Raw genomic sequence first — 72089 nt, 5'->3', positions numbered from 1 at the left:
CGGGGTAGTCAGACGAAGCCAGGATCAGGAACCAACGGGGTAGTCAGACGAAGCCAGGATCAGGAACCAACGGGGTAGTCAGACGAGGCCAGGATCAGGAACCAGAAGCAGCAGCAGTCTTAGAAGCATGTGAACACAGGAGGACCAAGCAAGGAACTGAAGCCACAGACCTCCTATATATATGAGCTAGGCATCCAGCTCCTCCCAGTGGGAAGGAGAAGCCGCAGGGTGGGAGGCTACAAGAAACCCAGAAACCAAGATGGCCGCCAGCACATGTCAAACGAAGGACAGAAGGTAAGACCATGACAGTACCTCCCCCTCAAGGGCCCCTCCTCCGCGGAGTAAGGAACGGTTTCTGAGGGAAGCGTGCGTGGAAGGCTCGGAGCAAAGCAGGAGCATGGACATCTGCGGAGGGAACCCAGGAACGCTCCTCTGGACCATAACCACGCCAATGGACCAAAAACTGCAACCGACCGCGGACCAGGCGTGAGTCCAGGATATTGCTCACCTCATATTCCTCACGATTGCCCACTTGGACCGGACGGGGCCGAGGAACCGAGGAAGTGAAACGATTACACACCAACGGCTTCAACAGGGAGACATGAAACACGTTGGAGATCCGCATGCCAGGAGGAAGTGCAAGGGCATAGGCTACCGGGTTTACCCTGCGAAGCACTCGGAAGGGACCAACAAAGCGAGGCGCCAGCTTGGGAGTGGGCACTCGAAGGTTGAGGTTGCGGGTGGACAACCATACACGGTCTCCGACCTGGTAGGAAGGAGCGGGCGCTCGTCTGCGATCAGCCTGGAGTCTCTGGCGCTGTGCAGAGACCTCAAGGGACCTCTGGATCTGTACCCAAGAAGCACGTAGGACGGAAAGGTGATCCTCCACAGCCGGAGTATCCTGGGGAGAGAATACCTCCGGTAACACGGCAGGTTGGAACCCATAATTGGCCATGAAGGGAGACGTCCCAGAGGAAGAGTTCACCGCCGTGTTCCTGGCAAACTCAGCCCAAGGCAGGAGGTCAACCCAATTGTCTTGGTGATCGGAGACATAGCAACGAAGGAATTGCTCCAAGGCCTGATTAGATCGTTCTGCAGCCCCATTGGACTGAGGGTGGTAGGCCGAGGAGAAAGAGAGATGAATCCCCAACTGGGAGCAAAAGGCGCGCCAGAACCTGGACACAAACTGACTCCCCCGATCCGACACAATCTCCTTGGGCAAACCGTGCAACCGGAAGACCTCCCTGGCGAAAATCGTGGCCAACTCTTATTCAGAGGGTAACTTCTTGAGAGGAACACAGTGGCACATTTTGGAAAACCGGTCTACAATCATGAGAATGACCGTATGGCCTCGGGATGCAGGGAGGTCCACAATGAAATATATCCCCAGGTGTGACCATGGGCGCTCCCCGGTGGCTATGGGTTGCAAAAGGCCCAACGGAAGGTGCCGAGGGGACTTACTCTGGGCACAAACGGAGCATGCCGCTACATATGCGGCGATGTCGGAACATAGAGAAGGCCACCAGAACAGACGTGAAACAGCCCAGGACAGCTGGTTCTTTCCAGGATGCCCCGCGGCCTTGGAGTTATGGTAGGTTCGCAACAACCGAGTGCGCAACTCCTCAGGCACAAAACACCTGCCGTTGGGTCTCCCAGAGGGAGCACCAGATTGAGCCGCCAAAATCTGCTCACCCAGGGGAGAGGTCAGGCTGGTGCGAATGGCGGCCAGGATCTGATTCGGAGGTATGACCGAAGTCGGAATCGACTCCTCCCCGGACAGCTCGGAGTACTGCCGTGATAGGGCATCCGCTCTGATGTTCTTGGAACCGGGTAGGTAGGAGACCACGTAATTAAAACGTGACAAGAACAGAGCCCATCTGGCCTGACGTGGTGTCAATCTCTTGGCCTCAGAAAGGTAGGTCAGATTCTTGTGGTCCGTCAGGATGAGAACCGGAACCACCGAGCCCTCGAGCAAGTGCCTCCATTCTTTAAGGGCCTGCACGATGGCCAATAACTCCCTGTCACCAATCTGATAGTTGCACTCCGCGGAAGACAGTTTCCGGGAGTAAAACCCACAGGGAAGCAGAGGACCCTCCGGTGTTCTACGCTGAGACAGAAGGGCGCCTACTCCCGTCTCAGACGCGTCCACCTCGAGGACAAAGGGCAACCCAGGGTTGGGATGCGACAGAATCGGAGCCGACACAAAGGCGGACTTTAGAGCCTCAAAAGCTCGGATGGCCTCGAGCGGCCAGACCTGGAAATTACTGCCCTTCCTGGTCAGATCCGTGAGAGGCTTGGCTAGCATGGAAAAGTCCCTGATGAACTTCCGATAATAATTGGCGAAGCCCAAAAAGCGCTGCAGGGCACGGAGACCACTGGGCTGGGGCCACTGTAAGACAGCCGAAACCTTCTCAGGATCCATGGAGAACCCCTCAGCGGAAATGATGTAACCTAAGAAGGTTACCTGGGATCGGTGAAATTCGCATTTCTCAAGCTTACCGAACAGCCTGTTCTCTCGTAACCGTTGCAACACTCGTCTGACATCCATAATGTGGGCCTCCATGGATTCAGAATATACCAAGATGTCATCCAAATAGACCACCACACACTGCTGCAACAGGTCACGGAAAACATTGTTGATGAATTCCTGGAAGACTGCGGGCGCATTGCACAACCCAAAGGGCATAACCAAGGATTCATAATGACCGGTCCTGGTGTTAAACGCGGTCTTCCACTCATCGCCCGCCTTGATCCTTACCAGGTTATATGCCGCCCTCAGGTCGAGTTTGGTAAAGACCGTGGCCCCTTTGAGGCAATCGAACAGCTCGGAAATCAAGGGTATCGGGTAAGCGTTCTTGATCGTGATGCGATTGAGACCCCTGTAATCGATGCAAGGCCTCAACTCACCGCCCTTCTTTTTCACAAAGAAAAATCCAGCCCCTGCCGGGGACGAGGATTTGCGAATGTGTCCGCGTGAAAGCGCCTCCCTCACGTACTCCTCCATGGCCTCATTCTCCGCTACCGACAGTGGATAGACTTTGCCACGAGGAGGAACGGCACCAGATTGTAACTCTATGGCACAATCGTATGGGCAGTGCGGAGGTAGGGCAACCGCGCGCACCTTATCGAATACATCCCGGTACTCTTCGTATTCAGGAGGCAACAGAGAGTCCGAGGAAGTACACAGCAACTTGACAGGCCCATGGATGCAACTAACCCCACACTGCGGTGACCACGAGAGGATCTCGACCGATCTCCAATCGAAAGTCGGATTATGCTTCTGGAGCCAGGGGTACCCCAAGACCACCGAGTAGTGTGGAGACGAAATAATCTGGAGACAGACCGACTCTCTGTGAACGGCACCAATGGCTATCCCCACTGGAAGGGTCTCATGAGTCACGTGTGGCGGCAGAAGGGGTCTGCCGTCTATCGCCTCAAGAGCCAGTGGGGAACCTCGAGGCTGCAGAGGAATGGAATTGGCGGCAACGAACACTCTATCAATGAACAAACCACCAGCACCAGAGTCCACCAACGCCTGGGTCGTCACCGAGCCCCCGACCCAGGAGAGGACAACCGTGATCAGTGGTTTGTCAACACGGGAAACCGGGGACGAGGAGACTCCACCCAAGATCTGCCCCCGACAGGACCTCAGGTGCGAGCGTTCTCCCGGACGGTTCGGACATGCCAACCGAAAATGCCCACCGAGACTACAGTACATGCATCGGCCCTCGCGTCTCCGGAGTGCCCTCTCCCCCTCGGACAGGCGAGCAAACCCCCGCTGCATGGGTTCACCCCCAGACAAGTCATCCCCAGGAGGCGTGGGAGGAGAGGGAGGCACAGGTGGGACAGCAAACGTAGGCGCCAATCTGTTAGGAGACCTCCGCAGGCTCTCCTTAAAGGAAGGTCTCTCCCTGAGTCTGGTGTCAATCAAAATCAGGAAAGAAATAAGAGACTCGAGCTCCACTGGTAGGTCCTTAGCTGCAACCTCATCCTTCAAGGCATCCGAGAGACCATGAGAGAAAGCAGCGACCAGAGCCTCATTATTCTAGCCCACCTCTGCTGCCAGGGTACGAAACTCAATGGTGTATTCAGCTACGTATCGTGAACCCTGTCTGATGGACATAAGGAGCTTCGCAGCAGAGGCAGCACGAGCCGGCACATCGAATACCTTCCGAAGAGAAGCAACAAAACCGGAAAACTCGGCAACCACCGGATTGTTGTTCTCCCATAAAGGGCTGGCCCAGGCCAAGGCCTTGTCCGAGAGCAGCGAGATCAAGAAGCCCACCTTTGATCTCTCAGTAGGAAAGGCATGTGGCAGCAACTCGAAATAAATGCCCACCTGGTTAAGGAAACCTCGGCACTGAGTTGGCTCTCCCCCAAAGCGCTGTGGAAGGGGGGCAGAACCGGTCATACCCCGAGACACCGCAGGCGCAGCAACAGGTGTCGGGGTAGACTCTGGCGCAACAACCGGGGCGGCAGTAGGAGCGGGCCCAGGAGCGACAACCGACCCATCGGCAACGGAAGCGAAATGAGCCGTGCGTTCAAGCAGGGTTTGCAATGCCACAGCGAACCGACCCAACAGGTGATCCTGCTGATCAAGTCTGGCAACCAGCGTAGGTAGCGAGGATGGCCCTGTACCGTCAGAATTCATGGCTTGGTCCTAATGTCATGGAACCATGAACCAGACGTACAACAGAGATGAGTGGAAATAAGAAGGCTTTATTGGAAATCAAGCCGTGGCAAAAGTCCAAACGGATGGCTAAACCGAAGCAGGGTCTTGCGTAGACAGAGTTCAGGAACCAGGAGGGTGGTCAGACGAAGCCAGGATCAGGAACCAACTGGGTAGTCAGACGAAGCCAGGATCAGGAACAAACGGGGTAGTCAGACGAGGCCAGGATCAGGAACCAGAAGCAGCAGCAGTCTTAGAAGCATGTGAACACAGGAGGACCAAGCAAGGAACTGAAGCCACAGACCTTCTATATATATGAGCTAGGCATCCAGCTCCTCCCAGTGGGAAGGAGAAGCCGCAGGGTGGGAGGCTACAAGAAACCCAGAAACCAAGATGGCCGCCAGCACATGTCAAACGAAGGTAAGACCATGACAGTATAATAGTAGCTCAGCTTGCTAATGATTTTTACTTGAATCGCACCAGTCAAGGGCAAATAAGGGCAAATAAGGGGGGGAGGGTAAAGGGGTTGGAGGGTGAGGGTGCAGGAGTTAAGGAAATGGGAGTGGTGTGGCCTACACACCCAAGGTTGCAAACCAGATTGTGAGAAAGTGTCTGGTTGAGACCCAGTTGCTTTGTTTTAGGCTCATCGTCTTATATGATTTTTTTATTTATTTATTTATTTAATTTTTTTGGGATATTTCGGGGGGTTGGGGAATAGGAGGGGGGAGGAAGAGGAAGTATACCAAAAGAAGTGCTTCTTTATGAGGGGGTGATGCTACGGATAAAGGGCCGTCTAAAGGCAGCAGGGAGGACATTCCACCCACTGGAAAAGACTATATTAAAGAAAAAACGTTGTGGTGGGTAACCTGGCCGCATCTTTACCCTTCACTTTTCAATGTGATTGGAGAGATGGGTAAAGGAATGGTTGAAGATGAGGGGGAATAAGGAGGGGGAAGGGGGGGGAGGGAGACAATGTCACCATTATTAAAGATTGGGTCATAAATGGGGGAGAAAAGTGCAGTGAATAATCAATAACACGAGACCTTGCTTAGGTCTAAGGCATATCAGGATTTGGACTAAACAAGAACATGCTAAGAACACAGGTGATCGTTATTATAGACGAACTAAGGCCCGGCGGTTCTCGTCAGGGTTTCCCCTGGAGTTGCGGTGTAGGGCAGGAGGGAAACATTACATGACCTGAGTCCCGAACATCGAACATCGGTCGTAACAATAACAGAGCAGTCCTTTGCAGGTAATCCGTAGTGGCCGAACTTCCATGGCTCCCAGACGTGGTTTCAAGGTGGAGGGGATCGGATCTCTGCTGCCGCTCTGTTTCCCCTGGACTTCCCCTTGGACACCTTCTTCCAGGTTTCAATCTGCGTGAGCCGAGGTAGGTCTGCAGGGTAAGCGATTGGCATCCAAGATGGCAACTCCAGCGGGTGGATACCTATGGTTTCCCAGGCTCTCTCTAGGTCGTCTGGGGTATGGATTGCTATGCGCTTTCCGTTCTTAAGGATCGCAATACCGAACGGGTATAGCCAGGCATATTGGATCTTCTGGGCTCTGAGTGCATCTAGTAGGGGCCTCATGATGCGCCATTTCGCTAGGGTGGATGGCGCAATATCTTGATAGAGGGCAATGTCCACTCCGTCGTAAGAAATTTGCAGTTTTTCTCTAGCAGCAGCTAGTATACGTGCGGTGTCTACAAAGGACAGTAGGCCGCAAACGACATCCCGGGGTCTCTCGTTCGGCCTCGGAGCTGGTCTTAAGGACCCTGTGTATCCTTTCAATAATTATTGAGGCAGCCGATTCTTGTCCCAATAGGTCGGCGAAGATCTCCATGGCCACTTTATTCAGCGCTTCAGCGGCCCATGATTCAGGGAGGCCCTTGAGACGTATGTTCCGTCTTCTACTTCTATTTTCTTGATCTTCCAGCATTAGCATTGCCTTGTTCAGTTCAGCAGTATGGAAGTTGAGGTGCTCCTCAACTCCCGTAGCATGCGACACAAGCTCTTGCGTGGCCGTTTCTAGAAGTTCGACCCTGTTTCCCACCTGGGTGATCTCCGATTTTATGTCGGACAGTTCCGACAGTACTGGCTTTATTGCTTTTTCTAATGCTTGCCCCAGTACCTTGGTGAGGAAGGACTTCGAGACAGGTGAGGGGTCTCTGGATTCTGCTGCGGCCTCCTGTGTGCTGTCTGCATCTGAGTCCTCTCCTTCTTCAGCGCTTGCTGCTGTCGCGGCCATCTTAGAGCTCACGCTTGGTGAGAGTAGCGCTTTTTTCTTGAGGAAACGCTGCATTGCTTGCTGGCTTTTTTGTTTTTGGGGTGTCAGGAGTGTCAGAACTCCTATCTCTCCCATATTTGACCATATTGGAGTAGGTCACTGCTGAATAAATGGTTTTAAACGCTTGAGTGTGGAGGAGCCGAGGTCTCACACAGCCATCTGCATTCCCGGCTAGGCTCCGCCCCCCGACAGATCCATCTTTAACACCAATAAAAGTCAATGGAGGACGGATCCGTTTTCTATTGTGTCATAGAAAACAAATGCTTCCCTATTGACTTACATTGTGTGTCAGAACGGATCCGTTGGGCTCAGTTTCATCAGACGGACACCAAAACGCCTCCAAAGCAGCGTTTTGGTGTCCGCCTCCAAAGCAGAATAGAGATGAAAAGGAGGCACTGAGGCAAACTGATGCATTCTGAGCAGATCCTTTTACATTCAGAATGCATTAGTGCCAAACTGATCCGTTTTGGACCGCTTGTGAGAGCCCTGAACGGATCTCACAAGCGGAAAGCCAAAACACCAGTGTGAAAGTAGAGCTACCTGATGGGGGGGGGGGGGGGGTGAGAAAGATGGCTTGTGTGTATCCTGAGACATTGGCTTATGGGAATAGTGGAATTGCAGGTCTCATGGAGTGGCTTGTAACCACTACATCAGTCTTCCTCAAATCCAATCCTCAGGGCCCACCTGCTGGCCATGTTTTCAGGTCCTTGGTATTGAGCAGGTGATATAATTAGTGTCAATGCATCAGGACTTACCACAGGTATTCATTCTGTGGGATATTCTCAAATTATGACCGGTATGTGGGTCCTGAGGACTGGAGTTGAGGAACACTACATGATGCTTTCAATGAGGTAAACATAGTATCATTTGAGAAATACAATATCTCCTTATGTGAAGTGCCTTGAAAATAATAGTATAATTTTTTTAGGACATGATAGTTAAGGTTGGGTGTTAGTCATTTAAAGTGTACTTGTGTTTAAAACAATTAACAATGTGAATATTTAGTGCTAACTTGTTTCAACAGTATTAGCCCATTTTTTCAAAAACCATAGGATCTTAAATATGGCCACTGTACCACTTCTTGTGATGCCACTAGTGATGAACGAAGCGAGCTTAGGATACTTGTTCCGAAGCCGCTTTGGTCAAAACTTCGGAGATTCGTCTCTGTACAGTATTCGAATGTATGGGCTCCGCCAAGTTAGGCCTCATGCACACGACCAGATGTGTTTTGCGGTCTACAAATTGCGGATCCGTTGTTCCGTTTTTTTTTTATCCCGTGTGTCTTCAGTTTTTTTTGCGGACCGCAATAAAAACTGAAGCAGGAAATTGTGTAATTTTACTATCCACACCCAGGATACAGGTATATATGCTGGTCATCTGAGTGTTTGGTGGCCATTTTCTGCAGTGTTTCCAGGGTACAGAGTTTAATTTGATTCCTTGGCTTTGTTGATCTTTGATTCTAGCGTTGTGCGTCTTGGTTTCACCATGGCGGATGTTTCACCATGGAGGATTAGGTCATACTGCACTGGCTTATTTCTCGGCGATGGGGACAGTGGTCCAGTCTTTTGGATGATGAACCGAGTAGAAGGAGAAAATTTTGTGTCCATCCTATTGTTTCCCAACGGTATAGGAAAGGACACTTCCATACCCTCTTCGCCAGCATTCAGAGAGGTTCTTTGCGTTCTGTCGGATGTCAGTGTCTACCTTAAATTGCTTGCTGCCGTCTCTACGTACTGTACTTACCTTCATGGACACCAATATGAGGCGCAGCATTACTCCTGAGGAAAGGCTCATTGTCACGTTGAGGTAATCTATATGTAGTGATTTATTTTTTAACAGTAATGTGTACTGCTTCTCTTGTGAGTAAGGCTACTTTCACACCTGCGTTAGGGGCGGATCCGTCTGGTATCTGAACAGACGGATCCGCACTTATAATGCAACGCTTGTATACGTTCAGAACTGTTTGCATTACCATTAACAAAAAAATTTAATAACATTTTTTGTTCATGATAAACGGATCAGTTTTGACTTGAATTGAAAGTCAATGGGAGGCGGATCTGTTTTCAATTGCACCATATTGTGTCAGTGAAAACGGATCCGTCCCCATTGACTTACATTGTAAGTCAGGACGGATCCGTTTGGCTCTGCATCGTCAGGCGGACATCAAAACGCTGCAAGCTGTGTTTTGGTGTCCGCTTCCAGAGCGGAATGGAGGCTGAACAGAGGCAAACTGATGCATTCTGAACGGATCCTTATCCATTCAGAATGCATTGGGGCTGAACTGATCCGTTTTGGGCCGCTTGTTAGAGTCCTGAAACAGATCTCACAGGCGGACCCGGAAACGGCAGTGTGAAAGTAGCCTAACATGGTTCTTAAACTGGCTGTTCTTAGATATGTGTTAATGTTAGCTCTTGTTACCAGTCTTTGCTCCTTCTTAATTTCTGCCATTGTCTATTTCCTTTATTTCCCAGACAAATAACATGCAAAGATGAACGGTAGTCCTGTATTTATAGCTTTTAAGTTTGGTGTATGCCAACGCCATCATCCTGCTGAGTGGTCACATCATTCTACATTTCCCATACATTCAGCATGTAAATGGCGTCACCACAATAGGCGTAACATAGCTTGTAGGAGTTGGGCCCACACTCCTATTGCTGAAAGTATTTATCGGATGTTAAACCATTTTGTGGATAACATGATAGTCTACAAAATGGACATAGAATGTGTAACATAGGTCTACTTACAACCATTATATGAACCATGATGTGACTAATTTTGCCCAAATTAATGATGTCACCTTTTTGTTTTTGTCTACAGATTCCTTGCAACGGGGAACTCATTTGCATCCCCGCATTTTGAGTTTCTTTTAGGAACCTCAACAATTTCTCGGATTGTGCATCACACTTGCCATGTCATCTGGCAGCAACTCTGAGAGACAGTGATGCCACAGCCCAAGGCGGACGATTGGGTTCGAATCACTGAGGGCTTCAATTTTGCTGTGCAGTTTCCAAACTGCATCGGGGCAATGGATGGCAAGCACATTTGTGTGAAGAAGCCTCCTCACTCAGGGACCCGATTCTTCAATTATAAGCAATACTTTTCGGTAGTGCTCATGGCTGTTGCTTACAGTAATTACCGGTTTATAATGGTTGATATCGGGGCCTATGGAAGCACTGCAGATGCTTGCGTCTTTAGTGCTTCTAGAATGGGTGAGCGGCTTCGTGCCAACCTACTTGCCCTGCCGAGTCCAGAAGACTGGCCGGATATTCTGGTCCCCCGGCTCCATTTGTGATCTTGGCGGATGAAGGGTTTGCATTGACTCAACATGTTATGCGGCCCATCCCAAAGCATGGTTTGGATCTTAGGAGGCGTATTTTCTAATACCGATTGACTCATGCCCGTCGGTATGTTGAGTGCGCATTCGGAATACTCTCTAGCAAGTGGAGGATGTTTTTGTCATCCATACAAATGGATCCGGAGAATGCTACCCTCGTGATTCAAGCTTGTGTTGTTCTACACAACTTCACCAGGATTCACGAGGCTTCCTCTTCTGTTGACCTGGAAGCATTTCCTACATCATCAGTTTTGGGTTTGGATAAGACCCTGCATAGACGACCTGGGACTGCAGGCATTGCAGTTTGGGAACTCTATGCAGACTACTTTTTCAGCCCAGAGGGGTCCTTGCCATGGCAGATGGACGCTGTTCGTGGCAGTGTTTGATTTCTTCTGTTCTCGTCATTTATTATTATTTTTTTTTATAGAATATGGAATTTATGTTGCAGTTGAGTATAGGGACTCGCAAGAGAAGAGGACCCTTTGTAGTGTACGGGAGAGTAATACCCTGTCACTACAGAAGGGTCACTTGGGTATTGTCGTTTCCCCTGTATTTATGGGGAGGTTGGTATGGAAAATATCTTGTTAATGTCATGCTATGTACTTCCTGTTACTGTGAAATGAGCATGTGCAGGCCGGCTAGGGTGTCATTCCAGCTCTGAGTCACTAGAGGGAGCTAGGGAACCCTAGGTTATATAAGGCCCAGTCAGGAAGTAGTAGCAGGAGTCAGACAGTGGGAGCAGAGGTCAGAAATGATCCTGTGTCTGAGTGAAGGCCAGGCTATGGGCCTGTGAGAGCAAAGCAGGCCTGAAGCCTGCCGGCTAGGAGAGGGTAGTAAAGGCCCTGTAACCGGGTTCCGGATCCAAGGAAAAGGTTCCCCTCCTGAGTCATCATCCGTTTAGCTGAGACAGCATAAGCAAGCCACCAGCCAAGACACAGAATACCACAGAGGCCGATCAGATAAAGCAAGAGGTACTCAAGATAACAGAGGAGGTACTAGATAAGGACAGCTTCAAGGGTACGCCAGATAAAGGGCATTAGACCTTGGAGAGAAAGTCACATGTTTCAGGACCAGTCAGGAATAGTGTGCAAGCCGCCTGTACTGCATCTCCTGTAATCAACACTCTGTATAAAACATTGCTAAGACCGGCCATTCTGTAATTCCAAGAACCACCTGTATTCTTATGGAAAACCAACTGTCTTTCACGGAACGGCGCTTCCAACTGCGTCCATGTATTATTATCGCTGATATTCAGTAAAGTTCCAGTTTTTGTTGGCTATCCTATGCTTGCTTCATTCTTCTACAATACCATAAACGGCGTGTCACCGTTTAATTGACACTGGCGTCACGAACTCTTAAATACCTGCCTGTTCCAGTATTTGACCAAAATTGAAGACGACAGTGGATCCCAGGTTAGTGGGTACATCTGCACTACAAAGCCCAGCATACACTACTGACCCCCCTGGGACACTGCATCGCTCTTTTTGGCGTCACGAACAGGATCCGCATACTTCTACAGTGCAGAGAAGTGTGAACTGTGTGCTTTAACTATTCCACCACCATATTGCAAAGACTGTAACCTTTATTCCTAACTTGTGGATTACAATTGTGCCTGGGAGGAATCAGAGACGCTGTACTGTGTTGCGCTACCCCCAGAGAGAAAATCGCATTTGTGGACTGTGTTTTATTGGACTTTTCATCATCCTGCTTGCTGTCAGTGAATTGCGGCATCAGGACACTTAAAATGGCCGCCGACGCCATGAGGCTTTTTACTGCGCCATCAGGATGTGCAGAGGCGCGAATATTTGGCGCTCAAACCTTCCAAGAAGAAGGAGGAGACGATTGCCCTGGAGCGCCACCCACCTTGAGGAGTGACGACGCGGCTGACTACTTTGAAGAGTTACGCCTGGGAGGCGGGCCTCAGATTGAGGTAGACCGGCCCAGTGTGTGGAAGGAGTCAGTGTCGACTCTGCACCCAGTGAGTGAAGAGATGGGGTACGCGGAAGAGCCGGAGTTGGATGCCACGTGCGAGTGGGGCGCCGCTCCTCCGGACTTTCCCGAGTTGGGGCCGTGGGACCCTCTAGCCTGGACGGCCACCCCCTGGGCCCAGGCCATGGACTTGAGTATCGCTCGTCCCCAGTCCCCACCGATCCGTCGCCGGCACGCAGAATGGCCGGCTATCATGGACGAATTGAGAGCCGCGGTGGCTAAAAAGAACACCAGCCGGAAAAAGCGGTTCGAGGAAATGGCCAAGTCCATCCAAGGAGACTCCTTTCCGGGTAAGCCCCAGCTAGAAAGGCGCCGCGGGATCGTGGTGTCCTTTGACAAAGAAAAAGGCTACGGGTTCATCCAGGAGTTGGGAACTGGCCGGGACTTTTATGTGAACCGGCGATCGGTGAAGCGGCACTACCTCCCGGAGCATCTCCATAATTTGACTATGGGAGAGATCGTAGAGTATACCCCTGCCGAAAGTCTACGGGGCCCCTACGCTACCGCAGTCACTCGCCCGAAGGCGCCGGCTGAGACCTGAGACCCTGAGAAAGAGGGGACAGATCCGGGTGAGCCAGAGGGAGTAAAAGTGGAATCGGCCCGAACCACCCACCTGCATAGCCAGTCTTACCTAAGTCCCGATGTCTTCTGGGAGCCCATCGTGCTGCAGGGGCTGGAGGAGCTGATATCCCCCTCCGGATGCGGTGAGGCGAGAGGAGGAGAAAGAGCGGCAGGACAGCTGTCGGCGGGCAGAAGAATGTGCTGAGGCCCGACGTCAAGCAGCAGCTGCCACCGTTACCCCAGAGGCCACTGTCCCTGAACCTCCGGTAGCTCCGACGACCTGCACCAAAGCTGACCTAGAGGCCCTACGCAAGAGGGTGTATTGGGTGGCGGACCTCGGGTACGCAGGAGGCGTGCGGTGGTTCCCGTTTCCTAGGACGGAGGCCGAAATGGAGGCCATGAAGGACAAGCCTCCCCCTCTAAAGATTGTCAGAGGAGATGGTTTCCAGATGTGGCCGGCCTTGCCAGAGCAGTTGTTGCAAGTTCCGTACATCGACTCGTCATCAGAGGAAGAATATGACACTCGCCTGTGAGTACTCCTTTCCTCATGTCCGTCTCCCTAATGGCCGTTTTTGTCCCTCCAGTTGGCAGAGCTGGTCAAGCTCGCTGCCAGTTACACACGGCCGGTGGCATCCTAACTGAATAATGTGCCACTGTATACCACTGCTTCCAGCTGCCCTTGTTATGTTTGGGACATCCGGTTTGCTGCTATTATCCCAGTTGTGCCTTAAAGTTTTTGCACAAAATTTTCCCTTTTTACCCCCATTTCAGGTTGAAAAGACATTTTTATGTCAGCACTATTTTAAAGGGTAAACAGGACTTGCCAGGATAACATGGCCCTGGTATTGTCAGAGTCCTGTATTGTCATTTTATATATGTGCTGCTGACTGTATTTAGTAACCGGTTTTTTATTCACGTCTATGTGCCCAGAGATGGACTTCCTATGTGCAAGCCTCTGAGAGGTTAATTCTATTATAGGACTTATTTATTGTCATGGACTATCCTGGTTCTTTCATCATCCGCTGTGCCAGGTCAGCGCCCCCGTTCCACTCACTATCCTGTGAAGAAGAGAACGACGCCCCTTGTCACCAGACTTCACCTTTGCCAATTGGGTCTGATATGAGTGTAATTGACATATATGTATGTATGCATGTGTCTTTCTCTATTTCAGGTAATGATTCCAGTTGGGCGGGCCCTGATGGAGTACGAGGTCGTACTCAGCTTAAAGCAGCGGGGTATGTAGTGTACGGGAGAGTAATACCCCATCACTACAGAAGGGTCACTTGGGTATTGTCGTTCCCCCTGTATTTATGGGGAGGTTGGTATGGAAAATATCTTGTTAATGTCATGCTATGTACTTCCTGTTACTGTGAAATGAGCATGTGCAGGCCGGCTAGGGTGTCATTCCAGCTCTGAGTCACTAGAGGGAGCTAGGGAACCCTAGGTTATATAAGGCCCAGTCAGGAAGTAGTAGCAGGAGTCAGACAGTGGGAGCAGAGGTCAGAAATGATCCTGTGTCTGAGTGAAGGCCAGGCTATGGGCCTGTGAGAGCAAAGCAGGCCTGAAGCCTGCCGGCTAGGAGAGGGTAGTAAAGGCCCTGTAACCGGGTTCCGGATCCAAGGAAAAGGTTCCCCTCCTGAGTCATCATCCGTTTAGCTGAGACAGCATAAGCAAGCCACCAGCCAAGACACAGAATACCACAGAGGCCGATCAGATAAAGCAAGAGGTACTCAAGATAACAGAGGAGGTACTAGATAAGGACAGCTTCAAGGGTACGCCAGATAAAGGGCATTAGACCTTGGAGAGAAAGTCACATGTTTCAGGACCAGTCAGGAATAGTGTGCAAGCCGCCTGTACTGCATCTCCTGTAATCAACACTCTGTATAAAACATTGCTAAGACCGGCCATTCTGTAATTCCAAGAACCACCTGTATTCTTATGGAAAACCAACTGTCTTTCACGGAACGGCGCTTCCAACTGCGTCCATGTATTATTATCGCTGATATTCAGTAAAGTTCCAGTTTTTGTTGGCTATCCTATGCTTGCTTCATTCTTCTACAATACCATACACGGCGTGTCACCGTTTAATTGACACTGGCGTCACGAACTCTTAAATACCTGCCTGTTCCAGTATTTGACCAAAATTGAAGACGACAGTGGATCCCAGGTTAGTGGGTACATCTGCACTACAAAGCCCAGCATACACTACTGACCCCCCTGGGACACTGCACCTTGACATGGGCTTGCGGGCTGAGGTTTTGGGCCATAAAAATATTGACATTGAATATAAATAATAAAGATACTTTTGAAAGTCGACTGTATTAAAAATCAATAATCTAATTGATCTATGGTCCCAAAAACCTTCTAATACCTCATTTAAATATTGATAATTAAGCAAGTATGTGGATCATTAAAGTGATAGTACTAGGAGTATTGTGTGTGTCTATGTTATTATGTTGAAATGTGTTTACCTGTTTAATGTAATTTGTCTCACGATAAATTACTGAAGACAAGTGATTTTTTTCAATCAAGTATTTACTGAAACCCTTGCCCCCCAAACAAAATACAAAGACAATCCCTGTCTAGACAAAATAAATACAAATAACATTAAATAAATAATAACATTTTCAAAAATTATAAGTCAAAAAGGTCTCTTGTGAAGGATCCTTGCCCATATGAATAACCTGGGCGGACTTGGCCAGGATAAGGCCCATATGATTGACCTGGGTGGACATGGGCAGGATCTGGGGCCCATGTGGTGTATCCTGGGCGAACCTGGCCAGGATGTGGTGCCCATGTACCATAACTGCCCTGATTACTCTGCTGGCCAAGGGGTGGGTTTGGTTCTGGGAACCTGCAGGTTTGTTGACCATGGAAAGGTGGCACTTGTTGTGGCCGTGGAGGATGCGGGTACATGGTGGGCTGCTGATAGGATTGCCTCATTAATTTATGCCGTAGCTCAGTAATGTGTAAGTGTATGTCTCCCTGGTAGTGGGAGGCATACATCTCAATCACAACCACTAATGAGGCGACACACATATTATGCCTCTTCATAGGGACCCGGCGGAATAATGGCCCCAGACCCCTTAAAACACATTCCTCTTGTCCGTCACTCCTCCTCTGGGCAAGGAAATCGATTACTCGGACATCTATCATTTCCCGAGTATCTTGCCCAGAGGAAGACTGACGGACATTCTTCCTTCTTCGCCGGGCCTGAGGCTGGTGTGTTTCTTGTGGGCTCCCTTCAGAAATGGCAGCAGGTTCTCTTAGCTATTGGATTGGCTCCTCAGCCAGTGTTGGTGCAGGAGATGAAGCAGGTGAAAAGACTGCTGGCGCTTCCTCCCCTCCCAAGTCAGAATCCTTGGGGTCATCCAGACTGTCCACAGTCCTGTAAAGATAAATGACATGAAAACATATATTACATTATGGCAAAATTACATTACAAAACACCAAAAGCATTATGGGAAACATAGTGCTGTATGTCTACAATAAGGCGAGCTGAGATAGATCACATAAGTTTAACAAATCTTCAGGTTTTCCATAGACATTTAAGGACACATTACAGAATCCAACCTTTGAAGGACTGTGGCTTTGTTATAGGCCAAAACATATTTCTACACAGCTGGTTGTTTTGAGCTGTCCAGCACCAAAACATTCACACACATTACGGAGCTAATCAAGTGCGGATATTCTGACCTTCTATATCAGCTCTGCTCAACCTGCGGCCCTCCAGCTATTTGCTAAACTCCAACTCCCATCATTCTCAGACAGCCTACATCTATAAGCCTACAGAAGGTCATAGTGAGAGTTGTACTTTTCAAACAGCTGGAGGGCTGCAGGGTAGGCATCCCTGGTCTATATAAACGGAGAAGTAGATTTGCATTGCTTGACATAGTAAGCATATCTACATTTTTGGGGTTTTTGCTCATGCGTGTTATAAAGTGCAATATTGAAAATAGGTCAAAGGTGGTAAACACACAAAAAAACATATATAAAATAGCATGTGTTTACGCCAACTTGGACACACATCAAGCGAATGTCCCCTTCAACTGTCTTAAAAGCCACACCTTTGGAAAATAACTAACAAAAAGAGCCAACACGAGTCTGTGCTAAAAAACCTTTGGGAGTGACAACAATCGGTCACCCTGATTATGAAAAAGCGCCTATAAAAGGGGAGAACTATGCATCTGGTGACTCAAATAAAGCATTTGTAATTGGCCACCGCCATCATATATTGCACACCAAACCCGGAAGAAAGGTCTGCTATATTATGGTACTGGCCAATGACATATACCGTTACAAAGACTATTTTATGTTTCCAAAAAACTTACGGCCTCAAGTCCATGACAGGGTGTAGAAACTGCAACTGGTCAGTGTAGATATAAGGCCTTTGGCCTCTTTCACACGACCATTTTTTTTTCCCGTTTTGCGAGCCGTTTTTTGCGTTCCGTATACGGAACTATTCATTTCAATGGTTCCGCCAAAAAACGGAATGTACTCCGTATGCATTCCGTTTCCGTATTTCCGTTCCGTTAAAAGATAGAACACATACGGAAGTGCATCTGTATGTCTTCCGTATCCGTTCTGTTTTTTGCGGAGCCATCTATTGAAAATTTTATACTCAGCCCAATTTTTTCAATGAAATTACTGTATACTGTATATGCCATACGGAAAAACGGAACAGAAAAAATGGAATGGAAACAATGGATCCGTTTAAAACGGACCGCAAAACACTGAAAAAGCCATGCGGTCGTGTGAAAGAGGCCTTTTACGGAGACCACCAGCCCCACTGCGGCCCTTTTCTGTTAGCTCCCGCCTAAACTGGTCCCGGCAGCTGTTCCAGCGGGTTTTGGTCTTCTTGACTTTGAAAAGAGCAAACATGACATTTCATCAATTAGAACAAAATTCTGTTAAAAAATATTAAAATATGACAACCAAACCCAAAAAATATCAAAACAATGCTAAAAGGTGAGAATGCACATAACATGGTACAGTAGGCCAGGTGTGGGTATCGGCAGTGTTTCAAAACGTACATGAGCATCCAACGAAAACATAATTACACAGCAGACCAATGTCGGACAGCACTTTTTGGTACTCATGTGAAGCAGCGGATCCAAGGTACAATAATTGCATGAAAGAGGAGATTATTTTTTCTAGGCCTTTTACTAATAATACTTTATATGGAAAGGAGACAGATGTTGGAATAACAATTACAATAGGGCCCTATGTAAACAAAACTATAATGTGCTCATGCTGGGCATACATTACTAATATGTGCTGTAGCTAAAGTCAAGACATCCATTAAAACATGGTGGTGTTGGAATAAATTGGAAGGATCAAAATAGGCACAGGCCAGTACATAATTAAACGCTGGCCACAAAAGGGAAATTATAATGACCTGAATATAGCAGTTGTAAAAAAATTAGGGACAACAAAGGGGCAGGACAGAACAACGACATAGCTTGCACTTACCTAAATCATCCCGACCTCTGCTATCTGCTTTTTCCCCTTCCGAAGGCCTCATGCGACGGGCCACATGCTCCCACGATGCATCCTTCCTCACCCGATCGTGGTATATATTGTTGCGGCTGTCCCACAGCTCGGGACGCTCCTGCACCAATGTAATTAACTTGTCCACATTCAAACGTGGCATCTTTGGATGGTTTGCAGAAAGCCAAAAGCACAAGGCAAACTGTGGCAGGTGTTTATCACTGTCCAAAACTCTGTGAGTTTCAACTTCCTGTATTTATTTTATTTTTTTAAGTCAAAGGTCTTGGATCCAGGTTGCTTGGCAACAGATCCGCATAAAATGCAGATGCGGATGACATACGGATGTCTTCCGTTGTGCAGCCTCTGTTTTTAGGGACCCATTGACTTGAATGGGTCCGCAAACCGTTTTTTGTGGACAAGAATAGTACAGGTTATATTTTTTTCGTGGATTACTGAACCGAGCAACAGATGCAGACAGCAGACAGAGGGCTTTCCGCAACTTTTGCGGCCCCACTGAAATGAATGGGTCCGCATCCTATCCGCAAAAAAACGAAACGGACGCGGAAACAAACAACGGTCGTGTGCATGAGGCCTATAAATGAGTTATTACCAAAGTATTGTGATTAAGGCTACTTTAACACTTGCACTTTCCCTTTCTGCTATTGAGATCCATCATAGAATCTCAATAGAGAGGGGAAAACACTTACGTTTTTTCTCATTAATTGTCAATGGGGACAAAACTGAACTTAAGGGAACGGAGTACACCAGAAAGCATTCCGTTCTATTTCATTACGTTCCCATTAAGCAGACAAAAGCGCAACAAGCAGCATTTTTGAGTGCATCCTGGGATGCGGCGCAAGACGGATGTGTCATGACTCACAATGTAAGTCAATGGTGACGGATACGTTTTCTCTGACACAAAAGAAAATGAATCTGTCCCCCATTGACTTACAATGGTTTTAGAGACGGATCCGTCTTGGCTATTTTAGAGATAATACAACAGGATCTGCTCATTATGGAAGCAGATGGTTGTATTATCATGACGGAAGCGTTTTTGGTGATCCATGATGGATCCAGGTAAAGGCAGGTGTGAAAGTAGCCTAACTTTGGTATTCAATTTTTAAAATTCTGAAGTCGGTTTCGGTATCGGCTGATACCTCTGTACCAAGAACTAATTTTAAAACGGTTTTCAAGTTGAAAAATCAATTCCGAAGTTATTCACCAAAGTCTATCTTGATTAATGGTACACACTCAGATTGGGTCGCTGTCACTAGTGGGGTACCACAGGAGTCAGTATTGGATCCGATTCTCTTCAATATATTTATTAATAATCTTGTAGAAGGCTTGGACAGTAAAATATGATTTTTGCAGATGACACTAAACCATGTAAAGTAATTAACACAGAGTAGGACAGTATACTGCTACAGAGGGACCTGGATAGATTGGAGGCTTGGGAAGAGAAATGGCAGATGAGGTTTAACACTGACAAATGTAAGGTTATGCACATGGGAAGGAAAAATGCAAGTCACCCGTACATACTAAATGGTAGAACACTGAGTAACACTGACATGGAAAAGGACTTAGGAATTTTAGTGGACAGCAAACAAGGCAAATAAGATAATGCATTGCATCAAAACGGGCATAGTTGCCGCGATGAGAACATGGTCCTACCACTTTATGTCACGTTCAGGTGTGGGAAGGAAACACAACACCGAACATAGGAGGAAAAGGGGTGAGGGAATATGGCCTGGAAACTAGGGTAAGAAGATGGACACCTCCTAGTAAAACCCTAATCAATGTCCTAACTACCAGTATGAACAGACCCCTAAGGTAGATTAGTTCATACACAGGAATACCTAATGTTCTAACTGACCCTATAAGACCCTAGTACTAATGTCAGGACTGAGACAACCTGTTTGTCCAAAAGGACAAACTAACAGGAGTCTCCCTCAGGCCTTATAATGTTTCAAGAACCCTTTGGACCCAGGATATTCAAATTATATAGTTCAAATAGCCTAGTTTCCTAGACTAATAGACTCCCGTTTCAGGTCAATTTAAAACATAACGTTTATTTTATTTATTAAGAATAATATAAAGCGGGATAACAAAGGCAAACTTTAAAATTCTAGGTGCAGTAGGACTCTTGTGGAAGAGATAAGGGTTACTTCACCCATATATTCTGCCTCCATAGCATGCGTCCATCCACCTTTTTAGTTTCCGTTTAGCGATACACTTTGTTCGCCTAGATGGAACTTATGTTAGGAGATCACCTATTCAGTCGCTTTGAATCATTTGCTTTCCATATATATATATATATATATATATATACAGTGGCGTTACGAGGGGGGTGCGGGCCGCACCGGGTGACACCAGTCTGATGGGGTGTCACCCGCCGGCCGCCGGAGTTCTCCTTGACTAACTAACTTTAGGCAGGGCCGGCGCTTCCATAGAGGCAGGGATGGGGGGGGCTCTCTCCCTCCCCCCTGTGCTGCTGCTGCCGCTGCCTCCGCCAATGAGAAGAGGGGTGGGAGGAGGAGGGGAGGGGCTGTGGCCACTGCGCCACCAATGAAGAAAACTGACCTGTAATACAAATACAGGAGGCGGGTGCCGGAATCAAATAGCCGGCACCCGACCTCTATGACAGGGAGCGGCACCTGAGGGGTTAACTGCCACTGATCGCAGCCCCCTATCATAGAGGTCGGGTGCTGGCTATTTCATTCCGGCACCCGCCTCCTGTATTTGTATTAACATTGAGTGCGCCCCCCCCCCCAGTATAATAAACATTTTGTGCACCCCCCCTCCAGTATAATAAATATTGGTGGCGCAGTGGGAAGTGCCAATGAGGGTTAAAAAAATTAATAAAAAATAAACTCACCTCCTCCAGTTGATCGCGTAGCTGCCGGTCTCCTGTTCTAGCTTCAGGACCTGTGGTGACATCACTGAGCTAATCACATGGTCCATTACCATGGTGATGGATCATAAGATGTACCATGTGATGACCACAGTGATGTCACCACAGGTCCTTTGACAGGTCCTGAAGATAGAACAGGAGACCGCCAGCTGCGCGATCAATTGGAGGAGGTGAGTTAATTTTTATTTATTTTTTTAACCCTCATTGGCACTGCCCACTGCGCCACCAATGTTTATTATACTGGGGGGGCGCCTATGAATGTTTATTATACTGGGGGGGCGCTCTCAATGTATATTATACTGGGGGGGCGCTCTCAATGTATATTATACTGGGGGGGGCGCTCTCAATGTTTGCTATACTGGGGGGGCGCTCTCAATGTTTATTATACTGGGGGGGCGCTCTCAATGTATATTATACTGGGGGGGCGCTCTCAATGTTTATTATACTGGGGGGGGCGCACGCAATGTTTATTATACTGGGGGGGCGCTCTCAATGTATATTATACTGGGGGGGCACTCTCAATGTTTGATATACTGGGGGGGGCGCTCTCAATGTTTATTATACTGGGGGGGCGCTCTCAATGTTTATTATACTGGGGGGGGCGCACTCAATGTTTATTATACTGGGGGGGCGCTCTCAATGTTTATTATACTGGGGGGCGCACTCAATGTTTATTATACTGGGGGGGCGCTCTCAATGTTTATTATACTGGGGGGGGGCGCTCTCAATGTATATTATACTGGGGGGGCGCTCTCAATGTTTGATATACTGGGGGGGCGCTCTCAATGTTTATTATACTGGGGGGCGCAGTCAATGTTTATTATACTGGGGGGGCACTCAATGTTTATTATACTGGGGGGGCGCACTCAATGTTTATTATATTGACCTTCTACTATGCATTCTGTATTCAGAATGCTATTATTTTCCCTTATAACCATGTTATAAGGGAAAATAACACAGTGAATAGACTTTCATCTTAGCAACCATGCATGAAAATCGCACCGCATCCACACTTGCTTGCGGATACAATGCGATTTTCACGCAGCCCCATTAACTTCTATGGGGCCTGAGTTGCATGAAAACGCACAACATAAAGCATGTTGCGATTTTCACGCAGCGCACAAGTGATGCGTGAAAATCACCGCTCATGTGCACAGCCCCATAGAAGTGAATGGGTCCGGATTCAGTGCGGGTGCAATGCGTTCACCTCACGCATTGCACCCGCGCAGAAATCTCACCCATGTGAAAGGGGCCTAAGGGTGAATAGGACAAGGGTTCCAGCCCCTAAGGGGGCTAATAGTAAGTGAAAATAAAACACAAACACTAAGGCTGCTTTCACACTTGCGGTAGTGTGATGCGGCAAGCAGTTCCGTTCTTAGAACTGCCTGCCAGATCCGCCGATCTTGATGTGGCTGAAAGCATTTATGAGATGCATCCGGATCCATCTCACAAATGCATTGCAAGAATGAATCCATGTCTCCGCTTGTCATGCAGACAGACGGATCCATTTTTACCGGCATGCGCAGACCGGAAGGACGGATCCTGCATTCCGGTATTTTGAATGCCGGATCTGGCACTAATACGTTCCTATGGAGAAAAATGCCGGATCCGGCGTTCAGGCATGTCTTCAGTTTTTTTCGCCGGAGATAAAACCATAGCATGCTGCGGTTTTATCTTTTGCCTGATCAGTCAAAAATGACTGAACTGAAGACATCCTGATGCATCCTGGACGGATTACTCCATTCAGAATGCATGGGGATATGACGGATCAGTTCTTTTCCGGTATAGAGCCCCTGTGACGGAACTCTATGCCGAAAAAGAAAAACGCTAGTGTGAAAGTACTCTAAAATATTAAGTTTAAATCCCCCCTTTCCCAATTTTACATATAAAAAATATATACAATAAACATATTACATAGCGCTGCGTCCGAAAAGTCCAAACTATTAAATTATTAAAAAATATCTCCTATGCGGTGAGCATTCGCCATTTTTTTGTCACCTTGTCACCCCCAAAAATAGGATAGGAATGTTCTATTATGGGCCGAACGTTTCATAAAATGCGAAATGCACGTGGCTTTTTTTTTTTTTTTTCTGTACAATACTGATGGCTAGTGGCACATGATAGGAGAGGCCCTATGGCTAGTGGCACATGATAGGGGGGGGGGCCGCCTATGGCTAGTGGCACATGATAGGGGGGCCTTATGGCTACTGGCACATGATAGGGGGGCCCTATAGCTACTGGCACATGATAGAGGGGCCCTATGGCTACTGGCACATGATAGGGGGGGCGCCTATGGCTACTGGCACATGTTGATGGGGGGCTTAGGCTACTGGCACATGATTAAGGGGCATCTATGAGGGCACATTTCACTGGCAAATTATTGGGGGACATCTATGGGGGCACTTCTTACTGGCACATTATTGGTGGCACTATAGGGGCATCTACTGAGGCCACAAAGAACGGTTATTTTATATGGGGGCTCTGTATAGGGGCATTTTATACTGGGACACATTGTGTTGGGTACTATGGGGAAGGGGGGAGAGGACTACTACGGGGCACTGAGAAGGGGTATTTTATGCTTACAAATTATGGGGGACACTGAGGGCATCTACTGGCGCACTATATATCGGGCATTTTATACTGGTACATTATGGGGGCACTAGGGGGGAGAGGAGCACTATGGGGGCATTTACTGGGGTCACTATATAGGGGTATTTTATACTGGCGCATTATGGAGGCACTATGGGGACATTAGCTCAACTGGGGACATTACAGGGGGGTATTTTTTGCACTGACACATTATAAGGAGAATTATTTCTACTGGGGGAAGGCATTATGGTGGGCGTTATTACTCCCCCATGGTATGAGCCCCCTAGTAGCAGCACCAGCCTCTCCCTGCTCTGCTATCCCTCTGCCCCTTCTCCAAATACTTATTATGAAATCTTTCTCTTTAGGATAAAACACATCATCAGCTCCGCCGAGCCCCCGGCCAAGTGTGGAAGTGGCGTCCGAGATCCCCAAGGGCCAAGCCAAGTAATTGTAAGTTTTCATATGAAATATGTTTGTTATACACATATAGCCTACACTGTCAGGTGTCACCCAGGGGGGGTGACACCATTTTCTACCGCACCGGGTGACACCAGCCCTAGCAACGCCACTGTATATATATATGTATATATATATATATATATATATCTTTGGTGCGACTCTCCACCACTTGTTGTCAGGGCACAGATGAGTCTGCAGTTACTCCTCGCCGTGACGCTTGGTCCTATCTGAGCCTAATCAAAAATCTAAGACAAAAGCTCCCCCAACATGTTTCACCACTAAATGTGGCTTCTTCAGGGGAATGGAGCTACTATCAACAAGAATGCTTTTCGACTGAGCTTTTTTAACCTCTGTAGGTGGGTCATTTTGTATTCTGCAGCCAATCGCTGCTAAGCATCTTGATTGACAGTCCAGTGGCCCAATTAAACATCTTCATTGCTATTTGAAAAACTGTCAAGGTAGGGAGGCTCAACACTTGAATGGACGGATAGCGGTGGGTTCACTGCTCATTGGGTCACCCACCCAGTTGGGAGTAAATATTGGATAAGAGAAAATAGCAGGCAACACCACCTTCTGGAAGAATGTGAAACACTCAAATGAAAATTCAACACTTTATTAGTGCAAGATATCACACAATATAAAACCATATCTAAAATCGCTTAGTATATAAATACAATATATGCAAAACAAAGTCCATACAAATAAAGTAAAAAAAAAAAAAAAAAAAAAGTGCATAAACTAAAATGTCACTAAAAAACCAAAGTTGGAGGTATTCAACGGTGGCACTCTCAATTTAGTGCAGACTCTGATATATACAGTTTCCTGAGTTATGTTGCAGTAGTTGTATAGCAATATTCAGCTGTGATAGATAATAGAACATAGAAAAAACAATCCACTTCTCTCATAAGCTGCCCATTAGCGTCTGCATAAATGGCTGCCAAACTGAGTCAAACTGTCTCTATGAGACTCTTACCACTCCGTGATGTTGGCTGCATTGGTATATCAGCAAATTCGCTGGATGTTATACTTGCATGGAGCGGTGAACAGTGTGGTCACCAAGACGCTGGAAGCTAGATGAATGTGGTTTGGAGCACACAACTTCCTTGCTTGAGGGGCGTGTTTCAAGTCAGGTGATCCTGATAAACAGGTCAGGTGGTTAGGTCAGCTGATGTACTCGCCCAATCACATGGTACACAGGTCCTTGTACCATAGTAGGTATTACAAGTGTCCAGGTCCTATGTTGCAATATACTGCCGTAGGTATCTGTATTGACCAATAATTCTTTCTCCACAGAAGTGCTTCTGTACTTTGGGTCCGGACCAGTACTGGATGTGGAGATTGTGTAGTCCGCTAGACGCGTTTCGAGGCTGCCTGTCTCTTCCTCAGTAGCTACCGGACTGCATACCTCCAAACATTTTATATAGTTCATGATTAAAATGATTGATAAAACCTGAGATCTAATTTTGGAATCCACTCCATGTCTTACCTAAATTTTTAATTAGATCTCAGGTTTTATCAATCATTTTAATCATGAACTATATAAAATGTTTGGAGGTATGCAGTCCGGTAGCTACTGAGGAAGAGGCAGGCAGCTTCGAAACGCGTCTAGCGGACTACACAATCTCCACATCCAGTACTGGTCCGGACCCAAAGTACAGAAGCACTTCTGTGGAGAAAGAATTATTGGTCAATACAGATACCTACGGCAGTATATTGCAACATAGGACCTGGACACTTGTAATACCTACTATGGTACAAGGACCTGTATACCATGTGATTGGGCGAGTACATCAACTGACCTAACCACCTGACCTGTTTATCAGAGACATATAGTAAATTAGATAAAGATCCCACATATGAGTTCTATGGATCCCTAACCGATTTATGTAAGAGAGGGAAAGAGAAGGGACTCCTATATGAAAATGAATATAAATACATATTAGACACAGAACAAAGGATCCCTGTTTTTTATTGTTTGCCAAAAGTGCATAAAGACAGTAAAAACCCTCCAGGACGTCCCATAATTTCAGTGATAGGATCTATTACATGCAATTTATCGCATTATATAGATCAGATCCTTCAACCTTTTGTTAAAAAAACTCCCTCTTATGTCAAAAATACAACAGAAATTATTAAAATTGTTGAAACTCTGACTTATGATCCACAATGGTTTTTGGTTACATTGGATGTCAGCTCTCTGTACACTTCCATCAGGCATAAACAAGGCCTGGAAGCAATACAAGCAGTGTTAAGGAGGGAAAGCAAATTAAAAGAAAGCCAAATCAATTTTACAGTAGAGGGGATACAACATATATTATCACATAACTACTTTTGGTATAGTTCCGAATTTTACCTCCAAACCAGGGGTACTGCCATGGGGACCAGGTTCGCCCCCAGTTACGCCAATCTCTTTGTGGCACAATTTGAGCACGGGGTGATTGGTCCGCGGCTGGGGGCCAGCCTGGTCCTCTGGCGGAGATATATCGATGACATTCTCTTCATTTGGAATGGGGGAGAAGATGACCTGAATAAATTTATTATGGAGCTGAATCGGAATGACCAAAATCTAGTCTTTACTGCAAATATTAGTCAAAAACAAGTCGAATTTTTGGACTTATGCATTTCTGTAGAAGGACAAAAATTGGTCTGTAGTACATACTGTAAACCAGTGACACGTAACAGTTACATCTTACATACGAGTTGTCACCTTCCCCGTTGGTTGGCCAATATACCAACAAACCAATTTAGGCGCCTCAAACGGAATTGTACTTTTGAAAAAGACTTTGAAGAAGAGGCGGAACAAATGAGAAAAATTTTGACGTTAAACAGTATCCATCATCCCTTTTGCAAAATTCCTTCAATAAGGTAAAAGCAATGGATAGAACCGCTTTTTTCAAAGGCAAACCTAATATAGAGCAAAAGACAAGTGTAGAAGATGATAAGATAAGACTCATTCTTCCCTTTAACTCCCAATATAAGAAAATTGAGAAAATGATTAAAACACATTGGCACCTTCTACGTGAGGACAAGGTCATTGGACATCTTTTACCAGTTATGCCCGATATTACTTACACAAAAGTTCCCTCTTTGGCACTAAGGATTGCCCCAACCATCAAAAACAGAAACTCCACTAAATTTGATACCATGGCTAAATGGGCAGGCTTACAAGGGTTTTTTCGATGTGGGAGTTGCTCCAATTGTAAAATAACTAAGAACCATAAAAAAACAGAATTAGTGATATCGACAAGTAATAATTATAAATGGACAATCAAAGAATTTTTAACATGTAGTACTACGGACGTCATCTACTTGCTTCAATGCACGTGTGACAAACAATATATAGGGAGAACAAAAAGGACACTAAAAAAGAGAGTTTCGGAACACATTGCCAACATACGCAAGGGATATGAAAAACATACAGTTTCCAGACATTTCAAAACCCACCACAATCAGGATCCTAGCACACTACGATATGTGGCCCTAGAAAGAATACAGCCCAACTGGAGGGGAGGGAACCACATTATGCATATGTCACGTGTAGAATCAAGAAGGATCTTTGAATTTGGCTCTTTAGTTCCGAAAGGTCTGAATGCAGAACTAGAAGTATTTGGTTTTCTATAGGTTGCCTGGGAGCGATGGGACATCAGAGTTTGGCTGTTTTGTCCCAGCACCCTGATCTCCCCTTACTCCCAGGCACCACTATACCTACACTCAACAAGAAGTATGTTCCTTGCTGAATATGTGAACAAATATGCAAAAAAAAATGCGTAAAAAAACATGCGAAAAAACATGCGAAGAAAACATGCGGGGAAAAAAAAATAAAAAAAGCGAAAAACCATATGAATTTTTTTTGAATATCTGCTGCTAAACTATTATGTGAATATTCCCTGTTCAAAAATTATATGAATAACTATATGAAAATATATATATATAATGCAGAGAAAACGTATATGTATTTGGGTTTTCTGTGGTTTTATCATAGATGAGATACACTGATATTTGATTTATCATCGCTATTGAACCCATTATGGGTTTAATCAAGAGACTTGAGAAAGCGCACGGAAAACGCATATATGTATTATAATTTTTCTGTGGTGCGGTTGTGCATATGACGATATTTGACATTTGCCTTTGACCTATAAGTAAGCTTCCATTTTGGAATCCACTCCATGTCTTACCTAAATTTTTAATTAGATCTCAGGTTTTATCAATCATTTTAATCATGAACTATATAAAATGTTTGGAGGTATGCAGTCCGGTAGCTACTGAGGAAGAGGCAGGCAGCCTCGAAACGCGTCTAGCGGACTACACAATCTCCACATCCAGTACTGGTCCGGACCCAAAGTACAGAAGCACTTCTGTGGAGAAAGAATTATTGGTCAATACAGATACCTACGGCAGTATATTGCAACATAGGACCTGGACACTTGTAATACCTACTATGGTACAAGGACCTGTGTACCATGTGATTGGGCGAGTACATCAACTGACCTAACCACCTGACCTGTTTATCAGGATCACCTGACTTGAAACACGCCCCTCAAGCAAGGAAGTTGTGTGCTCCAAACCACATTCATCTAGCGTCCAGCGTCTTGGTGACCACACTGTTCACCGCTCCATGCAAGTATAACATCCAGCGAATTTGCTGATATACCAATGCAGCCAACATCACGGAGTGGTAAGAGTCTCATAGAGACAGTTTGACTCAGTTTGGCAGCCATTTATGCAGACGCTAATGGGCAGCTTATGAGAGAAGTGGATTGTTTTTTCTATGTTCTATTATCTATCACAGCTGAATATTGCTATACAACTACTGCAACATAACTCAGGAAACTGTATATATCAGAGTCTGCACTAAATTGAGAGTGCCACCGTTGAATACCTCCAACTTTGGTTTTTTAGTGACATTTTAGTTTATGCACTTTTTTTTTTTTTTTTACTTTATTTGTATGGACTTTGTTTTGCATATATTGTATTTATATACTAAGCGATTTTATATATGGTTTTATATTGTGTGATATCTTGCACTAATAAAGTGTTGAATTTTCATTTGAGTGTTTCACATTCTTCCAGAAGGTGGTGTTGCCTGCTATTTTCTCTTATCTTCATTGCTATGTTTTCGTCATATAATCGCGTCTTGCGTTCATACTTGCGCTCTGCGCATGCGTGAGAACTTTAAAATTTTTAATCAGAAGTGTGACAGTACTGAGCATGCGCTTATACTTAGATTTTCCCATATCGTCACATCGTTCGTCTTCAAGCATGCAATACGCATGCATGAAGACTTTACATTTTTTATCGAAAATCTGATGGTACGGCGCATGCGCCTAAACTTAAACTTTCGCATCCCATGTTTGCAAGTGGGGCAATGCGCATGCCTGAAGACTTGGAGATTCCTATCCAGAGGTATAGCAGTACAGTGCTTTTGCTTGTACTTTGAATTTATTTTCATAGATCCTTCGGTGGATCTCCAAGAGCCTTGAGATTAACTCAAGGCAAAGAGAGGTGATGATACTCTTCCAAGTCTTACAGTGCTTGTTTGGGGATTTGGAAAATTATCTACATGGTATATATTTTTCGGCGCTTATTTGAAGGTTTAAAAAATGATCCAGGTTAGATATATTAATCATTTATTTTTTTGTACTATGTATATAACCGGACTTAAAGTTCCAGTAAGGACTTTAAATTTTCAATCGAAAATATACATGGCATGCGCCTAAACTTAGATTTTTTCATTGCATCGGTTTTTTTTTTATCACAAGTGTGGCTATACTAGGCATGCGTCTGGACTTAGATTTTTTACATATCATCATTGCATCGTTCTTTTATAAATGTGTACTTTGCATGCATGGAAACTTTAACATTTTGATCACAAATGTGGCTGTACTGGGCATGCGCCTGGACTTAGATTTTTTATATATATCATCACATCATTCATTTGTGAGTACGTAAATGTGCATGCATGGAAACTTTAAAGTTTCTATTCAGAGGTATGGAAGTACAACGCTTGCTCTTACACTTACACATGTTTTTATTTATATTTATTTCATTCTATATACAGTACAGACCAAAAGTTTGGACACACCTTCTCATTCAAAGAGTTTTCTTTATTTTCATGACTATGAAAATTGTAGCTTCACACTGAAGGCATCAAAACTATGAATTAACACATGTGGAATTATATACATAACAAAAAAGTGTGAAACAACTGAAAATATGTCATATTCTAGGTTCTTCAAAGTAGCCACCTTTTGCTTTGATTACTGCTTTGCACACTCTTGGCATTGTCTTGATGAGCTTCAAGAGGTAGTCACCTGAAATGGTCTTCCAACAGTCTTGAAGGAGTTCCCAGAAATGCTTAGCACTTGTTTGCCCTTTTGCCTTCACTCTGCGGTCCAGCTCACCCCAAACCATCTCGATTGGGTTCAGGTCCGGTGACTGTGGAGGCCAGGTCATCTGGCGCAGCACTCCATCACTCTCCTTCATGGTCAAATAGCCCTTACACAGCCTGGAGGTGTGTTTGGGGTCATTGTCCTGTTGAAAAATAAATGATGGTCCAACTAAACGCAAACCGGATGGAATAGCATGCCGCTGCAAGATGCTGTGGTAGCCACGCTGGTTCAGTATGCCTTCAATTTTGAATAAATCCCCAACAGTGTCACCAGCAAAGCACCCCCCACACCATCACACCTCCTCCTCCATGCTTCACGGTGGGAACCAGGCATGTAGAGTCCATCCGTTCACCTTTTCTGTGTCGCACAAAGACACGGTGGTTGGAACCAAAGATCTCAAATTTGGACTCATCAGACCAAAGCACAGATTTCCACTGGTCTAATGTCCATTCCTTGTGTTCTTTAGCCCAAACAAGTCTCTTCTGCTTGTTGCCTGTCCTTAGCAGTGGTTTCCTAGCAGATATTCTACCATGAAGGCCTGATTCACACAGTCTCCTCTTAACAGTTGTTCTAGAGATGTGTCTGCTGCTAGAACTCTGTGTGGCATTGACCTGGTCTCTAATCTGAGCTGCTGTTAACCTGCGATTTCTGAGGCTGGTGACTCGGATGAACTTATCCTCCGCAGCAGAGGTGACTCTTGGTCTTCCTTTCCTGGGGAGGTCCGCATGTGAGCCAGTTTCTTTGTAGCGCTTGATGGTTTTTGTGACTGCACTTGGGGACACTTTCAAGTGTTTTTCCCAATTTTTCGGACTGACTGACCTTCATTTCTTAAAGTAATGATGGCCACTCATTTTTCTTTACTTAGCTGCTTTTTTCTTGCCATAATACAAATTCTAACAGTCTATTCAGTAGGACTATCAGCTGTGTATCCACCTGACTTCTCCACAACGCAACTGATGGTCCCAACCCCATTTATAAGGCAAGAAATCCCACTTATTAAACCTGACAGGGCACACCTGTGAAGTGAAAACCATTTCAGGTGACTACCTCTTGAAGCTCATCAAGAGAATGCCAAGAGTGTGCAAAGCAGTAATCAAAGCAAAAGGTGGCTACTTTGAAGAACCTAGAATATGACATATTTTCAGTTGTTTCACACTTTTTTGTTATGTATATAATTCCACATGTGTTAATTCATAGTTTTGATGCCTTCAGTGTGAATCTACAATTTTCATAGTCATGAAAATAAAGAAAACTCTTTGAATGAGAAGGTGTGTCCAAACTTTTGGTCTGTACTGTATGTATGACGATTCTATTATTCTCTTATAATCAAGGATCCGATTATATGATGTTGAGTGAATTGAGGGCCACTGTCCTTCTTCTTCCAGGTAAGTTATATTTATTCTTTTGCTTCTTTTATAATTGTAATATTAGTTTTTCTTATGGTGTACTTTCCAGTTATCTAAATAAAAGCTGTGAAGGAAAAGCCAAACACCCCCCCACCCCTGCGTTTTACATGTAATGAGTTGTTTTATTTCACACTCCTATTTATCCGTAGGATTGATGTACTTTTTTATGCGGGGGACATATCTACAGAAGGAGCACTCTCCACATGGTGATGATCCTCGGTATCTTTCAACAGATTTTTCGGAGTTTACCCCCCTTCTCTGTTAGGTGGCAATGCACCAGTTGATCTTTAAGATTGGTGCCCCTCCTATATGTTACTGATGGATTCGGGGTAAGTACCATGTTTAGATCTCTATCTGATTTTATTATATGCCAGTGTTCCCTCAGGCCTTAATACAAATGACAGGGAAAAGCAACACACAAAATAACCCAAACAAAATACAAAAGGGAAAGAAAACACTTAACTTCAAGTGGCTATGGCAGCACCAGGAACTCAGCCAAAATCCACACACCAGCTATCCACAACTCAAACAGAAGCTATAAACCGCATAGCATAGTGGGATAAACAATAAAAAATAGAGCAGGTTAAATGACTATAATAGCCAAACCTGGGGAAATAAGGTGTGGCATACACCAGAAACAACACAGATATCATTTGATCCAAACAGAAAACATGTCAGATCAAACCATGTGTTGCCAGTCTCACAGATCTCCTGCCACCTGTCACGGGAACGTCCATGACACTTTACACATCACTAGTCAGACCACACATGGAGTACTGTGTACAGTTCTGGGCTCCTGTGAACAAGTAAAGGACAGTGTGGCGAAACCAACCTCACCACTGGGTGGTGGAGAGGACTGGTTGCCAGCCTCTTGCCCCAGGATTTTGAATCCTCTCATCAGCCATGCTTCCTTTGTTCACAAAGGGACTTTTACTAACGTTTGAACCCCTGGTCTAATTTGTGCCATTTTGGGATATGTTAAATGTCTATGTGCACTGTAAAGGGTGGGATATTGTATATTTGAGTGGTGATGTCTGTCCTATTGTCTCCACGTGTGTATTGGCGATTTCCATTTGTCCTGAGAGATAATTGACTTACTCCTCGGTTGTCTCCAGGACAGAAGACACTGTGTATTCTCCTGCCTGTGATACAATTGCATCAACCCATTGTGTGGGGTAATTGTATCACAGGCAGAGGGGAGGATTTTGTGTGGGAGTGTATTGTACGTGTTTATTGGTTGTTTTAAAAAAAAAAACGTGGGTGGTAACCTTGTTGGAAAATGTGTATATAAGTCAATGCTGTGTGTTCAATAAAGAGTTCCTGTTTTACCCTTCATCATGTTGAGGCTGGTGTTTGGGTAACTGATCGACACTGGGGATTGCTATACGCTGAAGATTTGCTATACTCCCATGGCTATACTATTAGCTCTTGTAAGAGCTGTTCCTGCTCTCTGGATTTAGGAGAGGTTCACCCACTGGAGCCTTGTCGTAGGTCCAGGGTAGGTAGGAGACGGCGAGACCTCAACCAAGCTTCGGAGGTTCGTGGGGTCTGTGGCGGTTATGGTGTCAAGTGGAGTGCTTAGAGTCCTCGGGAAGCACTAGGAGCATCTATCGACGGAGGCACTCGGTCGGGGTGCCAGGAGATCCGTTACAGACAAAAAAAGAAAAAACAACACCTAGATGTAGTTTATAAAATTAGATGAGGTAGAAGAAAATTTCCAAAGGATATTGTCTAAAGCTTTACGATATTAAACCAGTCTGTGTATAAAAACAACCCAAATACCTTTTTTTTTAAAAATTGCGCATACACTTCAAAATCCTAAGCTACTGTACATGTGACATACTTTCAAGCATATGTAACATTTTAAATGAAGAAGGCAAGCAGTAAGGGACGGGGAAGTGGCCGTGATATTGATGGTGCACACAGAGGCCGTGGCCCTGGGCGCGGTGAAACTGTGGCTGCTGCCAGAGCACAAGAAAAATAGTCATCCACGATACCTAGCTTCATGTCCCAGTTTGCAGGGCGGCACAGGACACCACTCTTGAAGTCAGACCAGTGCGACCAGTTGGTCAGTTGGATTGCAGCAGATAATGCTTCCAGTCGGTTAACCACCACCCTGTCTTCCACCAAGTCCAGTTCTGATCCGCCTTCCTCCCACCATGGAGGAGTCTGGGCAAACAAGTGATCCCACACTCGGATATTCTGAAGACCTCTATTCCTCGCCATTCCTTGATTTGGCCCTCTCGCCAAGCATGCTTGAAGAAGAACAGATCTTGTGCCCTGATTCCCAAATTCTTGAGCATCATCAATCACAAGAAGATGACGGTGGGGAACGGCAATTACTGTTTAATGAGTTGGATTATGATGAGACACAGTTGCCAATAACTCAACAGCAATTACTGTCTCAAGAGGTTGACGAAGAGGATGAGACACAGTTGTCAATCACTGAGGTTGCGGTTAGGTCAACAAGTCAGAAGGATGAGCAGTTTGAGGTAGTAGAAGAGGAGGTGGTGGACAATGAAGTAACTGACCCAACCTGGGAAGGTGGAAAGCCAAGCGAGGACAGCAGTACAGAAGGGGAGGGATCTGCAGCACTGCAACAGGCTGTAAAAGGCAGTGGGGTGGCAAAAGGGAGAAGGCGGGCCACACCAAACAGGCCCGCAACTTTTCCACGGAGCACCCCCTTGTGGAAATCTCTCTTGCCAAGGGGTAGGTGTTCCACAGTCTGGCGCTTTTTTGAGGAAAGTGCAGACGACAAAAGAATTGTAATTTGCAACCTGTGCCATACAGAAATGAGCAGGGGCGTGAACATTAGCAACCTTACCACCACCAGCATGATCCACCACATGGCATCAAAGCACCGTAATAGGTGGTCCAAACTCCTGGGTCCACAATCTGTGTCTGCGGGTCACACCCCTGCCTGCTCTTCCCCTGTGTTACCTGCTGGCCAATCCCCTGTCGAAGGCGCAGGCCCGCATGCCTCCCACCCTGCACCTGGACCTTTGCAAGCACCATCAGCGAACACATCAACTTCTGTGTCCCAGCGCAGTGCACAAATGCCCTTACCCCAGACATTTGAACGCAAGCGTATATACCCAGCCACCCACCCACATGATATAGCACTAAATGCACAGCTTTCCAAGTTACTAGCCCTGGAAATGTTGCCATTTAGGCTTGTGGACACTGAGGCATTCCGCAGCCTGTACGTGTGACATACTTTCAAGCATATATAACATTTTAAATGAGGATAATAAATTCTCTTACTGTGTGTTGTATACCTCCTCCTAATGTTTCCCCTTGGTCCCCATCTCTCCAACCAACTGGTTTGCAAGCTCACAAAATTACTGTTAGTGACTACATCTCCTATAGTTTGACTACGTCTAAAGCTAAAAATTGGCATATTCAGCGTTTTGTCTCTCAAGAGATGATGAAACATATGCCAATTGTTCAGAATAGCTTTTTTGATTGTTTGGGCCATAGGGAAATACTCAAATGTGAACATGGCTCTAGCGTTTTTTTTGGGTTGTCCTCTAATCATATTTTTCTTTTTTCTTGCGTGATATCAGGCCATTTTTCCTTTGTGTATGCGCTTTCTGGTAAGCTTTATCAATGATATTCACTGGATATCCTCTTTGTAATAATCGTATTTTTAGGTCTCTACTTTGTTCTTCAAAAACTTCTCCACTTGTAATTATTCTTGCTAACAGCAAAAATTGCCCATAAGGGACTGCTGTCAGCACATGTGGGAGATGGAAACTCTTAAAATGTAATAAAGCATTAGTAGAAGTGGGTTTTCTATATATTGTGGTGTCTAGACTGCCATGGTTGACACTAACTAGGACATCTAAAAACTCTAGTTCTTGCTGTTCTATTCTACTTGTGAATCACATATTTATATCGTTGATATTGTTAAGATGTTTTACAAAGGAGTGGAACAATTTCTTATCACCAGCCCATACAATGAAAACATCATCAATGTATCTTAAAAATATCCTAATATGTTTCACATATGGTGGCAACTGTGAAAATGTATTTTTCCTCAAAGGCTGCCAAGAAAAAATTAGCAAAGGTACAGGAGACCGGCGTCCCCATAGCTGTACATGCTATTTGACTGTACCATTGCTAATCATAGTTAAAGGAGTTATGAGACAATACAAAAGACAGTGCTTCCCCTATGAACTGAGTGTAGTGCGCACTCTTACCGAGTCCTAGTCAAAAGGCTGCAGATGGTTTGTACACCTTGCTCCTAAGGTATCCTTGTGTAGAGACTTTCCACATCTATTGAAGCCAGCAGATAATCTTCTTGCCACTCAATCTCTTTGAGAGCTCCTAAAAAGTCACCGGTGTCCCCCAGGTAAGACGGAATCCCTTGTAAAAGCGGTCGTAAAATCCAGTCTAAATACTGGGAGAGGGGCTCGGTCAGTGACCCAATGCCCGACACGATGGGACGTTCTAGAGGATCCACCAGTGACTTGTGGATTTTTGGCATATAATACCATACTGGTTTAATAGGGAAAAGTGGATAGAGCTTCTCTGCAGTACGTTTTGATATAAATCCTATGTCTACATATTTCCATAATAGGGCTCTCAATTGTTTTTGATGTTTGCCTAACGGGTTAGTTCTCAGGGGCAAATATGTGTTACTGTCACTGAGCTGACATGCTGCCCCCTGCATATATTGTGTCTTATACATCACCACTGTCTTTTCACCCTTGTCGGACAGTTTAATTATTATATCTTTATTTTTAGATATCCAATCTAGAGCACGAAGCTCTCCTTCTTCCAGGTTGGATCCCTCTTTAAGATAACTCAAGGCTTTAATTTCCTTGATGACCTGCCTCTGAAAGAGGTCAAGGCTACAACCGGCCGGCAAGGGTGGAGTGAAAGTGGTTTTGACTCCCTTTGAGAACACCTGATGTATCCCACTTGATTCTGATTGTTTATTTACTTCACACCCTTGTAATTCTAATAGAGTATCTATCATCAGTCTGTCAGTTTTATCCTGATATTCACCCAAATTAAATCCTAGGGGACCAATAATGATTGGGGTCTCTATCTCTTTCAACTCTTGAATATTTGCATTTTTATCATGAAAATATTTGTGTCGATTCAATTTCCTCACTGCTTTGCACAAATCTATTTCAAAGTGTATATCATCAAACTCATTCACCATACCAAGGTTAAGTCCCTTGGATAAGAGTGACAGACAGTCTGTATTCAGATGGATGCAAGTCAGATTCACTACATTGTGTCCCACTGGTAGCTCTTGAATATCCCCCACATTAAGTGCTAGCGCCTCCAAGCTACTTGTTTCCTTTCCGATCTTGGGAGCGTTTATTTAAATCTTCTGAAGCACCTGAATCTGAGTCTATCATCCAATATTCTCGGGATCGTTGTTTATTTGGACGTCTCCTCCTCTGTACACGTTTTTGAATCATCCAGTCAAAAATCCTTCCATTGTCGTAGTCGTCCTTATCACGCAAGAATTTATCTTTCTTTCTCTCTTTTATTTCAGCTTGTATCAAGAGTTTTCCAATTTATTTAAGAATGTTTGAAACTGGTTATCTGTTCTCCTCGCTCTTAATTCATTTTTAGCTCTAATAAATTCAGTCAGCACTTTTTCATACTCTTTTTTCATTGCGTGATAACACCAATTGCATCATTTAGAAGGAACACTCTAGTTGCACCGCTTTCCATTGATCTAGAAAATCCGAGTCATCTTGGAATTGGGAAATGTCCTTATAAACTCTTAATCCCCGTGGGACTCTCTTATGTGCGACATATGATTTTAATGAGTTGATTGGCCAAAATAAGCACACTTCTTTTTCAGACAGCTGAGTTACTTTAATTTTCAATGTCTTTATACTTATGACCTGTAGACTGTCCTTTTCATTGCATTGTGCAAAAAATGTGCCCGCATCTAAATGTCCTTAATTTAATGCTACTTTGCATGAATCCGACGTGGTATCTATTTCTGAATCGATGTCAATTTCCACACTTGCCCTATTGCGCGTGCTCTGACTGTTTAAAGACATAGTCCAATAATGTAGTGTTCAAAGAAAGAGAAACACAGTCGGCACTGCACCATGCGGTTTCTTATAACTTCTGACCAGATTCACACTTGCCACGGCTGCTCACGCAAAACAATGGTGGTACTCTGCTATTAAAAGTATTGAATTCAGTCATAAAAATAAGATGAAGAAAAAGCGGCACTCACCATTTGTTGTATTGATAGTAGCTTTTATTCTAGGTAAAGACATGCTAGATGCGGATCACCGCACAGCGATCCAAGGCAACAGCCGTTTCGCACCAAATTAGTGTTTTATCAAGCCTCCTGTGACGTGGCTGAGCGATGTAGTAAATACCACACTCACTCCTCCACGTGACCAGTCAACAGGTGAGACAATTACATGTCAATGTACCTAATACAAATACATACAATGTTAAAAACAACATAATTATATAAAGACAGCCAGGTCATTTTTATTATTCAGACCCATGGAATTCGTTTTAATAATCCACTCAGCTTCTTTTTGTAATAATTTACACTTTCTATCTCCTCCTCTCATGGGTAATTTAACTACTTCTATGCCAGCACATTTAAAACTTTTTGCTCTCCCTGATGTGTAGTGTGTATATGTTCAATGAGGCGGGTCGCTCCGATGCCAGTTTCAATTGATTTCTTATGTTCCCTAAAACGAACATATAGGGACCTATAGGTTTTGCCTATATAAAATCGGCTACATGGGCAGAGAATAACATATACAACATATGTAGTTTTACAGTTAATAAATTATCCTACTGTGTGTTGTATACCTCCTACATGAATTGATGCACCTCTGTACACAAAATCACACATAGAGCAGTGTCCACATCTAAAGTTTCCCCTTGGTCCCCATCTCTCCAACCAAGCTGAGTGGATTATTGAAACTAATGCCCATTGGGTCTGAATGATAAAAATGACCTGGCTGTCTTTATATAATTATGTTGTTTTTAACATTGTATGTATTTGTATTAGATGCATTGACATGTAATTGTCTCACTTGTTGAATGGTCAAGTGGAGGAGCGAGTGTGGTATTTACTACTCCCCTGAGTCATGTCACAGGAGGCTTGACAAAGCACTGTTTAGTGCAAAACGACTGTTGCCTTGGATTGCTCTCCAGTGACCCGCATCTAGCATGTTTTTACCCAGAATAAAAGCTACTATCAATACAACAAATGGTGAGTGCCGCTTTTTCTTCATCATCTTATTTTTATGGATAATAGTTTGTAGTTTGTTTGTGACGCCAATGACAGCGTGCTCAGGGTACTATCACAGGGCCCTCCCAAGGTGTCATAACACACGTCCCAGGTTAGGAATGTCAGAGTGGTGCAATGGCCTATAATGTCTCTATAGGTGGTGATAATTGTGTCAACGGTGTCTCCTACTTGGGTACACCTGGACTCCTGGCTCCTGGCACACTTGCAATACATTTGAGTGTAGTAATAGTAGGAGTAATAGAGAAATTTTGCAAAAGAAATGATGTCCAGATATTTAGATGAATTTCAAACTTTTCTTTACTGAAGATAACTTGAATCCAAACAGTATACACCTTTAGTCTTTGGTCCCAGCAGGTGTTGGCAATGGTTGGCAGGAATAAATCTTCTGTACTATAAATCTGAAGCTTGCAGGATAAGACGTCTGCTTAGTAGCTCTGTAACTGTGGCAGGAATTTATCTTCTGCTTTGAACTGTACCTTCTGCTTTGTGGGGACTGACTAGCTGATGAAGGAATATGGCTTCTCTTAGGTCTCTGGACTTTACTCACAGATATGCTCTCAGGGAACGCTTTTGGCCTAGAACTCTGGAGATTGTCTGCTTTCTTTTCATCCAGCTGCAGCGCTCAGTCTGGGTATTTGATCAATGTCTCAGCCGAAACAAGATCCTGTCTTTCTTCCCTATGCAGGGGGACTCCTGAAGGCTACCACACAGCCTTCCCCAACAGGGGTGGCTGGCACACAAACTCTAACTTCTTTCTCCACCCAAGGTGCAGGATGTGGAAGCAGTCCACACCTCCACAGAGGGGGAGCTAAGCTGGAATGATCCATTCCAGCCTAGATACACTAAACTGTAACTAGTTCATTACCAATGCATTGCTGCCACCTGCTGGTGAACATGGAAAATTACAACAATAATTGTGTTTATCATGGTTTTACAATGTAAAGGCTCGTAGAAGATAGTAGCGGGGTAGAGGCGTGTAGTAACACAACTCTGGGGTGTTACATTCCCCCTTACTTTGCGTTAAGCCATCATTGGCTTATGCTAAGGAGGAGAGAACAAGCTCTGGGGTACCCAATTAAGTACAGAGAGCTGCATGAAGTACACGTAAGACATACAAACACAAACACAAAACGGCTACCCTGAGGTTCCTGTCCACATGAGTAGGGTGTGCTATTAACAGTTTCCCGCTCGGTAAACCCAGTGAACCAAAGCTCTGCACAAAGCACTCAGTGTGATGGTGGAGTAGGAGTAGGAGACAACCCCGCTAAGTGTGATGGTGGGAGACGTGGAGGACTTGCCACCGGGTCCTGAATTGGCAGACCTCAATGTCTCCGGGGATAATTTTGGTACCGCCCAACTTCGGGACCCAACCCTATCCCACGCCTGAAAAAATGTGTTAGTAGTAGGTGGTGAACCACAAAAACCTAGGGCAGAGTCAGTGTTTCCCCGTTTTGTGGTTTATCAGGATATGTTGTATCGGGTAAACCAACTACGGGGTGAGCCTATTGAACAGTTGGTGGTCCTCAAGGCTTATCACAAGCTTGTGTTAGATCTAGCCCACCAACACGTTCTCGGGGGTCACCGGGGCTGCAGAAAACTCAAGATCATATTCTACAGCAGTTTTACTGGCCCAGCATATTCAAAGAAGTGGAAGAGTTCGGTAAGTCTTGCCTGACCTGCAAGATAACTAGCCTCCAGCCACATTTCTGTAGTCCCCTAGTACCTCTCCCAATTATCGAAGTACCGTTTGACCGAATAGCTATGGACCTCATAGGCCCAGAACCAAAGTCCGCCAGAGGGCATCAACACATCTTAGTCATTTTAGACTACGCCACTAGGTACCCGGAGGTAGTGCCACTGCGACATACCTTGGCCAAACTCATAGCTAAGGAGTTGATGGAGATATTTTCCCAAGTAGGACTACCTAAAGAGGTTCTGACCGACCAAGGGACCCCTTTTATGTCCATGGTGATCAGGGAACTCTGTAAGTTGCTGCTCATAAAACAACTACGGACATCTGTTCACCATCCGCTAACGGACGGTCTGGTAGAACGGTTTAACCAAACATTAAAAAAATATGTTGAAAAAGGTAGTGTATAAAGATGGGAAGAACTGGGACCTCGTTCTGCCCCATGTCATGTTCGCAGTGCGAGAGGTGCCCCGGGCCTCTACTAGGTTCTCGCCCTTCAAACTGCTATATGGTCTCTTGGACGTGGCCAAATAAGCATGGGAACAACAACCCACTCCACATAAAAGTGTCATTGAGTACGTTACCTAGATGCAATATCGCATACAGACAGTGTTGCCTCTTGTTAGGGAGCATATGGAGGCAGCCCAGAGTAGGTAGTATAATCATCAGGCTTGGGTCCGGATCTTTAACCCTGGTGATCGGGTTTTGGTTCTGGTGCCGACCATGCAATATGGTTAGAAGAGACTAAGTACCAGGGTTATGTCATTGGGCGATACGGAATTGGCCCTGACCTGTCACCACTAGGCAAATAAAGTCCTTCCTGGGAATGGTGGGCTATTACATCAGGTTTGTTCCCACTTTAGCTACTCTAGCCGCGCCCTTGACAGGGCTCTTGAGGGGACAAAAATCAGTGATGGTTCGCTGGGATGATCGGAGGGAGGAGGCTTTTGCCGCTTTGAAGTCGGCCCTGTGTGGGTCACCGGTTTTTGTGATGCCCGACTTCAAGAGGGATTTCCTGGTACAAACGGGTACCTCCGAAGTAGGCCTCGGTGCTGTACTGTCTCAGGAAGTCAACGGAGAGGAGCATCCCATTGTCTTCCTTAGCCGCAAGCTCACCCCAGCCAAAATCAGGTACAGTATAGTGAAGAGAGAGTGCCTGGCTATCAAGTGGGCACTCGAATCTCTCTGCTACTATTTGTTGGTGAGAAAGTTCCGCCTGGTAACCGACCACTTCCCTCTCAAGTGGATGAACCAGGCCAAAGACAGGAATTCCCAGGTCACCAGATGGTTTTTGGCCTGCAGAACTTTAATCACTTTGGTGCTCAATCAACACTAGTTACCACCTCTCATGTTATGTCTCCTATCTCTTATGTTATACACAGTGTTAAGCATGGTCTTGTGGTGATAGAAAATCAGTTCTCACCTCTCCTGTGTTCTCTCCTGTCCATTATACTATGAACAGTGATAATCGGGGCCTTCTAGTAGTGATAGATAATCAGTCCTCCCTTCTTCTTATACTATACTTGTTCTAGATTACAGTTCTCACCTCTCCTGTGTTCTCTTTTGTCCTTTATACTATTTATGCTAATGTTGCTCCACGTGCCATAGCATGTGGATGTGCAATCCATGTTCTTCTTTTTTAGTAAATTTCACAGGTCTTCACAGCCTGCCACTGCTATTGAAAGAATCATACTTACCCTACTTCTCTGGTCCTGCACAGTCGCTCCTGTGTGTCCATCTCTTGGTCTGTGGCTTGTTTAATTAATCCCTGGCACAGGCATGATCATCTGTTCTGCTGTAGCCAATAACTGGCTTCTGTGGTATTGTGTCTCTTGTGGACATGTCACCGCTGAATCCATGAGTGGCTGCAGTGGAGCAGATTATAATACCAATGTCTGAGAGGAAGTAAACAAGCCAGATCAGAAGATAAACACATATGTAGAAGCTAATGCACAGTACTGGAGCTAGGCAAGTACATTTGAATCTTTCCATATTGGAGGCAGGCTGTGACAATTGTGAAAAGTTATTTATTCCCAGACAAGCCTGTTATGGCAAGCACTGAATATAGCATCTGAAATTTTTAATGTTTTTTTTTATTTTTTTTATTCCTATTTAGACTTCCACAGGATTCTCTGCATTTACAGGACAATATATCTTTTATAGTTTTTCTGAGGACAAATTCATAGATTTCTTATAATTATTAAATTTTCCATTTGCAGTTATTAAATGCATAGTGAATTGCATACTTACTTACAGGAATTTAGAAAATATCAGAAATTTAAGAAATTGTATTCCAGTCAGTACAGCTTAAGTTCTATCTAAGTAGTCTGATAACTTACATGATAGTAAGAAAAAGGCCAGTGTTACCATTTTACTACAGAAAATTTGTTATTAATAAATTATTGGCCATTTTTAAAGGAGTCAGAGCTGGAGTCAGAGTGTGATAAAATGCAGGAGTCTGAGTCAGAACTTTGGCTTACTGACTCCACAGCCCTGGTTTTCATTAAAATCAATGGGATGTTCTTGTAGTGATCCATCTGTCAGGTCTTATTTCTAAAGGGTGGAAAACAATTTAATGTGTTAACAGACAAGGGAACTATTGACTTTTATTTTTTCATTTTTCTGATATTAATTTAATGTGTAAAAAAAAAAATAATTTGAAAAATATTGAACTGAATAATCTTAAAATAAAAGTATTTAAATGAAAAATGTTAATGAAATAGCTTAAATGCCAACACAGGACAATGACAAATTAATGCTTTAGTAGTGAGCAGCAATGTGGGAGTAAGGGTTCATTCACACGTCTGCAATTCTGTTCTGCATTTTGTGGAACGGAATTGCGGACCTATTAATTTCTATGGCGCCGCACGATGTGCTGCCCAGATCCAGAAATGCGGACCCGCACTTCCGGGTCCGCATTTCCTGAACAAAATACATGTCCTATTCACGTCCGCAATTGCGGACAAAATTAGGCATATTCTATTATAGTACCGGCGATGTGGGTCCGCAAAATGAGGAATGCACATTGCCGGTGTCCGTGTTTTGTGGATCCGTAGATGTGTGAATGTATCCTAAACAAGATTAACTGCCCTTTGTAAATTCTCCATTTAGCTCTGAAGCCAGGGAATGACATATAGGAGTGTAGTCATGAATGCTTCATATATCAAATACATTTTATTTAAAGGGAACCTGTCAACAGTTTCATGGTGTCCTAACTAAGGGCAACAGAAATATGAGACTAATTCTCTTAACAAAATGTTGGGTCACTTTCTTTAATTGACCCAGTCAATCTGCCAACATCTTGTATTGAAAGGCTCCAGCTCATAATGATGAGTCCTGAATATTAATGAGCTCCTGACTCTCCCCTGCCTACCTGCTGCTGATTGACAGTTATTTTCCATATGAATCAGCAACAGGTGGGCAGGGGAGTGGCTATATCTCTGAATTAAAAATACGCTGGACTCACTAACACCACGCTGGACTCGAATCAGCTCATTAGCTTGCGGCATGTGGCATCTTTGTGTGTATATTATGAGGCAACCATCTGTCACACCAGTAAGTGAATACATCTAAGGTACTTTTTAGTAGTTAATGATTGTATATAATTAGTTAGATTATAATCAACTATCCACATGACAGGTTTCCTTTAAGTAACTGCTAATTCTGTGGCATACTGTATCATAAACAATGTACGGTAATTACTACTGTAATCCTTCCCTTAATCTCCTCCTTTCCTTAATCCTATTTTAGATGGAAAACAAGGCAGAGCGCAACTTCAGGTGATACTGTAAAAAAAAAAAAAAAAGGAATGTATGATAGAACACAGAGATGAATGCTCACAACAGCTGTAGAGGCATGTAATCTAAACCCCAAGGGCTTTCCAATGTGGTCCACTCCACATGATCCGCGTCACCAGGTCCAGCCAGACATGCAAACGCATTAATAGTAGAACAGACCAAAAAGATCAGATGAATCTGCACTTGATCCAATACAAGCAATCTTTATTAAAGTAAGATTAAAATGGGGTTGTGATGTGACGGCATGACGTGAGGACGTAGGTGTGCTGTGACTCCTCCCCCGGCCTCCCCGCTACGGTCGACATGCCCCACACTGCTTCTGAATATACTGCTCCACACCTGGCCCTAGATCGCTGAGTTGATGGGGTCGCGAGTCTGAAGAGCGCTGGCTACTGCTGGGAGTAAAGAGGCAGAGTGACTGAGCGTCTGTGTGAAGTTCACCTTAAGTGAATGCCCTCCTGGAGTCTTCCCCCCAGCAGGATTTTTCTAAGTCTGTGCTTGAAACCTGAGACCTGGTGCCCAGATGCACATGGTAATACTCAGATGGTCTCTCTGTGAGGGGCAAAGCGGGAGGAGTGCAATTTTCTGGCAGGTCTGGAGGCTCTTAGACACTGTGCTGTTGCCAGATTTGTGGTTGGAGTTGTGGCCATATTTGAAAAATTCCATCCCCGGTTGGAGTGAAAGTCCAGTGGCTGGTTGCTTGTGTGTGGGGGTGAACTACAGATTTTACGACCTGGTCTGCTTTGGCGTATTATGGGGGTGAAGAAAACCTGTTTGGCTGGAGCCCCTGTATCTGAGGAGGGCCTGAAGCCTCCAGAATCTGAAGCGCTGTGAGTAGCCACCACCTTGATATTTAAACCGCATAGCTTCTAACTCAACTAACCGAACAAACTGTTTAAAACACTCCATTAATGCATAACGGCACAGTTACTATGGTTGGGATGGCCTTAATATGTTACTATTTAATGGAAATTGCGCCGTTTGTGATTTAAGTGCCGGTTGTTTTTGTGATAAACTTGGGGTTTGTGTATTGGAGGGATCCTCCTTACTATAGTATCGGCCTTATTTAATACAACTATTGGGGGCTGAGTGGAGAGAGGTAAGAAAGGAAATAGAGTGTGAGAGCATTTGAAGCGGGGAGGATGCCCCCCAAGGCTCACAATATGAGGTCTGTTGGACCTGCGTCCCCTAGGGGAGCTGGATCTAATAGCCCTCTAGCACAAATCAATAGATTTTTAAAATCTCCTCAGCCTAAGACGAGACAAGCCCTGCGGGCACAGCCACCATTGGGTCCAGAGACTGTCGATAAATCTGGCCCTTCTACTGAAGAGCATAGTCTAAGGGGAACTAACGGTATGGATAACAGGATGGAGCTGATTGATGAGAAACTAGCTGAGATTTTAAACGTAGTACAAGTATCTAAGCAATTCATCTCTGTTTTAGATCCACTCCTGTTTTTTTTGGCATCAGCAATACTGATGTATTATTGAGCAAATGCTGACCGAGTGAAGGCGTATGCTCCACAGACAGGATCCGTTTTTTGTGGGTTATTGTTCTAACGGATCAGAGGAAGGGAAAATTAATCAGTGGCGTCAACACTAACTTACTGCTGACACCCTCTCCACTCTTTCTGTGGGCTCTACTTGTATAAGTGTTTCATAGAACAGGTTCTGATAACATCTATGTGGAATCAGCTGGCAACGGTGTTAAAGGAGTGCGCTTCTTCTTGGCAATAACATCGATCTGTAAGATTGAGTTCATACTTGAGTTATTTGGTCAGTTTTGGCCCCTTGACTGCCCAACTAAGTGAAGTGTGCAATGATTCTAAGAGCAACGCCTGTCATCTGCATGTCATACGGACTCAGTATTATTTCACTACCAAAGCAGACTCCCTATGCATGTCACTGCAAGGCACAGTGTTCTACACCACTATAAAGGCTCTCTGCAGCCAGGAAATAGCCATTTCTTAATGCAATTTGCTGCAAAAATAATTCTTATCGAACCACATTTTTTTGAAAAATTTGGCGAACCGGCCGAATCGAATTTTTGAAAAACTTGCTAATCTCTAATTGCAACGATTGATGTTACAAATTCTGTAACTACCCGCAAGAAATGGAATGGGGGTTTCTCTGAATCCCTGTGGTTGAACCCTATTTCTTGGCATACTTCTTAAAATATTCTTGGCCCTCCTGTATGTAATCTTCGGTTTATTTGGCAGTTGCTTATGTAGAATAAGATTAGTGTTGAGCGAAGCGAGCTTCGGATGGTTCATACGAAGGCGTTTCGTTCAAAACTTCAGAATAATACTGTGTGGAGATCCGTATTCGCAAAGTTCATTTTAAAGCCAAGTTTGTTTTCAAGTTTTCAAGTGGTTTTCCACTTTAAAAATCAACTACCAAAGTAATTTAACAAAGTCATGAGCGACTTCACGAATAACTTACTTTGGCTTGTCGGAGACCATACATTCTAATACTAACGTTGTTTTAATTGTCTTTGTAGTAAAGTTTCCAGCTCCTTAAATATATCTGCCATTGATCTTTTGCTTAACTGGTTTTCTAGTCCTTCATTGCCCTCAAATACAAAAGATTCTACCTTGAGGCATTTGTTCTCCATATGTCTCAAAATGTCCATTGTTTGAAGAGAAGGGAGCTCAATCTCAACGGGTAAAAAAGTATAATAGCAGTGATTGTTTTGAGTGATGGCTCACCTGCTCGTCAAACCTATGGGCTGGGTGCTCCTATCGGAAAGATCCACCCAATCTTTAAAGGCTACGGCAATTATGTAAAAAGTGGTAGGGCACACCTACAATTGGCTACACACGGAGATTTGTATATTAACTATGTATATTTATTGCACGTAAACACTTGATATAAAACAATTCATTTGAAACAGTTTAAAATGCTATCATTAAAACATACAGTATAAAATCACTGTGAGCTTTTGGTAATATCACATAGGTTACAGTCTCGATATATATGGCTGGATGTCGGTAATTATGTTGCTTAGTGACTTCACCATCTTAACTGGTATCGAGGTGAAAAATAAAGTTTTCCTTGTGTAAAATATTCTTATTAGTGTCCAATTGTTGCAATTGCATACATTGTTAAAAAAAAGTACATTTGCTGATGGATACAATATGTTAATTGATGTGGTAGTTCTATCTGAGTACGCAGTTTGTGGATTACTATTATATAATCCTCCTCATTTTAGATGGGGAGGATTGTTGTTTATGATTACTCAGTTATCTGCATATGTGTTCCGCATTGTTTTTTACTCACTGTTTATCTAGATTTTTCGGACTGGCTACATATACCGTAGCATCCCACGTGCTGTTTGCTTGTAAGTAGTGGTCCGAGCTCCAGATGTATTTCCAGTGAGTATATCATGTATCGGGCTTGGGGATCCTCGGTGAATAAGTGCGGGTATGCCGGTACAGTAGGTCCCTGGTAGTGATCTTGTAGGTATGATCAATTTAGCACAGGACCAAACTTTACTGAAAAATGTGGTTTTTCGGCTTTCCACGTGTCAATAGCATCACCGATCCCTCTCCCTGGTGATTTTCTGAAGCACTTTGTTTTCAAATTTTCAAGTAATGTCTGATGCGGTTTCTTGCTTACTTCATGAGAATTCTTAGACGGTTATCATACGCGTTTCAGAGTTAACTACAACTCCTTCCTCAGTGGTCTTTTTTCTCATGAATGTGGCCAGTTTAAATACCCTCCCAGGTATGGTTCAATTTGGACTCTTTATGTTGTGCCGAATATGTGGGATGGATTCCTTTTTGATTCTCAATTTTTAGTATGCTGAATAAGATCGTCTTTTTTTATTTTGTGTATACATAATTGTCATTAGATTATATATAATAAAGGGCAGGAAGATACATAGTATTACATTTATGTAAATAGCATACATTAATATTGTTATTCCACCAAAAAAACATATATTCTTAGTGTTTCTTATTTGTATTTATTATCGCTGCTTGGTAGGTGCGATTTTGCGGTACTGAGACTTTTTTTATTGACATTAAGACTTTTTGTTTATAGTCTCGTATGTTGAGATGATATATTTTGTATTTCACTCCAATAGAAAAAGTCATAGAAAAATATGTTTACAGTATATGGTTCTAAAGTTCCTCTTTGTAATAATACTTTATATGCGATGTATCTTTTAATCATTCTCTTTTTATTTTGCATCAACAACAAAAAGCATATAGGTACATATACACTAGATCTTTAGAAAAGTCAAAACCAGTGCAACTGGTCAATAGAGATATAATTAGTGAGTCACAAATATAACCTAAAGCAAAATCAAGAATGAGGGTCTTCCGACCTAACTTATCACGCATTGTGAATCTTACGATTTATTATACATTCTTGAGTCCAAAATCTGTGCATGTCAAACATCAACATAAAGGAAAAAAGAAAAGTCGAGCATGTTCACGCCATAAGCAAGCCTGACATAAGCTTAAATCAAAATACTGCTTAATGCTATATCTAACTTCACCCATTATTCTCCTGTTCAGATACCAACAGAATGTTATAGCAGGAAAGAGCAGTTTGGCCCTTGACTTGTCTGTTCCCAAAGTAACAGCAAACCATTTAACCCTAATTTCTAATGAGGGGGTCCCTGATCAACCTGATCGGAGTGAGTGTTCTTCCTCTGCTGTGTTTCAATATATGTCAACCATGGTTGCCAAGTGTTTAAGAAACCTTGCCTGTTATGAGTCTCCCAACTCGCCAACTCCTCCATTCTGCACAGGTGGTTCATTTTCTCGTACCACAAGGATACTCTTGGTGGGTCAGGAGATCTCCACAGTGCTGGGATGAGTAGCTTTGCAGCCATAATCATATGTGTCTGTAAGTTATTTTTATGGGGAGTGAAGTTGCCGGCGGGCTTCCATAACAATACTAGCGGGGCAGTGAGTGTTAAGTGACCTGGGCATATCTCATTAATGATGTCCTCAACGGTGCCCCAAAACTGCATGATTTTTGGGCAGGACCAAAAGATGTGAGATAGGCTGCCTGTACCCTCCAGACACCTCCAACAGTCACTTGATTTACTTATGTAGATTTTATATAGGAATTCAGGTGTGTTATACGATCTAGTCAGAGTTTTAGGTGAATTCTCTTGCACCCTGACACATCTGGAAAATCCGTGTGAGTGTGACAGTATGAAGGATCTGCTAGACTCTTCCAAACTTATACCTAGTTCCCTTTCCCATTCTCTCAAGTAAGAGGGAGATATATCATCTCTTTTCTCTAAGATCTGTCTATATATCAGTGAAAGGTTCTTAGGTGGTAGCTTTGGTAATAAGACCATGGTCTTTAACCATGAGGGATCTGTCATCGGAAGGTGTTTATGCAGCACGCCAGACCTGCAGGGTATAGCGACAGTGAGGTCACGGTTATGGGCAATCGAGGGTTACTCACTTTTCTGAGGAGAACCCTGGGCAGGCATGCGACAGTGAAGGAGAGGTAGACACTAGTTCCTCTGGGGCACACTCTGTAAATAGGGACCAGGCCTGATGGTATGTGAGGTGCCCTGGATGTTGCAGGTGTTTTGAGTGCCTTAGGTAAGGTCCCTTTAAGAAATCGTGACGCCAGTGCCTGTAACGGTGGCACACCGGTTTGCAGGAGGATTAATGGAGTACACAGTTGGTAAACCAAACGTTGCTTTACTTTTAGAAAACAGTCCAACTTTATGCAAGCAGTTGCAGTGGTGTATAATGCAGTCCTTTACAGTACATATGCACAGCAGGTTTACTTGATAGCACAGCAGGTTTCAATCTTGCAAGATACTTGGAGGGTATACAGTTAATGCTTTGCAGTACAATGCTGCTCTATCCCCACAGCTATTCTAGCTGGCTGGATCCCAAGGCCCGGATGCCTAATTGCTGGCTTGAATCCTTGGTATATAAAATCCTTCCTCCAGTATTGGCACTTGCTTTAGGTTACAGTACCTTTGTTTCCTAGCTGGCTTCTCTGCTGGATTGGAAAGGTGGCTGCAGGTTTCTCCCAGGAGGTGCTCTCCTACTACTGGGGTGTCTCAACTGAGCTAGCTTAGCCTCAGGAGCTTCAGGCTGACTAGGTTACACTTCTAGTCCCCTGGCATACACTGACTCTCCCCTGTCTGGGCCGTCCTATATATAACTAGGGCTCTCTAGCTCCCTCTAACATCTGGGAGGCTAAACTACACCCTGACAGGCCTGACACCCAGTTAAAACAGGGAAATGCATACACATGACAGTAAATGCAATAAACACATTAACCCTTGTGTAGTGCCCACCTTTACCCAGTGGGACACTACATACCCCCATGCTATGACATTGCCCGTCCTCAGCGCAACATGAAGGGGTCCGCCCAACTGGAAAACACAGCCTGAAAGACAAAATGAGAACAGGCATGCACAACACTCACCACATTAGCAATATAAATATGACAGACAATGTCACTGAAAGGTGTGGTGAAAAGGGGCATCGTTCTCTTCTCTCAGGATAATTTAAGGGAACAGGGGCGCTGACCTGGTGCAGCGTATCAACAATACCAGGATAGTCCATTATAAAACTTTAAGTGCAAATCGTCCATAATAAAACAGGAGTAGTCCATAGAAAAATGCAAAACATCAAATAACAATTGTTGGAGGCTCAAGATATATAAATGAGTCCGTACCCAGGTTTCCTTCTTGTAAATTTTTCAGTGAAAGTGACAAGTATAGCAGAACATAAAGCAGAAGCAGAGGTACAAGATCACAGAGGCTCACATACGGTGGAGTCCATCTCTGGGCACTTTTCTTTAAAATAGTAAAATCTCAGAGGCTCATGTGCATTAGAGTCTATCCCTGGGCGCATTTCCTTTAAATTGAAGTTGCATAGTAAAAACGACAGCACATAAAAATGGTACACATTATTCAAATGGCATATATAAAAATAAGTGCTGCAATACCCTTAATCAACCTGAAAAGGGGGTTCAAGGGTTAAAGGTGCAACATACACATAGGCACAACTTGGTTCAAATATTGAAGAAGCAGGCAGGAGGTCCTGTAAACAATATGGCCTTGCTGCAATTGGTATTTTCCGTGCAACTAAGCCGTGAGTAACTGGCAGCAGCAACAGAGGGCCAAAACAACAAAGGACTCCTGTACTGGAAGGGTTAATCCACTTTAATAGGGTCCCTTGGCAAAATAAATCAAATCAATGGCCTAGCAGGCCAATTCACAGGGGCATGTCAAATCCACTTGGCATCACAGTGGTGCTCCCTGACTCCATTTGTAGATTGGGCCTGTAGTGAGAGTCAACAGGCGGATGTGCCCACAACACAGTATTGGGGGGCAACTGCAGCATGAAAAGACCCCTAATAGGTATTGGCCCCATAGGTCTAGGGGTGATCACGATTGCTGACCACACCGGTGCAGGCATGACAATTGTGGGCTGCTGCACTGGCCTGGGTACCGCTGCTGCAAGCGGTCCGGTGGGTTCCTGGACAACTGGCTCTGCGCGTCGGTGCACAGCATAGGAAGACCTCACCGCAGGTGCTGACACTAAAGATGGCCGGCTGGAAGGGACAGGTACTCTCACCTCAGACCCGGAGACGTCCGAGTCCTTAAGTCCTTTTTCCTTCTGGTCAGGTGGAGTCCGGATCCTGGTGGAGGCAATCTGACACAGCTCACGTAACTGCTTCTCCAGCCGCACGATCTGGTCGTCCAGGCTTTCAGTCTCAGGATCGCTGTCTTCCGATGTCGCCGCCGGCACTTGTGAGGTAGATGGCGCGTCCTGCGCAGCCGCTGCAGGTTCAGGTGAGGCGTCCGCTTTCTTTCCTCTTCGGATGTTGTTCAGGGCAGCATGGAATCTTTCCACATTTTCTAGTTCGCGGATAATCTTTTCCCTGCGAGGCAGCTCAGGTGAGGGCCATGGGCTCACCCTCTTTTCCACCACTGTAGGTTGCCAAAAGACGTTCGGGCCGATAAAGGAGCCCCGTTCTTGAAAGGCATGATGGGCCGGTTCTGGAGAGCACGCTGGTTCACGCTCGCAGCCAGTATAGTCCTCATTAAGGTCCCAGTCCTCCGTTTTTTTCGTGGGACGGGACACGGCAGTGGCGTAGGGGCCTCGCAGGCCCTCGGCAGGGGTGAACTCCACTTCCTCTCCCTTGCGGAGGTTATGCAGATGTTATGGGAGGTAGCTCCGCTTGACGGACCTCCGATTCACATACAAGTCTCTCCAGGAGCCGTAATTGTTCTCCGGTTGCGTCCTCTGTGGCGGGCAGGTGGGTCTCTCCGGTCCCGGAGAGTAGGCCTGTGGAGCGTCCTCTTGCTCTACACCAATAACATAAATTTTTTACAGATCAGGCGCGGACATCCCAGCAGAGCAGTCTTCACTCTTCAACATGCTCGATCCTTCTCTGGAGAGCGACAGAGTGGCGCCAACAATTTCAGACAGATCCTCCCATTGCACTGGGAGGCCGCCCCCAGGTACTCCAGTATGGGGGTGGCGGAGTCCATTTCTGCAGACATGTAAATTTCCAGACAGAGCGGTGGTGCGGACATATAGCCTTACCCGCACTTTTCAGCAGAATTTTTACTACCAATTTAGTATGAAGATGACGCAGCAAATAAATCCAGTCAGTTTAAGCGGCCATCTTTGAGCAAAATCGCTGTCTATTCACTGACAGCAAGCGGTGGCTTAAGCAAACGGCAAACAGTCCATACAATATAATCTTCACACCGCAACTTATTACAGTTCTCTTTTGCCCAGCAATTTTTCAATAAAGCAATTAGGGCTTGGTCACGTTAAGGCAAATAACAGCACACAGTTTTTGTATCCGCAATGGCGCAGGAATGATCGTATCCTGTTCGTGACGCCAATTTATGCAGCACGCCAGACCTGCAGGGTATAGCGAGAGAGAGGTTACGGTTATGGACAATTGAGGATTACTCACTTTTCTGAGGAGAACCCTGGGCAGGCATGCGACAGTGAAGGAGAGGTAGACACTAGTTCCTCTGGGGCACACTCTGTAAATAGGGACCAGGCCTGATGGTATGTGAGGTGCCCTGGATGTTGCAGGTGTTTTGAGTGCCTTAGGTAAGGTCCCTTTAAGAATCGTGACGCCAGTGCCTGTAACGGTGGCACACCGGTTTGCAGGAGGATTAATGGAGTACACAGTTGGTAAACCAAACCTTGCTTTACTTTTAGAAAACAGTCCAACTTTATACAAGCAGTTGCAATGGTATATAATGCAGTCCTTTACAGTACATATGCACAGCAGGTTTACTTGATAGCACAGCAGGTTTCAATCTTGCAAGATACTTGGAGGGTATACAGTTAATGCTTCACAGACCGGGCTGCTCTATCCCCACAGCTATTCTAGCTGGCTGGATCCCAAGGCCCGGATGCCTAATTGCTGGCTTGAATCCTTGGTATATAAAATCCTTCCTCCAGTATTGGCACTTGCTTTAGGTTATAGTACCTTTGTTTCCTAGCTGGCTTCTCTGCTGGATTGGAAAGGTGGCTGCAGGTTTCTCCCAGGAGGTGCTCTCCTACTACTGGGGTGTCTCAACTAAGCTAGCTTAGCCCCAGGAGCTTTAGGCTGACTAGGTTGCACTTCTAGTCCCCTGGCATACACTGACTCTCCCCTGTCTGGGCCGTCCTATATATAACTAGGGCTCTCTAGCTCCCTCTAACGTCTGGGAGGCTAAACTACACCCTGAGAGGCCTGATACCCAGTTAACACAGGGAAATGCATACACATGACAGTAAATGCAATAAACACATTAACCCTTGTGTAGTGCCCACCTTTACCCAGTGGGACACTACATTTAGATGACTTCAACCTCCTGCACGTAACCTCAAAATCCCATCTTTGTATATCAGTAACAGCTCTCGGCGATTCACCTCGGAGGGATCTGTAATAATCAGAGGAGGTGGACAACCTCGAGAGATCACCCAATCTGAGCTCAGAAACTGAGTCCCACACCGGGTTAGTCTCAATCACCCTGTCAGAGAGTACATAAGGCAAAACTCAAAGGGGTTACTGGGGATAAGCGGCCCTTGCTGAGGTTTAGCACAGGAGACCTCTGACACCACTTAATAGTGCTACTGGTAATAGCACTTATAAGCCCCGAGGTACCTGATGCAGGAATTTTGTGCCAAAGCAAATGTTCACCCTGTTTCCCTAGCACTGCTCTTTCCATGCGCACATGCAGGAGTGCATCACTCGGCCTGGCTAAAGCTAACCATCTCTCTAAGTGTATAGCCTGGACATATGCATATATATCCGGAAGTGAAATCCCCGCTTGTTTCCTCTTTCGTGTAAGTAGGAAGTAAGGTAGTCCAGCTTTCTTATTGGCCCATAGGTATTTCCCCATGATGGACCTCAATTTATCTAGAAAGGCTTTAAATACCGAGATTGGCAGGGAACGCAGTACACAAAATATTTGGGGAAGAATGTATGTAGTTAACACGTTTTTCCTACCTATCCAGGAAATCCTAGGGGTCAAGGATTTATTCAAGAATGTTTGAACTTTCGCTATTAGGGGAGAGTAGTTTACACGAAACATGGAAAGGATTGGCTGATATCAAAACTCCTAGATATTTTATTGCAGTGGTGGGCCATTTGAATGGAGATATATCTTGAATCCGTCTCAGTTGGGTGGGGGTTAATGAAACTCCTATGGCCTCGAATTTCTCAAGGTTAATATATTTTTTTAATATATATATTTATTTTGTTTTAACCATAAGAGCATAAGTACAAGCAGATTGTGATGGACACGTATTTGTGTCATACAGCATCAGCTTACATTAGATGATATGACAAGTAACAATAACACAAACATGTGGGGTCTGCACATTGGATCAAGGAGTGGATTAGAATCAGAGAGAATATTTCCTGAAGTCCAGCCATAGTTTCCAAAAAGCGCAGAAGTTTATGTGGGAATGGTTCTCCCATGCGGACATTTCTTCAAACCTTTTAAATGGAATCGATTTTGTTAAACCAGTGATCAAGCGGGGGAAGGTCAGGGGACAACCAATACCTGGGTATTAGCAGACGGTCAGCTGTCAATAGCTTTTTGAAAAGTTTTAAGGGTAAGGAGCTAAGTAAAGGAGAGTGAAGTCCCAAGAGAGCTAGTTTGGGACAGGGGGAAATTTGTGTTTCGCAAATTAAATTGCATTGCTTGAATATTTCAGACCACCATAATAAAATTAATGGACATGAACACTAGGCATGATAGAATGTCCCCGTTCCGGACCCACACCTCCAGCATGTGTCAGAACCCGAGGAGGAGAAACGGCAAGTTACATCCGGGGTCTTATACAATCTGGTAAGGAGTTTATATCCATTTTCCTGGATCCTGACGCACCTGAAGTAAAAATGTGGTTCAATAAAGAGGCGTTGCTGTTCGTCTATGGTAAATGGCATGCCCAGATCCTTCTCCCAAGAACCAATGAAATATGGTTTAGGCATAGCAACAGGGGAGGTGAGTCTCCTGTACATGAGGGAGATGAGTTTTCGGGAGGAGGGTTTGCGCAGATCAGGGTTTCAAACCATGTCAGGGGACTAAGCATGTCTTTGTATTGGATATGCTTGTAGATAAAGGAATGGAGGAAAGATATAAAGAATATGGAGGGAGTGACCGTGGGGAAGAAACTCTGAATGGTAGTTCTATCAACCAATTTACCATCTTCTCTGAATAGGGAAGTCACTGGTAATGTGGAATATCTGATTAGGGGAGAGAGGCTTTGTAGTAGTTCTATTGGAGCTAGATTCAAAAGGTCTCTCACATGAATAAGGGGGGAGGGTAAGGGGACCACTAAAGCCGATTTTTATTTATTTATCCCAAGCTTCTAAAGTGGCCCTGATATTCAAATTATGGAGTTTTAAATGGAGTTTTTCTAAACCAGTCTATGGTTCTAGATAGTAAGCTAGCCATATTATATGCTGCAGGGTCGGGAAGATTGATGCCCCCTGAAGATCTGGGTCTCTGCAGAAAATGGGGGCCAATGCGAGCTTTTTTTTTGTTCCAGATGAAATTACGGATATCTCTATTAAGGGATTGGAAGTAAGTGTTGGGGATACGAAGAGGACCTGTTGCAGATAATTTAGTCTTGGCAGGACAAGGGAAGTAAATGTGTTTTTTCAGCCAAACCATGATAGTGTTGGGAAGTATAAGTTATTACTTTGAGCATGGATTGCAGTAGAGGGACATAGTTAAGATTGAATAGATTGGAGAGATCAGAACCAATTTTGACTCCCAGGTATGTTATGGTGGGTAAGTCCCAGTTAAAAGGTGAACGGGAAGCGAGTTTAGATTTGGTATGGGGGTTTAACCCTATATCTAGGACATGGGATTACTTCATATTAATTTTAAAGTTAGATAGGGGTCTAAATCTTTCAAGTTAATCATAGATACGAGGTAGAGAGGTGGAGGGGTTGGTAGTTAAAAGTAATAAATTGTGCGCGAAGGCAGCAGCTTTATGTTCTTGGCCCCCTAGTTTAATGCCTTCGATCAGGGGGTCTTGGCGTAGGGATTGGAGCAGGGGCTCCATGACCAGAACAAAGACCAGAGGGGATAACGGGCAACCTTGGCGGGTTCCGTTCTTAATGGGGAAAGGGGGAGAGAAGGTGTCATTTACCAGCACCAACGCCGAGGCATAAAGGTACATTGAGAAGACCATTTGTATGAAGGGGTCGGGGAGCCCAAATTTCATAAGGGCAAGACGCATAAAGTCCCAATTGACTCTATCAAATGCTTTTTCGACGTCGGTGCTGACAAGGACTAATGGGCAAGAATATTTATTTGGGCTGATCTTAACTTTTTAACATGGGAACCTAAGCTAATAAGTTGCCCTCGCATATAGGCTTTATGGGTATCCCACAAAATGTGGGGAGAGGTTTCTGGGAGGGCGTTCAGAGTGAAAAAGTCTTCCAGGACGTTTTTTTAGTTTGGAGACATGGTTTGGGTTGCAGAGAAGCTGTTCATTGATATCTAAATGCCCTGGGAGGGGAGGTAAATATAGGGGCATGGTCAGACAGGTGAATTGAGTCAATACAAGATTGAATATGTTCCTTAGAGACTAATAAATAATCGAGTCTCTGATAGGAACCATGTACATTTGAGTAAAAGGTATAGTCCTTTACAGATGGATTTAGCAGTCTCCAAATGTCGACCAGGTGTAAGTCAGCTAATGAATTGTTAATTGTTCGGAGTGGACGTTTAGATAATGCAGATTTGCTGGTGGATGAATCAAAAGATGGGTCTAGAGTGACGTTGAGGTCACCGCCCAGAACCAATGTGCCTTCTTGAAAGGGGGTTATAATTGGGATAAGGTCTTTGAACCATGCCGCCTGGTCGACGTTTGGGGCATATACATTTACAAAGGAGTACATACAGTTACCAATAGTGCCCTTGAGTAGTAGGTATCTGCCCTCAGCGTCCTGTTGGTGGAAACAGTATTGAAAGGATATATTACTGCTAAATCCAATGCTGATCCCTCTGGAGGCAGACGAGTTTGATCCGCAGTGGAACCACACAGGGAAACTAGAGCGAGAGAGACCCAGATATCTATTAAATTTAAAAGGAGTTTCCTGTAAGAACAGAACTGAGGTCTGTTTCTTCTTCATAAAGGATAACATTTGGCATCTTTTAGAAGGTGAGTTAAAGCCTTTGACATTAAATGAGGCAATCTTAAGATTAGTCATCATTTCAGTTTAAAGATATCCTGATCTATCTGAACCAGCCATAGTGGGAACACCTCTGGCCAGTAGGGACACCATAAATATTCCTGTGGTGAATCATTTAAGCAGAGTATGATAGTGCAGATCCACCAATTAAAAATAGTAACAGGTAAGGTAATAAAGGAAAAACATGAAAACAAAAAATAATTAACAAATGCATAGAGGTGCAGAATAATACAATAGTATCCAAGGGGGGTATGGTAGTCAGAGTTATCACCCTAAAATACATCAGTAGTCACGCATAATATAAGTGGAGCAATTATTCAAGGGGGGGGGGGTATGAAAAAGAAAAAGAGGATGCGCAACTGAGTGAAGGTTTAGAATTGTGACGAAAGAAAAGTGGGTTAAAGGATAGGAAAGGCTGAGGAAGGGGGTGAGTGAGGATGAGAGGCAGATTAGAGATAGGAATCAGACCCAAAGTCCAGGACTTCGTAATCTCCCATTGGCAGACGTCTTGGTGTGGATAGGGATACGTCTCTCCTTTGCTTGACTGATCTGGGGGTACGTTGCTTCTCCCAGTGTTCGGCTGTAGGTAGATTCGGGAGAGAGGAAAGATTTTGAATTATGTCCCAGTTCTGGATATTCAGCGGGCTGATGTTCAGGTGGTCATATACATGATCCAGATCCGCATCAGAGGAGACAACCATCCTGCGACCTTCGTGGAAAAAAGATATGCCAAAAGGGAAGGTCCATCTGTATAGGATGGCATGTGAACTGAGCCAATCTGTTAGGGGTTTCAGGGCTCTCCTTTTTTGTAGAGTGGTCTGAGCTAGATCTTGGAAAGTGGAGACGGTATATCTGTCCCAAGTGATCTCTCCCGTCTGGCGGGCTTTAGTAAGTATGGCTTCCTTAACTGGGAAGGCAAGAAATTTGCATATTATATCCCTCGGAGGGGCGTTTGTAGCCGGTTTAGGTCTCAGCGCCCTGTGTGCCCTTTCTAGGATCACGTCATGAGCGGAATCAGGGCCTAGGAGGGATAAACAGATTTGAGTCACTGTATGGGGAATATCACCCGTAGCAACCGATTCCGGTATGCTGCGGAAGCGCAGATTATTGCATCTACCGCGATTTTCCTGATCTCCCAGTGCACAGTAAATAGCGTTTAAATTCGTTTGAATAGTGCCGATATGCTGGGAGACCGCTTGCTGGTGTTTCAGTATGGCAGACTGAGAGTCCTCTAGAGCCTCCACCCTCCGCCCTATATGTTTGATGTCCTGTTTGATGGCCGACAGGTCAGAGCTTATGGGTTCAAGGGCTGCTGATAGAGAGGACGTCAGGGTATCTTTAAAGTAAGCCCTGGATAGCAGGAGTGTGTTCAGCTCCTCGTCTCCTTCTTCAGCAGCTTCAGGCTGTTCTTTCTGTGAGCGGCTGCTCGAGCGCGGGGAGACCGGTACCATCTTGCTCTCGTGCGCTACATATGCAGAGGCAGCTTTTTAAATAAATTTGTCCATTTCCCCTTTGCTCACCGAGGGTTTTTGTTGATCGGAACCTTCACTCGGCTTAGGTCCCCCCGATCTTCACCATAGTGACTTCTTTAGGCTGGATTTCCAAGCTGGTAGGGTGATTTCACACACGGAGTTGAACACTCACACAGCCATCTGCTGCAGATGCAAGCTCCGCCCCCCTCTCAAGGTTAATTTTTAAATTGGAGATCTCCCCAAAGGTACTGAAGGTGTCTAATATCCGTGTCATGGCTTCATTAGGGTTGGTGATCATCAGTAGCAAATCGTCGCAAAGGCCGCCATTTTGTGTGTGTCTCCACTTAGTTGGATTCCTTTGATATCAGGATCTTGTCTAAATTTCAACAGCAAGGTTTCGAGGACTAATATGAAAAGAGTTGGGGAGAGAGGGCAGCCCTGTCTAGTACCATTCCTAATGAAAAAAGGGTCAGACAGGGAGTCGTTTACCATAATGCGGGCTTTGGGAACTGAGTACAAGCAGAAGATAGCTGCTATGAATTCCACTGGGAAACCAAACGTTCTAGTAACGCGCTACGCATGCAAGTCCATCCTACTCTGTCGAATGCCTTTTCGGCATCAGTCCCCAATAGGACAAAAGGCATGTTTTTCTTCCTGGCATAATAGACCGCGTTAACCACCCTGCTGAAATTATGCCTACCCTCTCTATCTGGCACAAATCCTACTTGTTCTTCCCCCACAAGCCCAGACAACAAACCCGCCATGCGGTGACTTAGTAGTTTAGACCACCATTTTAGATCAGTGTTAAGGAGCTAAATTGGACAATAGCTTCCGCATGCTTCTGGATCTTTCCCCTCTTTGGGGATAATAGTGATATTTGCCACCTGGGCCTGTGGAGGAAGAGCCGAACCACAAAGTAGGGAATTACATAGATTAGTAAAGTATGGGATCAATGTGTCAGCAAATTTCTTATAATATACTATAGGGAGACCATCTGGTCCTGGGCTTTTCCCTGATGGAATGCTATGGAGAACTTTAGCAACTTCGTCCTCTGTAAACAGTTTTAGTTGCTCTGTTTTATCCTCGGCAGATAAAGTAGGCATAGTAATGGATTTTAAAAAATCGTTAATGCGGGATTGTAGGGGAATATTTCCACGGGTTTCAGTCTCACCCTCTTCCTCCAGGTTATATAGAGAGGTGTAAAACCTACAGAATTCTTTTGCAATTGCTGGGGTAGCGGTTAATCTATGTCCTTCCTTAGATTTAATTACCGGGATAAAGGACTTATTCCTCTGGGCCTTCAACAGGTTCAACATTAATTTGGAACCTTTGTCTCCATGTGAGTAATATTTAAAACGCAATGCCTGAAGTATTTTAGCAGATTTAACATTCAGTTTATCCTTTAGTTGAGACCTAAGGGATTTTAGTTGATTCAGTACCTCGGCAGTCTGGGCTGATTTATGTAATTTTTCCAATGTGGAAATTTGCAAGAGCAGGGAATCTATAATCTGGGTCCTTTGACGTTTGACTTTGGATCCTAAGTTAATAAATTCCCCTCTTACTACTGCCTTATGGACTTCCCACAAAATCGGGCTCATAATCTGAAGGGTCTCATTCAGACTAAAGTAATCTAAGAGTACCTTGTTAACCCGTTCCCTATGCATATTCTCCTCTAACAGAGTGGTGTTCAACCTCCAGGACCAGGACTTCCCAGGCATGTCTCTGATTTGTAACCTCTTGCTCACAGGAGCATGATCCGAAATCGTGATAGACCCTATTGAAGCATTCATAACCGCGGGTATAGCACTGTTAGAGAGGAACGCGTAATCAAGGCGCTGGTAGGTGCCATGGACCTTAGAGAAAAAGGTAAAGTCCTTAACCTCTGGGTGAAATAATCTCCACACATCAGATAGACCCACGTCTGCCAGTGCTACTTGAAATCTACGTTCTTGTTTCTCTGATAGATGAGGTGTGGCAGACGTGGAATCTACCACGTGATCCAGTGCGAGTTTAAAATCCCCTCCTAATATTAGGATTCCTTCAGCAAAGATTTTCAAGGAATCTAGCATCTGAAGGAGCCATTTAATCTGTCCCTCATTTGGGGCATAAATAGCGGCTAAGGTGACCAATGAATTCAGGATTTTCCCCATAATAAACAGAAACCTTCCATTGGGATCTATCAGTTTCGCTGTTACCTGAAGTGGGAGGTTTTTACTGAGACCAATGGAGACACTTCTTGATGCCGAGGAATGAGTGGCGTGATGCCATTCTGGAAAATTTACTAGTTTACTTAGGGTACTTTCACACTAGCGTTCGGTTGTCCGCTTGAAGGATCCGTTTGAAGGCTCTTCCAAGCGGCCACGAACGGATCCATACGGCCCCAATGCATTCTGAATGGATGCGGATCCGCTCAGAATGCATCAGTCTGGCAGCGTTTGGCCTCCGTTCCGCTCAGCAGGCGGACACCCGAACGCAGCTTGCAGCGTTTTGGTGTCCGCCTGGCCGTGCGGAGGCGTACGGATCCGTTCATAGTTACAATTGAAGTCAATGGGGACGGATCCGTTTGTCATGGCTCCGCTTTGACACGGATCCGTTCGAAACCGTTCATGTTTCTGCGCATGCCCAGTAACTTCCTGTCCCTCCCCCTCATCTGTCCCTCCCCTCATCGTCGGCCATTTTGGATAACCGACTTGCTGAGACTGGTAAGTGTATGAAGTTTTGTCTGTTTGTCTATCTCTCTTTTTTTACTATCTATCCATCTATCTATCTATCTATCTATCTATCTCTCTCTCTATTTCTAGGGTGGGGGGGCTGCTGGCACTTGGGAAGGGGTGTGTGTGTCTGGAACAATGGGAGCCGCTGGCACTGGTGGTGTGGGCTGCCTTTATGGGGGGGCTTCTGGCACCGGGGGGGAGGGCGCGTGTGGCTGGAACTGTGGTTGCTGCTGGCACTGCGGGGGTGTTTGTGGCTGGAACAGTGCGGTTTGCTGGCACTGCGGGGGTGTTTGTGGCTGGAACTGTGCGGTTTGCTGGCACTGCGGGGGTGTTTGTGGCTGGAACTGTGCGGTTTGCTGGCACTGCGGGGGTGTTTGTGGCTAGAACTTTGCTGCTGGCACTGCGGGGGTGTTTGTGGCTAGAACTTTGCTGCTGGCACTGCGGGGGTGTTTGTGGCTGGAACTGTGCGGTTTGCTGGCACTGCGGGTGTGTTTGTGGCTGGAACTGTGCGGTTTGCTGGCACTGCGGGGGTGTTTGTGGCTGGAACTGTGCGGTGCTTCTGGATGGAACTGCAGGGTTTTTTGTGGCTGGAACTGTGCGGTGCTTCTGGCAGTGCGGGGGTGTTTGTGGCTGGAACTGTGGGTGGGGGCTGCTGGCATTGGGGGGGCTCTGGGCACTGTGGGAGAGTTGTTTGGAACTGGGAGCCTGATGTCATTGTGGGGGGCTGCTGGCACTATGCGGGGCTGCTGTCTCTCGGGGTGTTTATGTAACTTGGGGGGATTATGGCTTCTGTCGGATTAATTTTTTTAATTATTTTATTATTAGGGTCGTACCAAAAAAGAAAAAAAGACATCTGCGGTGGGGAAGCCCATATCCATATTTAAAAAAGTAAGTATTAAAAAAAACTAAAAAAATGTTGATATGAGGAAATAGTGCTCTACAAGTTCCTTTAACGGTATCTGCATTTTGTCTGGTATTTTGTTGCGTACAGATGTCATCTAAGAAGACATCAGACATCGACTGGCGTAACCCACCCAGAAGGCGCCGCCATATCCAGTGGCCCGTAAGTATAAAATCAACACTTGGACTTTTTACTGTTTGATTCGTTGCATTAATCAGTATGTGCTCTTATTATAGATTTCTTCATCATCTTCAGAGGAGGGCTCTCCCGAAGTGGGCGGTGCTGCCGGGGCCAGCTCACCAGCATCCAGGGGAGGTGGACCAAGCCCGGACCGGGGCTGTCAAGAAGTAAGTATATATATATATATATATATAGATTTCTTAAAAATTGGTTTAAGTACGGTCTTCTAAATTTTTTTTTATTTGTATTAGCAATCTGCACCTAGAGCCGCCAGCGAGGATCCCCCAGTCGCCTCCAGAGTCCGCGGGAATGAGCGTGGCGGTCGTAGACGTGTAAGTATTGAATTTAGTAGTTTAATTAGCATTTTGTATTAGGATTTACATTAAATTTTGTATTTCCTTTTTTTTCAGGGTTCCCTAGGCTCCACCAGGGAGGATGAGGAGTTCGGGTTTCCGAGCATCGATAACCTGCTCCTCATCCGACTGGTGGAGGCGCGTCCAGCGTTATGGGACCACGCCGACCGCCACCACGCCGATTATCGCCATACCCAGCGGCTCTGGAGGGACATCTCTGCAGAACTTTTAGAGACCTGGGGGGATCTAGATGCGGCGGCTCAGGAGAAATATGGTAAGTAAAACAATATGCATTTTAATAAATTAAAATATTCTTGTTTTCCTTTCATCATGCTGATTTTAGTTTTTATTGTTTTTTTCCATAGTCAAACTGGTTATAACGCGTTGGCGATCTATCCGGGACCGCTTCAGGAGGGATTATAACAAGGAGGGTCAGGCCCCGAGTAGCTCCGGAGGAACCTCAGGGGCCACATACATCCATACGGCGGCCCTGGGGTTCCTACGAAAGGCCATGGCACCAAAAAAGTAAATATTTATAACAACTGTTTAAAAAATAAATTGTAAAGGGGCTGTCCGAGACAGGGTAGCGTTTGGCTCCCCTGTTTTAGACAGCCCCCCACAGTCAGATGGACCACTGTTCTCTCCGTCTGAGTGTAAGGGGCTGTCTGAGACAGGGTAGCGTTTGGCTCCCCTGTTTTAGACAGCCCCCCACAGTCAGATGGACAACTGTTCTCTCCGTCTGAGTGTAAGGGGCTGTCTGAGACAGTGGAGCGTTTGGCTCCCCTGTTTTGGACAGCCCCCCACAGTCAGATGGACCACTGTTCTCTCCGTCTGAGTGTAAGGGGCTGTCTGAGACAGGGTAGCGTTTGGCTCCCCTGTTTTAGACAGCCCCCCACAGTCAGATGGACAACTGTTCTCTCCGTCTGAGTGTAAGGGGCTGTCTGAGACAGTGGAGCGTTTGGCTCCCCTGTTTTGGACAGCCCCCCACAGTCAGATGGACCACTGTTCTCTCCGTCTGAGTGTAAGGGGCTGTCTGAGACAGGGTAGCGTTTGGCTCCCCTGTTTTAGACAGCCCCCCACAGTCAGATGGACAACTGTTCTCTCCGTCTGAGTGTAAGGGGCTGTCTGAGACAGTGGAGCGTTTGGCTCCCCTGTTTTGGACAGCCCCCCACAGTCAGATGGACCACTGTTCTCTCCGTCTGAGTGTAAGGGGCTGTCTGAGACAGGGTAGCGTTTGGCTCCCCTGTTTTAGACAGCCCCCCACAGTCAGATGGACAACTGTTCTCTCCGTCTGAGTGTAAGGGGCTGTCTGAGACAGTGGAGTGTTTGGCTCCCCTGTTTTGGACAGCCCCCCACAGTCAGATGGACCACTGTTCTCTCCGTCTGAGTGTAAGGGGCTGTCTGAGACAGGGTAGCGTTTGGCTCCCCTGTTTTAGACAGCCCCCCACAGTCAGATGGACAACTGTTCTCTCCGTCTGAGTGTAAGGGGCTGTCTGAGACAGTGGAGCGTTTGGCTCCCCTGTTTTGGACAGCCCCCTATGCTATACGGTAGACATAGCATAGAACATAGATGTTTTATTTAAAGAACAATTCCTAACTTTCCTTTTTTTTTCCTACAGAAGTGCCAGCCTCACTCGGGAGCCTGACCAACCTCCTGAGGCGGAACCGGAACAGATCACCAGCGCCAGCCCTCCTGTCCCTGATGCATCGGCTCAGGATAATCCGGGTCCCCTACCGGGTCCCTCCGCTCAACAGAGGCTCTTAGGTTTCCGTCAAAATTTAAGAGCCCTGGTGAGCGGGCAGAGATCTGGTAGGCCAAGTCGAGCCGATTATGCAAACCTTGTAGAGGTCGTTTCCGACGCTCTAGAAGGTTTTGCCCGACATCAAATGGAGTTTGGTGCTGACTTGATTCGCCGCTGGGAAGGGGCGGAGTCGGCGCATCAACGCAGCCCAAACTACCATTATGGGCTAAACATGATCGGTTTGATGGACTCAATGACGCCCGAGCAGTTACATCAGTTTAAAATCATGGTAGAGAACGGGTCATGGGAAATCATGCACCGCCCCCAACCCCCACCCCCACCCCCATCCCACACCTACCCCCCATCCCACACCTACCCCCCATCCCACAGCAGTGGCCAGTACCGCCAACCTTTCCCTTCCCACCCCCCCGAGCATGTGTTTCCTTCTTCTTCTTTTTCTTCTCCTGCCCCTTTTCCTCCTACTTCTTTTCAAACTCCCTCCACCTCTACACATGCTCGGGTCCCCTCCTCCTCCTCAGACCCTTCCTTTCTCCACACCCCTCAATTACGCCCTGCATCCTTTCCTATGGCCCGTAGTTTATCCTCAGTGGCTCGCCAGGACAGGGGGGCTACCATTGCCAGCCCCAGCGCAAGTCCACGACAGTCCACCTCCCCTACCTATTATGAACAGTTGTAAAAAAAAATAAAAAAAGTTTATATTTTGTTTATTTATTTATTTATTTATTGATTGACATAAAAAAAAAAAAAAAAAATTATACTTTACTGCACTGTGTCTGTCTTTTTATTGTCCTGTACAGGGAACATTGGCACTCTAGCTGTGTTGAAATAAAAACTACCCTAGTCTCACTACTGTGCGTTTATTACAACACCCTTGGTAGTTTTTATATCAAAACAGCATTAGTGCCAATGTCGTAAGATCCATTAAAACCTGCCCATCAATAATGAGCTAAATTTTGGCTCTTTATTGATCGTAGAACCTATGATTGGAACATGAACAAGCAAATGCTTGTTCATTGTTCAATCTTGTGCCCTTTCATATGAGCCCTTGTGGGAGTCACGGTCTGTCAGCATCATCAGGAATTCATTAATTGTGATTTTAACGTTTAATGATTTCCCGATGACGCTAAAATAACTAGTGTGATTACCACAAGGGACACGCAAGGGACATAGAGTTTTTAAAGCGGTATTCACATAGACAATGGGGGGATTTCACTTGAATATGCCCCCATTGTCTGATAGGTGTGGGTAACATTGGTAGGACCCGCACCTATATTGAGAACGGAGCGGGGAGCACAGTTGCTGTAGGACACATTTCCCATGGTATGTCCACCGCCAAACGCTAATCCCCGCCTCAACTATAGAAATGGATGGAGGGCGGCAGCGCAGTGCGACCTCATCTACTTTCTTAGCTTCGTTCTCAATATATGTGAGGGTACCAGCCGTGGGACCCGCGCCTATAAGACAATGTAGGTATATCATTAAAGTGGTATGCCGCCATTGTATGAGATGAGAAAACCCCTTTAAGGCCCCTTGCACACGACTGTATGCCACAAGAGACATATGGTCCGTGAGCGGGCCATATGTCCCATAGTGGCATTGATCGTGCACACGAGAGTACACAGCATCATAGTATACAATCATCCTGTGCAAGTTGAGTTGCCCGCGGGGATATAGTCTTGCACTAATAGATCATATGAGTGCAGGACAATAGCCCAGTTTGCGGCACAACATGGTCAGCATCATGATGCTCTGTACTCCTGTACGACGATCAGGGACATATGGCCCGCTAACGAACACTATACATCTTTATAAGTGCATGTAGTCGTGTACAATAGTCCGAAAGGTGTGGTCCATTATCAAAGTCGGACCAGCTTTGGAACTTCAACAAGATAGCCATGGAGAAATATAGGAGCATTACAACCCTATAGATCTCAATACATGAAGATGGAACCTAGAGATGCTTTTCCTTTCAAAACGGATCCGCTAAACTGATGACAAAACGGAAACCAACGTGACAAACGGATCCGTAATACAGACGGATCCGTACAAACGGATCCGTCTGAATTGCTTCCGTTTGGCTCCGTTTAGTCAGTTTATTGACGGATCCGTTTGAAATGCCGTTCAAGCGGATCCGTGAAACGCTAGTGTGAAAGTAGTTACTAGTCATATTGGGAACATGGTCGTGTCTGTAATGCGTTTCTTGTAAAAACACAATATCTGGATTTTCTTTCCTAAGTGTATGGTAAACCTGATCACGTTTCTGGGGTATATTCATTCCATTCACATTAAGCGAGTAAAGTGTAATGTGCGCCATATCATTGGGCCTTAGTACCAGCACCAACTCCTATCCTAATGGTTGTGAAGCATGTACCTTGACTCAGAAAAACTAAATAAAAAGACAGTAAAACAAATATTAACAAGGTGAAAGGGCACAGGAGCCCCATAGGCGCAACATAGTGCAGTAGAGCCATGAAATACTGAAGATAAGAGATTGGGGGAGGGGACATAGGTAGAGACTTCTAGAAAAATCTAGTTATTCCACTGATCTGACCTCTTAAATTAAATCTTGTAATCTGACCAATCAACTTCATCAAACTAAGCTTAGGAACTGAAAGGCGGGGTGCAAAGACAGGAAATACTACTATCCCACCATCTCCTGATAGCGTGTGGTGATGCTAAAGCACCAAATCTGCCCCTCAATTCCAAAGCATGTCTGTCATGGTCTTACCTCCTTGCTGTTCCCTTCGTTTGACATGTGCTGGCGGCCATCTTGGTTTCTGGGTTTTCTTGTAGCCTCCCACCCTGCGGCTCCTCCTTCCCACTGGGAGGAGCTGGATGCCTAGCTCATATATATAGGAGGTCTGTGGCTTCAGTTCCTTGCTTGGTCCTCCTTTGTTCACATGCTTCCAAGACTGCTGCTGCTTCTGGTTCCTGATCCTGGCTTCGTCTGACTACCCTTCTGGTTCCTTACCTCTGTCTCCGCAAGACCCTGCTTCGGTTTAGCCATCCGTTTGGACTTTGCTTACGGCTTGCTCTTCAATAAAACCTTCTTATTTTCCACTTATCTCTTGTTGTACGTCTGGTTCATGGTTCCATGACATTAGGACCAAGCCATGAATTCTGACGGTACAGGGCCACCCTCGCTACCTACGCTGGTTGCCAGACTTGATCAGCAGGATCACCTGTTGGGTCGGTTCGCTGTGGCGTTGCAAACCCTGCTTGAACGCACGGCTCATTTAGCTTCCGTTGCCGATGGGTCGGTTGTCGCTCCTGGGCCCGCTCCTACTGCCGCTCCGGTTGTTGCGCCAGAGTCTACCCTGACACCTGTTGCTGCGCCTGTGGTGTTTCAGGGTATGACCGGTTCTGCCCCCCTTCCACAGCGCTTTGGGGGAGAGCCAACTCAGTGCCGAGGTTTCCTTAACCAGGTGGGCATTTACTTCGAGTTGCTGCCACATGCCTTTCCTACTGAGAGATCAAAGGTGGGCTTCTTGATCTCGCTGCTCTCGGACAAGGCCTTGGCCTGGGCCAGCCCTTTATGGGAGAACAACAATCCGGTGGTTGCCGAGTTTTCCGGTTTTGTTGCTTCTCTTCGGAAGGTATTCGATGTGCCGGCTCGTGCTGCCTCTGCTGCGAAGCTCCTTATGTCCATCAGACAGGGTTCACGATCCGTAGCTGAATACGCCATTGAGTTTCGTACCCTGGCAGCAGAGGTGGGCTGGAATAATGAGGCTCTGGTCGCTGCTTTCTCTCATGGTCTCTCGGATGCCTTGAAGGATGAGGTTGCAGCTAAGGACCTACCAGTGGAGCTCGAGTCTCTTATTTCTTTCCTGATTTTGATTGACACCAGACTCAGGGAGAGACCTTCCTTTAAGGAGAGCCTGCGGAGGCCTTCTAACAGATTGGCGCCTACGTTTGCTGTCCCACCCGTGCCTCCCTCTCCTCCCACGCCTCCTGGGGATGACTTGTCTGGGGGTGAACCCATGCAGCTGGGGTTTGCTCGCCTGTCCGAGGGGGAGAGGGTACTCCGGAGACGCGAGGGCCGATGCATGTACTGTGGTCTCGGTGGGCATTTTCGGTTGGCATGCCCGAACCGTCCGGGAAACGCTCGCACCTGAGATCCTGTCGGGGGCAGATCTTGGGTGGAGTCTCCTCGTCCCCGGTTTCCCGTGTTGACAAACCACTGATTACTGTTGTCCTCTCCTGGGTCGGGGGCTCGGTGACGACCCAGGCGTTGGTGGACTCTGGTGCTGGTGGTTTGTTCATTGATAGTGTGTTCGCTGCCGCCAATTCCATTCCTCTGCAGCCTCGAGGTTCCCCACTGGCTCTTGAGGCGATAGACGGCAGACCCCTTCTGCCGCCACACGTGACTCATGAGACCCTTCCAGTGGGGATGGCCATTGGTGCCGTTCACAGAGAGTCGGTCTGTCTCCAGGTTATTTCGTCTCCACACTACTCGGTGGTCTTGGGGTACCCCTGGCTCCAGAAGCATAATCCGACTTTCGATTGGAAATCGGCCGAGATCCTCTCGTGGTCACCGCAGTGTGGGGCTAGTTGCATCCATGGGCCTGTCAAGTTGCTGAGTACTTCCTCGGACTCTCTGTTGCCTCCTGAATACGAGGAGTACCGGGATGTATTCGATAAGGTGCGTGCGGTTGCCCTACCTCCGCACCGCCCATACGATTGTGCCATAGAGTTACAATCTGGTGCCGTTCCTCCTCGTGGCAAAGTCTATCCACTGTCGGTAGCGGAGAATGAGGCCATGGAGGAGTACGTGAGGGAGGCGCTTTCACGCGGACACATTCGCAAATCCTCGTCCCCGGCAGGGGCTGGATTTTTCTTTGTGAAAAAGAAGGGCGGTGAATTGAGGCCTTGCATCGATTACAGGGGTCTCAATCGCATCACGATAAAGAACGCTTACCCGATACCCTTGATTTCCGAGCTGTTCGATCGCCTCAAAGGGGCCACGGTCTTTACCAAACTCGACCTGAGGGCGGCATATAACCTGGTAAGGATCAAGGCGGGCGATGAGTGGAAGACCGCGTTTAACACCAGGACCGGTCATTATGAATCCTTGGTTATGCCCTTTGGGTTGTGCAATGCGCCCGCAGTCTTCCAGGAATTCATCAACGATGTTTTCCGTGACCTGTTGCAGCAGTGTGTGGTGGTCTATTTGGATGACATCTTGGTATATTCTGAATCCATGGAGGCCCACGTTCTGGATGTCAGACGAGTGTTGCAACGGTTACGAGAGAACAAGCTGTTCGGTAAGCTTGAGAAATGCGAATTTCACCGATCCCAGGTAACCTTCTTAGGTTACATCATTTCCGCTGAGGGGTTCTCCATGGATCCTGAGAAGGTTTCGGCTGTCTTACAGTGGCCCCAGCCCAGTGGTCTTCGTGCCCTGCAGCGCTTTTTGGGCTTCGCCAATTATTATCGGAAGTTCATCAGGGACTTTTCCATGCTAGCCAAGCCTCTCACGGATCTGACCAGGAAGGGCAGCAATCCCCAGGTCTGGCCGCCCGAGGCCATCCGAGCTTTTGAGGCTCTAAAGTCCGCCTTTGTGTCGGCTCCGATTCTGTCGCATCCCAACCCTGGGTTGCCGTTTGTCCTTGAGGTGGACGCGTCTGAGACGGGAGTAGGCGCCCTCCTGTCTCAGCGTAGAACACCGGAGGGTCCTCTGCTTCCTTGTGGGTTTTACTCCCGGAAACTGTCTTCCGCGGAGTGCAACTATCAGATTGGTGACAGGGAGTTATTGGCCATCGTGCAGGCCCTTAAAGAATGGAGGCACTTGCTCGAGGGCTCGGTGGTTCCGGTTCTCATCCTGACGGACCACAAGAATCTGACCTACCTCTCTGAGGCCAAGAGATTGACACCACGTCAGGCCAGATGGGCTCTGTTCTTGTCACGTTTTAATTACGTGGTCTCCTACCTACCCGGTTCCAAGAACATCAGAGCGGATGCCTTATCACGGCAGTACTCCGAGCTGTCCGGGGAGGAGTCGATTCCGACTTCGGTCATACCTCCGAATCAGATCCTGGCCGCCATTCGCACCAGCCTGACCTCTCCCCTGGGTGAGCAGATTTTGGCGGCTCAATCTGGTGCTCCCTCTGGGAGACCCAACGGCAGGTGTTTTGTGCCTGAGGAGTTGCGCACTCGGTTGTTGCGAACCTACCATAACTCCAAGGCCGCGGGGCATCCTGGA

This window comes from Bufo gargarizans, chromosome 3, assembly GCF_014858855.1.
Source record: "Bufo gargarizans isolate SCDJY-AF-19 chromosome 3, ASM1485885v1, whole genome shotgun sequence".
Taxonomy (NCBI): Eukaryota; Metazoa; Chordata; class Amphibia; order Anura; family Bufonidae; genus Bufo; species Bufo gargarizans.
Note: the sequence above shows the minus strand (reverse complement) of the source record.